Source organism: Mesoplodon densirostris, chromosome 9 (genome assembly GCF_025265405.1).
Source record: "Mesoplodon densirostris isolate mMesDen1 chromosome 9, mMesDen1 primary haplotype, whole genome shotgun sequence".
In the NCBI taxonomy this organism is placed as follows: Eukaryota; Metazoa; Chordata; class Mammalia; order Artiodactyla; family Ziphiidae; genus Mesoplodon; species Mesoplodon densirostris.
The window spans coordinates 109865593-109937681 of NC_082669.1; the positions used below are offsets into that span (position 1 = coordinate 109865593).

General features: G+C 42.8%; 1 pseudogene; it reads right to left on the reverse strand.

Annotated features, from left to right (window-relative positions):
• Positions 1-32996: 32996 nt before the first annotated feature.
• On the reverse strand, positions 32997-33998 carry LOC132496229 (vacuolar protein sorting-associated protein 26A-like; annotated as a pseudogene).
• Between the last annotated feature and the right edge of the window lie 38091 nt (positions 33999-72089).

Sequence of the window (72089 nt, forward strand, 5' to 3'; positions counted from 1 at the left end):
GTGACCGAGGCTGACAGTCTCTGTTCAGCTGGCTAGGTGGGCGTCCTGAGCCCAGGTGCTCACAGCAGCCCTCACAGAGGGTCCCTAAGTCTAGATTCGAGGAAGGCGTACGGGAGCTCATCCTTGTTCGGGTCCAAATCTGACTCAGTCTCAAGAAATGGTGTAAATCAGATACGACTGGGCAGCTGCCTGTCTTGTCAACAGGCTGATACCTTTATGCTGCTTCACAAGCCTAGAAAAAAATGCAAAAGCAAGAGATTCCCACAGAACTCTGGGCAGATTCCCAATTGCCCTAGGAAACACTCCACCCCAGCAAGGACTACTCACTTCCATTAAACACACAGTCTACGGGGAATTAGGGCATGTTCTTCTGCTATGACTTCTGGAGAATTTTAATTTCTTTTTTCTAGTTGTTCAAAATTGTCCTGAAAGATGATGAAGTGAAACCCAGGAACTGAAACACCACAGATTGTATAATGATGAGATTTCTGTTTAGAGAATCCTGTGGGCAATTTGGCTTAAACACTGACTTAAATGTCATTTAAGTCAACTCAACAAAGTTGCAGAGTCGCTTCTGAGCTTGATGCTCTGTTATGAAAAGGCAAGAAAGGTAATGGAAGAAGCCTACGTCCTCTGACAAATAGTTTTGGCTCAAAGGACGGCAAACATCATGATAAGTACCTTATAACTGATGGTGGGATTTATCGTCAGGTGTAAACAGTAGAGCAGGGACATAAGTGGGGAATATTCAAGGGTGCATTGGAAGCAATTTTCAAGTTTGCAAGCTCGGACTTCTACAGTCCTTACTGACTCTGAATCTGGGTCAGAATCAGTAAGGTGCCCATGAAAATGCTGAGAGAGAAACTGCCTGACACTGTGATGGAGAGTCAGGGTATATTGCATTGTAACTTCCATCTGGTGGATGTGTGCTTTGTTACACCTGGAGAGATCCAGGTAATTGTGAGGCATATTGTTTCAATTATGATTAATAGCCAATACTACTGGGCAGTTTGCCTTTAAAAAGTATCAACATGTAATTTAGGAAAGTAGCATTGACTTTAAGTACAACTTTCTACTATTTATTACCGTCCCCAAGTGACTGATTTCCACGTCTGGATATTATAGTTGATGTTTGTTTCCTTCAGGTTACTTGGTGCCATGGACTGAATGTCCCTACATACCCCCCCTTCATTTTGGAAACCCTAACCCCCAGTGCAATGGTATTTGGAGATAGGGCCTTTGGCAGGTAATATCGCTTAGACGAATTAATAAGGAGAGAGCCTTCATGATGGGATTAGCGCCCTTATAAGAAGAGACACCAGGGAGCTTTCTTCCTCTCCTCTCCCTGCCATGTGAGGACACAGTGAGGAGGTGGCCATCTGAAAGCCAGGAAGAGAGCCCTCACCAGGAAAATGAATCAGATGGCACCTAGGTCTTGGCCTTCCAGCCTCTGGGACTGTGAGAAGCATATTTTTCTCCTCTTAAAGCCAGCCGGCCTATGGTATTTTGTTATGGTTGCCTGAGCTGACAAACACACTTGTTAAAAAGAATATTCTCGGAGAGTTAAACTATAAAATCAATCTATAAAGCACTGAAAATGCATTAGGCAAAGTCACTGTGGGGAGAAGAGAGACCGCAAGACTTGACTACAATTGGATTAAAGGTATTAAGGCAGAGGCCAGAGCTCTGCCTGGACCACAGAAAAATATTCGAGTCAAGTACAAAAAATGCTTCACTGGGAATCAGAAACCTGGGAGGCTGGTCTCACCTCCGAGTCTATAAAGCTCTGCAAACTCAAGAAAGCAACTTGAAACTAAATTTTTGAGCTCAAAGAAGTAGAAAATCATTTGCTCTGTTTCTGCAAAAGTGCAGTATATATACCTCTCAGAACTAGTCAGAGAACAGTCACCTGCCTGTCCTACCCTTCCTGTGGGGAGTCAGGGGGCATGTGACTGGGTTACCACCATCTCTACACTGTGTGGCCAATTCACACAGCCACTGTCCCCTGTCCTCTGCCAGCATATGTGATTCAGCTGGGTCACATTCTATAAGCAACACTTTCATCCTCGTCCCGCAGAACAGTCAGGAAGCACTCTCGCCCCCGCCCTAGGACCTACAGAAGTTCATTCTTAAGTTTGTTCTTTTATAAATGTCACCCACAATGGAGACAGCTGCTAGGCCCAGCTATCACACAATGTCCTATTAATTAACACAATAAACACACAGGAATTATTGTACATCAACACAATTTAAAACCTGTTTCATTCTAGGGCCCATCTTGTTCCTAGTATTCTATTTTTAAAATACTATTCAATGTCCATAGCTTTTTTTTTTTTTTTTTTTTTTTTTTTTTGCGGTATGCGGGCCTCTCACTGTTGTGGCCTCTCCCGTTGCGGAGCACAGGCTCCGGATGCGCAGGCCCAGCGGCCATGGCTCACGGGCCCAGCCGCTCCGCGGCATATGGGATCCTCCCAGACCGGGGCACGAACCCGTATCCCCTGCATCAGCAGGCGGACTCTTAACCACTGCGCCACCAGGGAGGCCCGTCCATAGCTTTTTTAATACAAAGGTATTTCTACTTAACTATTACCTCAGAAGGTCTCAGATATTGTTTTATGCAAAGCTTTTAAATCACAATAAAATGGTGATGAAACGGCAATAACTTAGCCATCTTTTCCCCTCGGCTTTAAATTGCATCATATTACTCTAAAATATTTCGTATAGTATAAGCTCACTCTCTCCTTACTTCCCTTCCGTAGGGTTTCTGGTGCACCTGTTATCCTGTGTTCATCCTGAAATTAACGACCTTCTTCTGTGCCTGCCCAAAACCCTGCCATCTTCAGCCTCTGCATTCTCCCAGCAGGCTCTTTGTTTGACCATGTTGGTCTTCAAAGCAGGAATAGGCCAATAAATTCCTGTAGCACTTTTTAGCTCTATTTCAATATTATACTCCTTAGATTTGTGTGTGTATGCTGCATACAGACACAATGCATGCTGCATTAGAATGCATTTTTTGGAGCCAAGGTGATGAAGACTTCACATATCCATATTCTCCAAAGAACTTAAGAAAATGCTGATGCAAAGGAAGAGCTTTAGAAATATGTGTCAATTAAATAACCCATAGCAATTTGGGAGAATGAGGATAGTTATTTCTCATCGTAAACACTCATATACATGTGTACACACACACAAAGGAAATTAAATATTTACGCCCACCCGAAATGCAGGCTTCAAAGCACTCAAAGAGGGACAGTCAATTCTTGTTATTTGTAATTTTTATATTCTATAAAGTTTCCATGAGTCCTGAATTAGCGAACACTGAACCATTTTTTCCTATGGAAAATGCAAGCTTAGGTTCCTGGGAGCCTCTGGTCACAACATTTTTCATCACCCAGTCAATACGTGACCTTGTTGTATGTGTGTTTCTGCTAAAAGAAACCTTATTGAATATATTTTTGGATTCATGACCATTGAATCCATGGCCAGCAGCACCATAACGCAGCCTGAACGATGCTCATCTAACAAACGTGGCTATCTTCTCCATAAGGCACATCACAGCCTTCTTGCTCTTAGGAACACAAGAAGGCACCTCGTCACTATGATTAGGGTCCCCTTTTAACAAGAAAATCACCCACAAAGAGCTAAAAAATGCAGAGACCATGCCACTAAAGAGACCCTGAGAAGGACACTGCTCTACAGCACGAGAGCTGATACCAGAAGGCAGAGCATCGCCTGGCTCATCCTCAGTGAGCAGCTCGGGTATTTGAGGCTCTGTGTAAGTCTGCAAAGGGCCGCAAAGGTGCTGGGAGCACTGATTTGGGGGTTACAGATTACTTTTAGGGAGTAGGAGATTTCGCGAATATGGGATCAACAAATACTGAAGATCTACTCTCTGTGAATCTCCCTGTTGCCGGCAGCATGAGGGGGTCGGGGGGCTTTTCCTTGTGCAATGTTTCCTGAAAACCCATCTGTATGCTTTATTCATTTATTTATTTTTGGCCGTGCCACACGGCATGTGGGGTCCGACTCCCCAGCTGGGGATCGAACCCACGTCCCCTGCACTGGAAGCACAGAGTCCTACCCACTGCACCGCCGGGGAAGTCCCATCTACACCCTTGAAAGGGTGTGAAAGGGAAAGACAGGGACTTCAAGTCATAAGACTTCTGTTCCAGCCAGGCTCCACCAAGCATGCCTGGTCTGCACGCGAATCTCGGGGTCCTCACTTAGCAGTAGAATTGGACAGGGTGAGGACACATTTTTTCCATTAGTGCTCATTTTAAATGATACACATGTTTCTGGTGCACATTAATTTGGGCTTACCATTGTGTGGTTCTTCCCTGAAACCGGTCTGCTGATTCCTGCAAACGCTCACCCAGAGTGAATTTACTGCTAGAATTGAGACACTGCGGGGTCTCCTACCTCTACGGTAGCACTTTGGAGACCTGCAGGAATTGTGGGGTGACCTCAAACCCACCCAGGGAAGGGTTGACTCCATTACAACTAATAATTAAGAGTCCTAGTAAGCATGATTGGTTGAGAATCCATACTCAATAATTACACTATCTGAAAAAATAATAATAATAGTTAAAAGTCCACCCTGGAGGCATGGGGGCTCTCAAAGGGGACAACTTCAGAAAAACCAAACAAAATAAAATGATATTAATGATGATGATGATAATTAGAATAATAAACATGGGCAGAGGGCTTGCTGCTCTGAGAAATGAGAACAAAAAAAGTTAAAAAGTAAACTCAAAGGATTATGTTAGAGACTCAGTAAACACAGAGTGGTGTTTATAAAATACCATAGAATATGTTGAAAGCGTGGTGAGCAGCTGGACAGTGAGAGGCCAGCTAATAAATGGAAATCCAATCTCTGTGCTCAGATGTTTTTTTTCGTTTTATTCTTCATTTTCCTTGATGTGGCTTAGACTATCTCTGTCTAATGAGAAATTATCCATTTTTTAAGTTAAGAATGATTTGCTCGGGCCACATTAAACTGTAGTTGCCAGGCTGCTTGTTCCCCACATCCAAACACCCTGTGTTTATGGAAAAGACTCTGACAAGTACAGGTTTCTGGTAACTGACTATACTGCTGAACTGAATGAATAAGCATTTTCAGAACTCTAATGGAAAACTGATGAATTCATAAAAGTGCTAACAAAAGATCAAGATGAAAAAAACAATTAATTACATGGGACTGAGTGAACTGATGAGGATGATTATAATTTTTGTGACTTTCTGTTTGAATAAAAAAAAAGAATCCCACAAGGACTCAGAGGCAAAAAATATACAAATCAATTTTCACTGCAAAGTAAAGGAGCCGTTACAGTGGAGGATTCCTGGACTGAATGTCAATATTATGACACAGTGTGAGTGTGTTTCGTGTTTGGTAATTGCAGTCATTGCTGCTTTTGTTGTGGTCAACCATTTACAATGCTTGGTGTCAGTTTATTTACCTCTTGTAAAAATAAAATACAGTGTGTGTGTGTGTGAAAAAATTAAAAAAAATTTTTTTAAATAAACAAATAAAACAAACACTCTATGCTTAAAGGGCTGCTTATAATGTGGCCACAGAAAGACCACAAATCATCGGGTGCTAGTTAAGACCAGGACAGTCATAACCACAGGAGGGAACCAGGAGACATTCCTTGAACCCCCCAGTCGTGATGGGAGCATCACCTGAGGTCAGGTGTGTCGTGCACGGTATGATGAAGATGAAGTAAACCATATGCTTTGACAAAGTTTGGTTCTGCTGAAAATGCAGATGGGGACAAACAGCAGCAGGCGGTTCTGACCCGTCCAGACTTCCCTCCTGCCTCCATCAAAGAAGGCAGGCTCTGTGTGGTCAGAAATGTGACAGGCATCAGGACTTCCTTGGTGGTGCAGTGGTTAAGAATCCACCTGCCAATGCAGGGGACACAGGTTTGAGCCCTGGTCCGGGAAGATCCCACATGCCACAGAGCAACTAAGCCTGTGTGCCACAACTACTGAGCCTGTGCACCTAGAGCCCATGCTCCGCAACAAGAGAAGCCATCGTAATGAGAAGCCCACGCACCTCAACGAAGAGTAGCCCCGCTCACCGCAACTAGAGAAAGCCCGAGCGTAGCAATGAAGACCCAACACAGCCAAAAATAAATTAATTAATTTAAAAAAAAAGAAAAGAAAAAGAAATGTGACAGGCATCATGCTCTCTACACAGCATTCCCTGGTAGTAGGTTGGACCCTTTGTCTTTCCCAGCCCCGTTCCAGGGCAGGTGATGAGTTGGACAACAATTATTCACTGACTATGGGAGGTCTGCCCAGCCTTCTGCCAGGTGCCCTCGCTCAGATTTTCCATGAATACTTGACACGTGTGTTTTTCAATTTGGGGAGCTGGTCTGAAATTCCCAAGCAGTCATCTTTCATAAAAATGGTGTGATAGAGGAAGTCTCTAGAATCATTGCTTTTCCTAGGAGCAACTTTATATGTCCCTATGAGCCCCCTCTTCTGCCCACTGTCAGGAAACCGGCTACCCATATCTCTTCCTGACCCCTAATTTATTTATATATTGGATGGGCCAAAAAGTTCGTTCTTTTTTTTTTCCGTAAGATGTCTTTAACTTCAAACAATTGTGTTACATTGCATGTGACAGTTGTCATATCAGCGTGCATTTAAAAAAAGACATCAAAATTGGTGAATTTTTGTGTAGCCATTTTAATATGGGCCACTTTTTGGCCCACCTAATATTTTCTATTTGAGAAAAATAATCAATGATGTCACGAGGTGTGCACACCTCATTATAAGTTGATTACCTTCCTGGAAAATTTTCCTTTAGGTTTTGTCATCTTTCAGATTGCAAAGGAATGCATCTTGAATGCAGACACATCAGGCCAGAGAGGGAGACATTCGTGGGCAGAGAGCTTCAGTCCTTCACATCCTACCCCCCACAGAAGGTTCTAGCAATGTCTACTCATAAGGCTCATGGTCCACTTTGGCCACACAGCACTGCCTTCCTCCCACAGACCCCAGTGCGGTGCTCATGGGACACATCTCCAAAACAAAACCCACTGTGCTGGCGTCCTCTGTCAGAGAAGAACTAATTTACACCCCGACAGTGTTCATGGAAGTGTCTGCATTCTCCAAGGCGAGCGTAAGTGTAAGTGGTATAGCAGGATTGTTTTGAGGAAAAATCTCCCATCTTTATAGGTTTTACCCCTAAAAATGATAACGGAAAATAGTGGGGATTCCAGAATCACTACAGGACAGAAGGAAAAGAAAGACGTGGAAAGGATGCTTGTCACTTAGATGGAGAAAAGCCAGAATGAGGATAATAAGCCAAGGCAGTGCTTTTTATATTTTAGTAACACTGAGCACACACAGTAACTCACCTGTACGGGAGAAGAGGATGCCTCCAAGTTAGTGCTAATAACAAGATTCCGTTGGATTTAATATAATCCTAAATCTAATTTAACCTATATTTTAAAAAATGCACATTATATTATTAATTCATTCCCTATACTTATTATTCCTTTTTATTATAAAATGTATCTAACACAAACCAAGATGGATCTTTATGTTTTTTCAGGCTTTTAAACATCTAATATAGCATATCATCTCTAACGATGTAGAGAAAATCTATAACAATCAGATTTTAAAAGGGTTGAATATTGTTATAATTCAATGGAATGGGTAAAAAGCATTGTTATTAAGTTAAAAAATTCTTACTCTTCCCTTAAAAAATTGGATTCATCAAGAAAATTATTTCATGTCTTCATTTGTTCTTAAAATATAAGAATAAAAAATGCAGCTAACTTTAGTGTTAAAGGCATCATAAGATTAAGAAAATTTTATTTAAAATAACAACTTGGCCAAACTGTAATTTGCTAAAGAAATTAGGATAGAAACATAAAGCACATTTGTGTTTATTGTGCGTAAAATAGTAAGAATTAAATCTGGGTTGAGAGTAAAGGACAGTAGCAGACCCTTGGACTAGAAGTTAGGATATTTCAGTTCTTCAGTTCAACAATGGCCAGGTCTCGGTGGACAAGTCTTGTAAATCATTGCTCAGTTAGTAAATTTTATTGAGCAGCTACTATATGCTGGGGGAATGTATGAAGAATTGGGGTACACCAGAACTTACGTGCCAGCTACTTTTTCTGGATTTCCGTTTTTATGGGTCTATGAATAGGGTGGAGGCTCACTGCCTGCGTGATGTGGTGCAGCCTCGTAGCTTCAAGCAGCATCCACATAGCAACTGCTTCCACGTTGTTATCTCCAGGTGTGTCCCTCTCCCCTGAAACAGGGATTTGCATATCCCACTGCTTGGATGTTTAATAGGCAGCTCAAGCCTAACCAGACTTCTGATTGGCCGTCCCCAAACTGCTCCTCCCACAAAAACCTGGGTGTCAGTCTTGATTCCTCTCCCCACCCCCACCCCAGAATTTCTGGCAGAAAATCCTTCAGCTCTGTGTTCAAAATGCTGTGTCCTCAGAATCTGCTGATTTCTCCCCACCCCGCATTGTGACCCCCAAAGGCTTTGCCTGGGTTCCTACAACAGTTTCCTAATAGGTTATACGTCAACTGCTCTTAAACCTCTACGTCTAAATCTCAACACAGAAGCCAAGTGACTTTTTAAAAATGTAAGATCAGGGGCTTCCCTGGTGGCACAGTGGTTAAGAATCCACCTGCCAATGCAGGGCACACGGGTTCGAGCCCTGGTCCAGGAAGATCCCACAGGCCGCGGAGCAACTAAGCCTGTGCGCCATAACTACTGAGCCTGCGCTCTACAGCCCGTGAGCCGCAACTACTGAAGCCCTTGCTCCTAGAGCCCGTGCTCCACAACAGGAGAAGCCACCTCAATGATTAGGCCACGCACCACAACGAAGAGTGGCCCCCACTCACTGTGACTAGAGAAAGCCCGCACACAGCAGCAACGAAGACCCAACGCGGCCAAAAAAAATAATAAAATAAATATATTTTAAAAAATGTAAGATCGAGTCACCCACTGCTCAATAACTCCAATGACATAGCATCTTGTTCAGAGAAAAATCCACTATCTTTACAATAGGCCTCAACGACCATGCATAACCCACCCAATTACCTCTCCACCCCATCACTCTCCTCACTCACTCTGTGCCAGCCCCACCAGCCCCCTCGCCCTTCTCCGACACCACTGTGCATGCTGCCTTGGGGCCTTTGCACCTGCTGCCGTCACGTGCAGTGCTCTGCCCACAGGCGGCCACGGGGCTCACTCTCTCTCCTCTTCCAGGTCTTGGCTCCGCTAGCATTTTCTCAGTGAGCCTTCCCCTACCCAACCCCTTTCCCACCCCACACCCCCCTTCCCTGCATTGTTTGTCTCAACAGCATTTCTCATGATCTGACATACAAAATATTATACTTATTTTTTATTCTCTGTCTCTTCCTACCCACAGACAAACTATATGAGAACAAAGATTTTTGTGTTTTTGTCTACTGCAGTATCTCCAATGCCTGACACATAAATTCTCAATAATTATTTATTGAATTAGCAAGTGACAATAAATGCATTGAAAAAATAGTGGGTGTGAATTATATGTTATCTTCACATATTCTGTGTGTGTGACAGAGAGAAATAGAGAGAGAGAGGAGGCCTCAAACTTCATGAAATTTCAACCACTAATCAGTCAACATGCATTACTGAATACTTGCTTTGTACAAGAAAATCTTAGATGCGTTGTTGATAGAAACAGTTAATAATCAAACAGGAGAGAAAATTTAACAGATCTGTCATATCTTGGAAGCTGGGATGAGTGTGGCCTAGTGTATCCTCCATGGCTTCGTGGAGGTAAGAACTCACCTTTCTTGGAGACAAGGATACCGATGAGAGATGTCTATGACGGCCTGTAGGCAGGAGGACCAGCTCAAGCAAAGGGGCCGTGTTTCAACCGCAGGCCATGCGTTCTCTAGACCTGGGGTCAATCCACCTGCCAGGAAAGGAGCATGATTTAGGGAAAAAGACAAGTAGTCAGGTTACTGGGGCCACAATGTGGAAGACTCTGAAAGCCAAACTAAATTATTGAAAAGGAATGGCCAATTCATATCATCTGAATAAGTCAGGAAAACCTCTTGTCAAACAAAACACAATGCGAGGCCTAAATCTATACACGGTACCATAATTGGCTGTTCTGGATGACGTGGAAGCCAAGTGCGCGGACGGCTCACATTCCCTTCCTCGGCTCCCCTTTACCCACTGCCGTGGTTCTGAGAGCCTCGTGGAAACCAGAGGCCCTTCAGACCCTTGAACACCATGGCTATAGATGACTGGGGTTTCCCTCTACATGTAATGTACATGTGTCTGCCATCTGCTGGAAATCTAGTTAATATCACAGAGCGACAGCTGGCTATGCCTGAATGCCCCCATGAGCTGGTAGCCAGGAGGTAACCCACGTGTGTGAACTTGGGCCTGGCTTGGCCATCTTCAGTGTCCTTCATCCCAACACTCACTCAACAAACCTGACCACGGTGCACCAGGCACCATCGCAGGCAGTGGGTGCGAAATGGAACCTAGAAAAGCTGATCGGGTTAAATGCTGCCGAGGAAACAACAGGTTAGTGTCCTGGAGCCTAAAGGGTGGGATTAGCCAGATTTATAAGGTTGGTCAGAGAAGGAGCTCTGAGGAAGCACGTTTAATGTGAGACGTTGAGAGAGGAAGGGACTGGCTATGGGGTGAGGGAGGGAAGAGGATTCCAGATGGAGAGGACAGCACATGCCAAGTCCTTATAGTGGGAACGCGTCTCAGACAGGCAAGGCACTGAGCGGTGGTCCCTGGGCTTGGAGATCATTGGGTTTTTGTCTTCAGAGCAGAGGCGGACCCTCGCTACTGAACACGGCAGAGACTGCAAGAGGCATTATTCCTGGTCTGTCCCAGAGGCTTCTGCTTTTTAAGTCTGATACATCCATACGCACCTCTGTATCCTCATGGACACCTACATCTGCACCTACATTTGCACCTACCTCTAGACAGACAGCCCACCCCCACACACACGGGCTACTTCCAGAGGTCACCGGGCCAGAGCTGCACTTGCCAAGTATAGTCAGTCCTGAACTGCATGGTTTACAGACTCCGTATCTGCAAATTCACTGACTCGCTAAAATCCATTTGTAACCTCAAAATCAATACTCATGTCACCTCTGCAGTCTTTCACAAACGTGCCCAAGGCGGTGACGAGTTTGAGTTGCTGTCATGCGCGTCCCCAGAGGAGGTCAAACAGGGCGACACCCTGCCTCTTTGTTTCAGCTCAGGCTGTAAACCAGGGCCCTGTTCAGGGCTATTTCGTGCCATGTTTTTCACATTTTGTGTGGTATTTCTTGGTGATTTCGCTGCTGAAAAAGACCCCCAAGCATAGTGCAGCTGGACCGCCTCATGTTCCTAAATGTGACAGGCCTCACGGAGAAGTCACGTGTGTGAGACAAACCGTGCATGCGTGGGTTATACCGCTGGTGGCCTTGAGTTCAGTGTTGGTGAATCAAGAGTTACATATTCAGTATGCTGTCCTGGAACAGAAAACACATAAAAGAAGGTTTGTATTGATCAGTTAAGAAAATGTGGTGACCAGAGGCTCACAGGAAACCAACGCTGTGTTTCTTCCAGGAGCAGTGGTTCAATGTTCACCAATTCAGTGTTCACGACACTTTATAGAACATGCCACGGTGAAAGACAAGAATTGACTGTAGAAGATTTTGCCTCATTGTATGCAATTGGGAAGAGTGGTATGTAACTGGGAACAGTGGTATGTAACTGGGAAGAGTGGTATGTAATTCGGAAGAGTGGTATGTAACTGGGAACAGTGGTATGTAATTCGGAAGAGTGGTATGTAACTGGGAAGAGTGGTATGTAACTGGGAACAGTGGTATGTAACTGGGAAGAGTGGAATGTAACTGGGAAGAGTGGTATGTAATTGGGAAGAGTGGTAAGCAGTTGATGAGAGATAAAGCCAGAAAACCAGGAAGGGGGACCTATTTAAAAGCACGGATCTTTAGGTTTCTGTACCATTTTTCACACTCTCCAAAGATTTGAAGTAGCCCCTAGATTTGTAGATAAGGCAAAGCTAGATTTAATCTCTTTTCAGTGAGTTGACGAGCAATCGTAGTTCTTGGTACACGTGCCCTATCCTGCTGGTACATCTGAAGCTGGAATATGATTATCTTCCACAACCAAGTTAATTAACAAAACAAGAAAATGAATTATGAGCTGTCCATTGACTCAAGGACAGCCCTCCATGGGACCGACTGGAATGAATTTGAGTAATACCATTTTGAACAGAATGTTCCTTACAGTTATATGTTTGTGTGCAGTTGCTTAAAAATATAATTTCTCAGTAAAGACTCCCTACTACACCCGAATCCATATTATCACATTGTTCATTCAACTGTATTTAAATAAATCAAAACTCCTCATAATGGTCTCTAAGACTGCGTGATTTCATTGCAGCCTTATTTTATAACTCTCTACTTGATCATAAATTTCAAACAAAGGGAAGCATTTGGAGGATAATAGCATCCTACCGGATATTTATCCAATGCTAACATTTTGGCCTATTTGCTTCGGTTCTTATAGGGATATGGCAGTGTACAGACACAGCTGAGTCCCATCTTTTCCACCTGCTCTGGCCCCGCCTCCTCTCCCAGGTGTACATCCTCAGGATGATGTCTGTCCTGTCCCTCTTGTTTGGTACCTTGACTACTTCTATAGGGAATCATGAAGAACATAAAAGTTTTGAAGGGAAAAAGGAGCTTGGAGGTCACCTCAGTGATCATTGTTTTACTGTTTTCTTTAGGACTCGCCAGGGGGCCAATAATAAAAAGCTCCTTGCTCCTTGAGAGCCTAATGATGACCCTGCTGGGTTATTCATGGTACCAGCCCGAAAGAACAAAAATGTACGGGGTCCTCATTCAAGTAACGTGCTTTCATTTAACCCCTTACAATTTTTAGGAGCTCTGTTTTCATGTCCGTCCCAAGTAAACACAGGATAACTCAACAATGATGATGAGTATTCTATTCATTTACTTGCCTTTCAAAAGCACTCATTTTGTTTTGAAAGATGAAGTTCCTTCACAAATACTGTGTTCAGTGAATGTTCAACTCTATTTTATATACTGTCGTGGACAGTGTAACTGGATATGATGGTCCACAGTGATGGCTACAAGTCCCCCAGGCCACACAAAGAGAGCCCAGGTAGCTCAGATGCCAGGCATCGCCAAGCCCTATCCTATTAATAATGCGTGAGCTCCTGCCACCGCCTGCAGCTTCACCATCGCTCAGAGAGGCCCTGATTGGGCCTTTGGCTTTCCTGGGTCCTCCGCAGATAGGAGCATCACTGAACAGCGTATTGCAAAATTCACCAGGGGGTTAGTCATAGAAAACCCAAGGCACAAATGCACAGCCACCACCTCCTGAGTGCCTGCTGTTGAACTTTAAGAATGTAAGAAAAGGGCTTCCCTGGTGGCGCAGTAGTTGAGAGTCCGCCTGCCGATGCAGGGGACAGGGGTTCGTGCCCCGGTCCGGGAAGATCCCACATGCCGCGGAGCGGCTGGGCCGTGAGCCATGGCCGCTGAGCCTGAGCGTCCGGAGCCTGTGCTCTGCAACGGGAGAGGCCACAGCAGTAAGAGGCCCGCGTACCGCCAAAAAAAAAAAAAAAAGAACGTAAGAAAATGTCATTGAAGCTGAATCTGCAAATACAAGTGTTGCGTGAAATTGGTTCTAGAGAATCCAAACAGCACATTCCTCTTTCCTGCAAAGAACGAGTGGCTAGCAAACCAATTCCTGCTATTAACCGTGAGATATAGTCCAGGCTCTGTAGTCAAGCATTCAAAGATCCAACCTGCGCTTTCTCTACAGAACCATCTTGCTAGAATTAGACTGACCTGCCTGGTTTACCAAGACGGGCTCTAAGAATTCCTCCCTCTCACCTTCCCTTAAGTGATGCCCATGGCTCAGAATAACCGGAACCATTCTCCTTATCTCCTGAAATCCTCCTGAGGCCTCAAGGCAAAGACACGTGTCCTTTCTGCCTGTGACCTTGACCTTCGCTGCATCCACAGGACCCCCACCTCCCAGTCTCCTGCATGGACAGCTCTGAAGGGCTGCACCACTAATGGGACAGTGAACGTACATGCTGAGAGCTCACCTACAAGTGGCATTATTGAGGAGGAAGAACCTGGATTAAAGATTGCTGGGGTGGGAGCCTTGGCTCACGCTCACCACTATCTGCTTTGTTTCATTTCTGAGCACACGAAAAATACAATTCCCAACTCTCGTGCAGGTGGCTGGCACCACAGGACTAATTCTGGCCAGCGGGACCTGAGCAGAGATGCAGATTCCCTCTACAAGGAAGCATGAGCCCTCTGGTCCCAGCTTCAGGAACTGCAAGCCTTACGTGGAGAAGACAGAGCAGCACCGTGAAAACAGCTGAATCTCTGAGTCATTGTGTTGCCCACAGGAGGCTCTGAGGAAATTAAAATGAAAACTTTGGCTGTGCTGAACTACTCTTTTGGCAATAATCTGTAACCATAACAAAGCTTCAGATTCTAATCCTGCGTCAGCCATTAACAAGATAACGTGGACATTAATCCTTTGTCCGTTGTTTCATTTGCAAATATTTTCTCCCATTCTGAGGGTTGTCTTTTGGTCTTGTTTATGGTTTCCTTTGCTGTGCAAAAGCTTGGAAGTTTCATTAGGTCCCATGTGTTTATTTTTGTTTTTATTTCCATTTCTCTAGGAGGTGGGTCAAAAAGGATCTTGCTGTGATTTATGTCATAGAGTGTTCTGCCTATGGTTTCCTCTAAGAGTTTGATAGATTCTGGCCTTACATTTAGGTCTTTAATCCATTTTGAGCTTATTTTTGTGTATTGTATGGTGTTAGGGAGTGATCTAATCTCATACTTTTACCTGTACCTGTCCAGTTTTCCCAGCACCACTTATTGAAGAGGCTGTCCTTTCTCCCCTGTACATTCCTGCCTCCTTTATCAAAGACAAGGTGACCATATGTGTGTGGGTTTATCTCTGGGCTTTCTATCAAAATTTACAAGCAGCTCATGCAGCTCAATAACAAAAAAACAAACAACCCAATCCAAAAATGGGCAGAAGACCTAAATAGACATTTCTCCAAAGAAGATATACAGATTGCCAACAAACACATGAGAGAATGCTCAACATCATTAATCATTAGAGAAATGCAAATCAAAACTACAATGAGGTATCACCTCACCAGTCAGAATGGCCATCATCAAAAAATCTAGAAATGATAAATGCTGGAGAGGGTGTGGAGAAAAGGGAACACTCTTGTACTGCTGGTGGGAATGTGAATTGGTACAGCCACTATGGAGAACAGTATGGAGGTTCCTTAAAAAACTACAAATAGAACTACCATATGACCCAGCAATCCCACTACTGGGCATATACCCTGAGAAAACCGTACTTTAAAAAGAGTCATGTACCAAAATGTTCATTTCAGCTCTATTTACAATAGCCCAGAGATGGAAACAACCTAAGTGTCCATCATCGGATGAATGGATAAAGAAGATGTGGCACATATATACAATGGAATATTACTCAGCCATAAAAAGAAACGAAATTGAGCTATTTGTAATGAGGTGGATGGACCTAGAGTCTGTCATACAGAGTGAAGTAAGTCAGAAAGAGAAAGACAAATACCGTATGCTAACATATATATATGGAATTTAAGAAAAAATAAAAATGTCATGAAGAACTTAGGGGTAAGACAGGAATAAAGACACAGACCTACTAGAGCATGGACCTGAGGATATGGGGAGGGGGAAGGGTAAGCTGTGACAAAGTGAGAGAGTGGCATGGACATATATCCACTACCAAACGTAAAATAGATAGCTAGTGGGAAGCAGCCGCATAGCACAGGGAGATCAGCTTGGTGCTTTGTGACCATCTAGAGGGGTGGGATAGGGAGGGTGGGAGGGAGGGAGATGCAAGAGGGAAGAGATATGGGGACATATGTATATGTATAACTGATTCACTTTGTTACAAAGCAGAAGCTAACACACCATTGTAAAGCAATTACACTCCAATAAAGATGTAAAAAAAAAAAAAGGATAACGTGGACAAATGATGTCTACAGCCTCTGAGGGAGAAGGAATTTGTCTGACAACCTGTCAGACAAAAAAAAAAAAAAAAAAAAAAAAAAATCATTAACCGGACTAGCAGTCCAGCCAGATCCACCACTATCAAAAGAAAGGGCCTCAATGACTATTTTCTTCTTTTTCCTTTTTTTTTTTTTTTTTTTTTTTTTTTTGCGGTATGCGGGCCTCTCACTGTTATGGCCTCTCCCTTTGTGGAGCACAGGCTCCGGATGCGCAGGCTCAGCGGCCATGGCTCACGGGCCCAGCCGCTCCGCGGCATGTGGGATCCTCCCAGACCAGGGCACGAACCCGTGTCCCCCGCATCGGCAGGCGGACTCTCAACCACTGCGCCACCCGGGAAGCCCTCAATGACTATTGTTTTCAAAGTGGAATAATTCATTTATTTCCCTAAAAAGTACATACCATTAGAGCAAATTTTTATGTCTCTGCACTGAAATATTTCAGTTCTCCCAGTAGGCATAGTGACAATTACTTTAAGAGATGCAAGTTCTTTCAGTTTAAGGTCATATTTGAGCTATACCTGTATCTACATGTATCTATATGTGTATCTATACACATACACACACACACCATCAATACCATAATTTGACATAAATTCCTGAGGAATTAATGTATTGGAGTCAATACATTAGGGCGTCTGCTAAGTGTGCAGAGATTGAGCCTGTGTCTTGGTCTGAAGAAGAGGGGCCGGAGAGTGATGGCCAGAATGGATGAAGGAAACTGTTCCAAGTGTGGGAAGCAGCAGCCTGCAATGCAGAATGGGGGAAGGGAAGGTATGTGGGGCCAGTCAGAGAGAACACAAGAGCTGGCAGATCTAACGGGCAAAGAAATACAGCGGATGATGAAAAGCCAGTCAAGAAAAACAAAGTGCCAATACTCAATGTCACTTTGCTGAACTCACCTGGCATGATTACAACATCAAATTAAAATAATAAGACCTAGAGAATGAACTTTGTCATACAAATATCTTATACAGTTTGGAAATAATAATTTGGTACCCTGAATGACCATACACCATCAATTCAAAAGGCACCCATATATTTTCAGGGGTGCCATATAATCAGACCAATACAAGTGAATTATGATTTCGGATTTTATTTGTCAAGGAAAAAGGCAAATAGGAAGGGATTCACTTCATCACTGTTGCATGGTTTATTTGGGGCAAGGAAATGGAAGAGATCATGATTTCCCAAGTTTTCCTAATATTATGTCACCTCTGCAAATGTCAAAACCATTCACATAACCCTTATTGGGTAACAGATGAACGGGTGGCATATACTGACTAAGAAATAGATACCAATTCCTTCAACACTGCTATTCATACCAGCTTCTAAATACATCTCAAGTACAGTTGTGCGTAGTAGGTGAGTAAACGGCTTTCCCTATCCAGACTCCAGACACTCACATTGCAAGGAATCTACACATCCTTAGCTCTGTGTCCTGGGATTTCCAGCTTGCTTTGCCAGCATCTGCGCTGGTGAAAGAGAGCTACCTGGTCAACTTATTTTGTATCAATTATGTGGAATGATTCCTTTCATAACACAGAGCACCAATCTATAACTCTGAAGTTCACAGTCATTATCCGAAGTAACCTTCCACTCCTGCCTCTGCCTCGTGCGAGAGGTGAACTGATTTCTCTCCCTCCTATGAAACGTGAGTGTGCTGGGCTACATCCCCTCTGAAACCTCTTGTAGTTCTAATTATTCTGTGATTTTATAACATGATAAAACTGAACTAAGGCTATGGCTGTTAGGTTGTACTTCCTAATGTGTCTTAGTTTGGGGTCCCCTAGAAATAGACTCTAAATCAAGGCTTATGGGGCACCAGTAGTGAAGTTGGAAGACGATTCCAGACACGCCACCAGGAGAGTGGGGAATTGAGGCGCGCTGGCCCTGTCCCTCAAGAAAGAGACTCCACGTTGGTGTTAAACATGAAAAAACTTGATGAGGGAAAACACTTGTGTGAAGGAAAATAGAGAGGGTGGCCTGGAAGCTCCCAGACCACAGTGCAAGTCTGATCCCAGTGCAGGAGAGAAGCTTGGGTGTCTTTTTGGGTCCATGGATGTTCTTCAGAGAGTCTTTGAATGAAAGTTGGCCATCAGTGAGGTCCCCGATCTCCCAAGAGATGTTACTGTCTCCGCCACACTCTGTTCCTGGCTGGGAGGAGGGAGGCTGGATGTTGCACAACTGCCATGACAGATTCCAAAGCATAACAGCTGGGGCCTCAGCCAGCTGTTGTCTCTCCCTGCAGTTGGAGGGTGGCCAGGGCTTTCTCAAGGCTACCACATAAGCCACAGAAGGGACCCAGTAGGGGTGCATTGTTAATCAACTTTCCACGTGGGCAATGGGGACTGTGAGTGACAGAGTAATCTTATCCCAGGTTGAGGGCTGGGGTATTCATCTTCCAAGCCCCACTGTTGAGTTGGTTAGGACTGCTGGCAGGGGCATGAAATCCATGGCACTTCTAGCCTGCCACACACCAATCAGAGTGCAGAAAAAGCCCTCAGACAATTGATACAGGCACTTGCCATTGGAAGTCAGGCTGGTAGGGACAGAAATGGCCAACTGGATATGGGCAGGGTCCCAACAGAGCCTGTGCCACTGCTAGAGACACGTGGCAGTAGAGATCCACCAGCCCCATGCTGGATGCCTCTCTCCAGCATCAAGGCCACGTAGAACGACCTTGTAAAGATAGCTCATGGTCAGGATTTGCTATGTGTGAAAGCTTTAACAAAGTGAAAATACCTACTCCTCGCTGCTGACTTTTTTGTTGTTGTTGCGGTACGTGGGCCTCTCACTGTTGCGGCCTCTCCCGTTGCGGAGCACAGGCTCCAGATGCGCAGGCTCAGTGGCCATGGCTCGCGGGCCCAGCTGCTCCGCAGCACGTGGGATCTTCCCGGACCGGGGCACGAACCTGTGTCCCCTGCATCGGCAGGTGGACTCTCAACCACTGCACCACCAGGGAAGCCCTCGCTGCTGACTTTTGCAAGAAGATACAGAAATCTTGGGACAGACTCCTTTCTTGGCAGCCAAGGAGCTCTACTTAGCCCTATCACTGCCCACTATGAGCTTTTTTAAAAAAAATAATTAATTAATTAATTTTGGCTGTGTTAGGTCTTCATTGCTGTGTGTGGGCTTTTGCTGTGGCAGGCTTTCTCTGGTTGTGGCGAGCGGGGGCTACTCTTCATTGCAGTGTGCGGGCTTCTCAGCGCGGTGGCTTCGTTGCAGAGCACGGGCTCTAGATGTGTGGGCTTCAGTAGTTGTGGCACAAGGGGGTCAGTAGTTGTGGCGCACGGGCTTAGTTGCTCCTCAGCATGTGGGATCTTCCCGGACCAGGGCTCGAACACGTGTCCCCTGCGTTGGCAGGCAGATTCTCAACCACTGTGACACCAGGGAGGTCCCCCACCATGAGCTTTTAACAGCCTTTTTTTCTTTCTTTATGAAATAAATTGAACAGACTATTTAAAAGTTAAATAATCAGGCCATCATATGGAAGACCCAATAGACTTGAAGTAAGGAAACAAGGTACAAGACAGTTAAGTTTCAAATAAGAGCAGAGCTAGCATTGCAAGAAGCCCTAGTGAGTCAAGGGAGCCAGGGTGGACACACTCTAGGGACAGGTAATGGGTATGATGACATGAGTCTCTCACTGAAGAAGAATAGATTCTGTAGAACAGGGTGTTTAGAACAGACTTCTAATTGGTGGTCATTGTTTGCAAAATGCAGACTTGGACTACTTCACAGCCTGGGGTTATATAACCAACTCGTTTTAATAAGGGCTGAAAGTGCCAAAGCAATCAACATGACAAATTCTTCTGGACTGACTTGCAAAGGAATAGATGACGTACCTGCAAATATATGAATACCCATCATAGCTCCTAGGAGGATAGAGCTTTCACACTATGTGCCAGAAATTTTCTCTTGGCATTACAGAATTTAGGAGCATTCCAGAATTGCCCAGAATTGCCCCAGATGCCACAGTGACCAGTATGTGCTCGGTATCAGTGTTCTGCAGAAACATCAGGTCCACAGAGCACCCACTGAAAGTTCAGTAGCTGTTCAATAAATATTAATGAATGTTGATGCTAAATTAATTGTGGAAGTGGTAGGTGGCATCATAGGAAGACTTCTCCTACGTGGAATGTATTTTTCTCAGTCCTGCTTCTAGACTGATGAGAGAGGATGACTTACAGTAAATTCATTTCCCTCTTCTCCCAGATCCAGAGCTAAAGGTGACACAGCCAGCGTGTAGTCACACGTTCAAAATGTCCCTGGTTTTTGCTTCTGCCTCCCTCTGCTGTAAAGGCTGGATGCCAGTTTGCATCGCAGGTGGGTAAACTAAAACTATCCCACTTTTTCTGAAAGAGATGATCATAGATAGGAATTTTAATCAAATACAATGCACAACATGTCACCTTATTTTGTTGTTCTGTCATTTGCTTAGCGTGGTGTGAAGAGTGGGCAGCTAAAAGACAGAGATTGGTAAACTTGAAATCTTACCGTCAGAAACATGGAATGGCCACTAAAACTTGATGTAAAAACTCCCAGTGTTGGTGGCCTGATAGTGACATTACAGCTCATCCCCTGGAGCAATTAGCAGAAACCTGGGCTAGGCCCAGGTTTCCACTCTTCCCTGAGATACTGAGCATCAGCACTTGTCTATTTTTAAATTCCCAATTCAAGTTATAAAAAAAGCAAAACAGGGCTTCCCTGGTGGCGCGGTGGTTGAGAGTCCGCCTGCCGATGCAGGGGACACGGGTTCGTGCCCTGGTCCGGGAGGATCCCACATGCCGCGGAGTGGCTGGGCCCGTGAGCCATGGCCGCTGAGCCTGCGCGTCCGGAGCCTGTGCTCCGCAACGGGAGAGGCCACAGCAGTGAGAGGCCCGCATACCGCAAAAAAAAAAAAAGCAAAACAGACAATTGTTAAGCAAGGAAACAGTAGCCGAATGCAGCCAATAATGTGAGGCGGTGTTTCACCTGGTAAAACCTATGTCACATTTGACTCGATCTAGGTACTGATTTCCTGACTCCTGGTAGGAAGCACGTTGAGAAGCGTGGATTGATGGTTCACATTTTACCTTGGAGAACTCCTCTGTTGCCCGCATCTGGGGTGGTCAGTGTTTGCTCCAACTTCAGGGCCGTTGAGAAGATGCCTGGGGGACTTGGAAGACAGCAACTACAGTGCAGAGTAGCAGGTGCACAGCTCACGGGTGTCCCAGTGATGGGGGCGGGTCTGGGGAGTGGGCAGCAATAGAGGAAAGGAAACAACTGGGAAACTTCTGCCTGTATCCTTATTTTCTTCCTCAAGCCCCACACAGTGTGATCTTGTGTATAGTGTTGCTTATTCAGGACTGAAAAATGGATCACTAATGAATACGGCCAGATCTGTAAGCTCCAAATTGTACTGTCCCCAAAGTACGATTCATTAGTAAAGCTGGCCACACTACAGTGAATTTTCCAACCTTCAAATTAATCATTAAAAAAATAGTGGTGTGCGCTTATATGTGGAATCTAAAATACGACACAAATGAACTTATGTATGAAACAGAAACAGACTCACAGACATAGAGAACAGACTTGTGGTTGCTAAAGAGGGTGGGAGTCGGGGAGGGATGGACTGGGAGTTTGGGATTAGCAGATGCAAACTATTATATAGAGAATGGATAAACAACAAGGTCCTATTGTATAGGAACTATATTCAATATCCTGTGATAAACCATAATGGAAAAGAATACAAAAAAGAATATATGTATAACTGAGTCACTTTGCTGTACAGCAGAAATTAACACTACATTGTAAATCAACTATACTTTAATAAGATTAAGAAAAATAGTGATGTGGGTTATAGAAGGTGGCTTCTGAAATGCCTCCCAAGGATTCCATTGGATCCTATGCTTAGTGATAGCATAGTCTGCAGTTATACTGAAAACAGAAGAGGTTTTCTAATGTTACCTAATAAACTTGGTTATTTAACTAAAGGGACTTCTGAGCACTGTAAAAGTTACCATCTGGGTTTTCCTTGCTGCTTATAGTATAATATGAGAGAAGGAGAGATAAAGTGAGGTAAGAATTTTAAACAGGGCTTCCCTGGTGGCCCAGTGGTTGGGAGTCTGCCTGCCAATGCAAGGGACACGGATTCGAGCCCTGGTCCGGGAAGATCCCACATGTTGCGGAGCAACTAGGCTCGTACACCACAACTGCTGAGCCTGTGCTCTAGAGCCTGCGAGCCACAACTACTGAGCCCACGTGCCACAACTGCTGGGGCCCGCGCTCTGGAGCTGGTGCTCTGTAACAGGAGAGGTCACCACAGTGAGAGGCCCACACACCGCAACAAAGAGCAGCTCCAACTCGCCGCAACTAGAGAAAGCCTGTGCGCAGCAATAAAGACCCAACGCAGCCAAAAAAAAAAAAAAAAAAAAAGAATATTTAAACAAAAAGACAACAGGAGACCCAAGACTAGAAAGATACATCAGAGACTTCTGGTTTCAGCCCCAACATGGAGAGAGCTTAGGAGTCATCACTCCCATCCTAACAACAAGGAAAACCTGAATGCACTGAAAATCGATGATGTTTCTTGGACCCAGAAGAGCATGGAGGCGTCACGGCACTGGGCTTCCCAGGAATCTGCAGAGATGAGTGAATACAGGAAGGTGGGGCTGAGATCTGCTTCCCCGGAGACACAGACCCGGAGGACCCTCCCTCTGGTAATTGCGATGAATTTCTGGAGGCTGAGAGTGGAGCAATGCGGGGGCGGGAAACTGCGGGGGCGGGAAACTGCGGGGGCGGGAAACTGCGGGGGCGGGAAACTCTGCGTGGCCTCAGGGCACCACCCACTTGTGGATTTTACCTCCAGAAAAGAGTGGACTTGAGCATATGTGTTAGTGTGAAGCGCTCCCAGTCGCTCCAGGCAGCCGTAACAATGACCCCTGCCATCTGATGACGCCTACTGCCTTGCTAAACCCCTTCTACACATCAATATTTCGGAGCCAGTTTCTTTACCCAGAACACAGCACGGTAACACCTACCTCAGAGCTGTAAAATCAATGAGAGAAATAATTTGCCCAGAGATGTTCACCAGGGAAAAAGCAAAGCCAAGATTCTAGACCGATACCTGCCTCCACAGCCATGCCAGGTCCACTGCGGTACTCAGATGCCCCAAATGTGCCTTCACATTTGCGGAATAGAAATGTCACGAGTCACCTTTGAATTGTCAGTGGGCAAAAGCGACGGTGCATGATAACTTATTTTACAAAACGGAGACGATTCCTGTTTGGACTTGGGTCTATTAAAGAAATGACTGAACGTCAGCCAACACCTGAGACTGAAATCTCCTTTCTACTGTTCTGGGGCACCATATGGAGATGTGCTTCTGTTAGCAACTCCCTGTGCAGCTCTGGTTCCCACAGGTGAAACCAACTCCGTCCTTCGTTTTACACATGATGAAACTAAGGCTGTGGAACTGGGAAATCGAAACCGAATTATGAGCCTTGACATTTCGATACAGAATATTCAAACGATCACTACCTAGAGAAATCTAGGCAAAACTTCACATTTGGCTAAATAACATGGCTGTATCCTAACGGTCCACTGTTCAGACTTGTGATTCTAACTGTTGCAATGCAATCTTCATGGAGCAGGTGCCCTTTCTTGATTACTTTATTTTTAGTTCCCAAGGGTCAATTTTCCACCTCTACCCGAAGGCTGCCTAATTAGACCACGACTTCCCAGGTGCCAAAGAAAGAAGACGGAGAAGAACATACAAAGAAAAAAATCCTGGGGACATGCAAATACTTCCACGGCAGAAAGAAGTGGATGCACTCTGCTGCCGCCCCCCGCCCCCAGCACGGCCCTGGTCACGCAGATGGGGTCCCGCAGACCGCCGCCCCGTGCAGCGCCTGCCCCGGGAGCAGGATGCCTTCCTCCTCAGCTGTAGCTGGTGGGGACTCTGCCGAGGAGCCTGGGTACCGTCCCAGCTCGTCCTCCGCCCCCTCCACTGCCTCGCCTTCCCTGTGCAGTGGAGCCCGGCAGAGCCTCGCGTGCCACCTCCCGACCATCCCGGGAAGATTTGGCGGCTCGAGCCGGGGCACGAGCTGCAGGCGAGAGCGGGCGCCCGCCCCTCCAAGTGGCCCTGCTCAATTCAGCCGTGCCGGCCGGCTGGGCTGCCTGGTCCGCACGGACTGCGGCTCCAGGCGCGGCGCTGGAGGGCGTGGAGGGGTGTGCGAAGGTCGGTGCTGGAGGCCCGCGCGAGCCCGTGCGCTACGCGCCCTGCAGTCGCAGCTCCGCCCGGGAGGGGGCGGGGGGCACGGGCTTCTCGTGCTTCCGCGGCTTTCCCCACCCCTTACTCGGGGGGAAGAGCTCAGTCCTGCCGCTCCCACCCTCCCCGTACACTTACCTCCTCGCCCCACCTCGGAGCTCCTTTTGGACTTGCTCGCGCTTCTGGTCTGGAGAGTCCTGGACTATTTCCCGGGAAGGCAGCCCTGGGCCGAGCGCCCTCGGAGCCGCCGGCGCCGGCCGGGCTCCCTCCGGGTCCCAGCAGCTGCTTCTCCTTCTTCGGCTCGGGCTGCAGGGCTTAGCATCCCTGGGCGGGGGGCCCCACGGAAACCTGCCGCGTGGGGACGCCGCCCGGACGTGGCTGCACAGGGAGGACCCCCCCTCGCCTCCGGGAGACGCGCACCTTGCCATCCTCCACGCGCCAAGGAACTTTTAAAGGTGGAGAATCGGCCTCCAACTTCCTCCGGACATGAATCAGACAGCGGGAGCCTCCAATAACGTCAGATGCCCCCCGGGGAAAGGCCACAAGGTAAGGGACCCGCGACGGAGGGGCTGGTGCGGGAACCTGGAGAGCAGGTGGCGGCGGCAGTTTGCGGGCGAGTGGACAGGCGCTGGTTTGCGTATTCCGAGCCGCCGGCCCCTCCTCAGCCGGGGAGAGGGCCCTTTTGAGTCCTGTCGGTGAACCGGGCGCGGGGGTTTGTGAGAACAGGTGGTGTTTAATCGACCCAAAGCCAACGCCAGGCTCTGCAGGTGCACCTGCTCTGGGCTGCCCGGGGCTCGGCCGGCTTGCTGGCAGACGCAGCTGTTTCCAGGGATTGCCGCGTTTCGGGGAGGGCGAGAGGTCAGCCGGGGGGAGGCAGGGCCTCTCGGAATCAGCCCGTGACCCCTTGGCTGGCGCTTCCATTAAGGGCTTCCCGGGAAGCGTTCTGGGCTCTGCCCGAGGCGCACGCTCTTGTCGGTGTCACGGACATGTGCGTAATTAACTTTAATGGGCCGCTGCGTGTCTGGAATGATTCCCAGGAAATTACTGAGGTTCTGAGGAAAGAGGTGCGGGCAGCGGCCCTCTGAGGAGCAGTTCTGAGAAGCTCTCCGGTGGCCCAGAGCGGGAGGGACATGCCCAGGGAAGCGTCTCTGTCCGCACGCAGAGAAGCAGATCCCCACGTTGGTCTCGGTTCCACGGCGATCTCGTGCGCGGCACAGCCTTGCTTGGCCACGGTCAGTTGTTCTCGTCTCTGCCTCACCTGTCTGTTCTCACCTGGTAGTGGTTAGTTTGCGAGGAAATTCCTTACCTGGGTTACACAGGGAAGCTGTGCAGCCGTGCATGTATCAATGTGCTTTAAAAATATCTTAGAGTATTTCTAATTTTTTTTTTAACTGAAAGAAGGCAAGTGCTTTGGATCATAGATTTGATGTGTAGCCTGAATCTGTGCTCTGAGCTTTTTGTCTTGTGTTTGCTACGCCTGTTTTTGCTTCTACCTTTTTTATATGCAGAGAAGCATATGTGTTTATTAGCATGTTATTAACAGATTGTTCTCATTAATACCTATTTGTTGGCTGTTGGACATATGTGGAGCTGAAGTTAGTAATGGTATTAGATTCGTTTGGTGGATAAGCGAACTCCTGGTCTGTTATGTAACAGAAGGAATCAGGACTGAATACTTTTATTTCAATTAAGTGATAACCAGCGTTTTCTACTCCATTCAGGCCTGAGTGAAATATTTGAATCAGCAACTCATGTCTTGATCTCTGTTCTCATTAACTATGGTTCGAGTAGTTACACTTTTCACATTTACTTTATTTAATATCCTTAAGAGATGTCTTTTTAATATGGGGTAGCTGATATTATAAGTCTTTAAAGATAATAGAGTTTCACTCATCAGTGAGTATGTAGTAGAGACATTCAGAAGATCATTCAGTAATTTCTTTTTTAAACTGCCTTCGGTTCCGATGGTAAAGTGGCTTCTTGACAATACTGCAGGGTATTGACACCAATAAAACTTTCTGGGAAGTGTTCAAACACACAGCAACAATTTAGAATGTACTAGAAAACCTTTAGTCATGAGTTAGGGATCACCCTGTGCCTCTAGCCGGTGCCCACCAAATGCTTGGTCCATTGAATGATATTACTTCAATAAACAGTCATCATCAGGCACTTATTTAGCAAACATTGTAAACTCCTACTAAGTTCCAAGAACCCGAATACAAATCTGCAGATTGCTTTGACTCTCTAGAACACAGCTCTAGTCATACCCACCCTTCATGCTTTAAAATCATTGATGGTCCCCATAGCCTAAAGGGAGGTTATGATTATCCATCTGCTGGGAGAAAAAAATTCCAATCCCCTTCCTCAAAGAAGAATCTAGTTAAGTTGTACTTTGCTTTCGCATTTTGTAAATTGTAGTTGGTAGTTTGTTTTGGAGGTTGCTGCAGAGAGGTGGCAGTGCTGGGATGGAGGGTTAGTGAACGTTCTGGAGAGAATGAGGGGCACGTACAGAGCAGGGCTTAACCGTCGACATTGGAAAGTACTGGACAGACCACGTGAGACTTAGGTTTCAATAGTTTTAATAAAGCATCAAACTTAATAATATCAGTTTATTTTATTGTACGTTTGAAGTGTTTTTTTCCATCTTATGTGCTCTTGGGAGGGTTCATGTTGGGACACTTCTTGGCCGGAAGAGCCTCAATCTCTCCGGAAGACGTTTCAGCTGGACTCCCTTTCGTGTTATTAATTTACTGATGACTGTCACAGCCATTTCTGTTTGGCACTTTATTATGATTTGTTCTTGGGCAGACATTCCTTGGGAAACATTTATTGTCTTCCTCTTTTAGGGTGGCCGCTCAGTGGTTGAGTTGAGCCATCTTGGGATGTGTTATTTGCCTCTGGGTTCCTTCTCAAATATTGACACCCCCAGACTTGGGAAAAGAAAGGTCCTTTTTGTAGCTTCCTTGCTCCTGACTGTGGGGTCATCGACCATCTGCTAATAGCTGCCAAGGACCACAGAGGGTACCAGTCCAACTGTCATCCCTGGTGTGGGCAGGAGCCACTGGTCCTGAGGAGGTAGCTCCAGAGTGACAGCCACCTGGCACTGGGAAAGTAAAATGTCCCCGTGGGATCCTGCAGTCTCCCCTACCCCGTGTCAGTCTGGTGCTGAGCGCAGTAAGCATATCCGTCAAGCTACAGATACTTGCAAGAGGGCGTAACAGCTGGGTGCAGCCCACAGACCAGTGGAGCAGCTTACCTGGGGCAACTCCACAGGGGTGGGCTCGGCGCCCGCCAGGGCTTACTGACTTCTGCCAGCTCTGGTCTGATATTGAGACTTTCTGGAAACTCACTAAGTGCCTTACTCTTTTGCTTTCTTTTTTTAAAAAAAAAGATACAAAATGAATGGTATACACCTCATGCTACTAATTACATAGAAATACGCATGTGAAGAGAAAAGACAGTAAGGAAATATACCACATGTTAACTCTGATGAGCTCAGAATTAGGAGACAGAGTGATTCTTATTTTCACTATACTTTCCACTTAAATCTTCCATAGTTATAATATATTGTAGGGTTTTGTAGGGTTTTTTTTAAATGAATATATTTTGCAATAATATTGCTAAACAATGTGAATGTTTAAAATTTTGGTTTGGAAAACTTACATACCATTGTAGAAGGAATTTATTAAAATCCAATATAACCTTTATAGAAAGAAGAGCTGCAGTTTTATTATTTATACAAGATGTTTGCATTTCTTTTTCATAGTCTAAAAGATACTAAAGTCTTGCGTGGTAAAAGGTGGGGTTACTGACACATCTCAGTATTGCAGAATGGACAACTTAAACTTTAATGTGTAGTCGCTCAACTGTATTCCAAAATTATGCTGTAATTTGTTAAAAAAAATTTTTTTTCCTCATGTTAACTTCTTACTTCACTGGTGCTAATTACTAATCCTTTTCTTCACTGCCTTTTGAAACATAAGAGTAGTGGTACATAGAAGTGACTGCTACTGTTGTGGGGTGAGCATATTCAGGCCTGCAGGGTAGCCTCACATTCTGTTTTCTGATCTCGCCAAAGTATTAAAATTTCAATGTCATGCATATTGAGAGGAAAATAAATTTTATATTTAAAACATTTTGACTGATAAACTAGATACAATATTGTATCTAAAGCTCTAATTTTGATTGCTTTATGTTGGGCATTTTTATAGTTGTTGGGGGAAATCAAGAGGACATGACTGCTGGTTGACCTGTGAGCTGGACCAGGGCAGTTGGAGGCTCCTCCCCCCCGCCCCCCGTCCTTGGAAGCTTCATCTGCCTACTGTTCCCACAGTGGGAGCTGTTCCAAGGACGTAGCCTTGAGAGAGTGAGCTGCTGTTGAGACCACCTGGCCTGAATACGTGACTGAACCCAGTTAAAGCCTATCTATAAACTTGAAGATTCTGGGGGGTGGATAAGGAGATCTGCGGGTCTTGGGGCCACCCGAGATCTAAGTCCCCTTGCTTATTAAAACTGCCACCTGCCAGTCTGGACAGTCTCCACATGTGGGGGCAGGTTTCAGATGACACCCTGAAGCTCCTGAGGTTTTGAACCAGAAATAATCCAAGTGGTAAAAGTTTCTTTCTGATGAACTTAGCTTCTTTCTTCCTATTCACTTCTGCTTTCTACTTCTAGTGCTTATTTCACCACGAGACAGGGATGGCAAAGATATGGCCTATGGGTTCAGTTCAGGTTGGGTCTCTGTCGTTTTCCCTTCAGGGCCTTAAAAACAAAAGACTCTTGTCAACAGAAAGCATTTTGGTTCAACAGGAATGCATTTTGTGAAATAATACTAGCTAGACCCACCAGCATTTTTACTTTGCCTTTATTCTTTTTTTTTTTTTTTTTTTTTTTTTTTTTGCGGTATGCGGGCCTCTCACTGTTGTGGCCTCCCCCATTGCGGAGCACAGGCACCGGACGCGCAGGCTCAGTGGCCATGGCTCACGGGCCCAGCCGCTCCGCGGTATATGGGATCCTCCCAGACCGGGGCACGAACCCGTATCCCCTGCATCGGCAGGCGGACTCTCAACCACTTGCGCCACCAGGGAGGCCCTGCCTTTATTCTTAAAGGTATTTTTTTTCCGTTAGAGAATTCTGAGTTGATAAGGTTTTGGTTTCTCTTTCAGCACTTTTTTTTTTTAACATCTTTATTGGAGTATAATTGCCTTACAATGGTGTGTTAGTTTCTCCTTTATAACAAAGTGAATCAGCTATAGGTATACATATATCCCCATAGCTCCTCCCTCTTGCATCTCCCTCCCACCCTCCCTATCCCACCCCTCTAGGTGTTCACAAAGCACCCAGCTGATCACCCTGTGCTACGCGGCTGCTTCCCACTAGCTATTTTACATTTGGTAGTGTATATATGTCCATGTCACTCTCTCACTTCGCCCCAGCTTCCCCCACCCCGTGTCCTCAAGTCCATTCTCTACGTCCGCATCTTCCTGTCCTGCCCCTAGGTTCTTCAGAGCCCCCCTTTTTTTTTAGATTCCATATATATGTGTTAGCATCTTTCAGCACTTTTATTCTGTTTTTTAAATTTTTATTTATTTTTTTATACAGCAGGTTCTTATTAGTTATCCATTTCATACATAATAGTATATATATGTCAATCCCAATCTCCCAGTTCATCCCACCACCACCCCCTTTCCCCCCTTGGTGTCCATACATTTGTTCTCTACACCTGTGTCTCTATTTCTGCAGCACTTTAAAGGTGGCATTCCACTGAATTCTGGTCTCAGTTTTTTCTACTGAGAAGTGAATAGTCACTTGCTACACTGGTCCCTGTGTGTAATGTGCCATTTTTCTCTATATACTGTCAAGATCTTCTCTCTGGTTTTCATTGTTTGAATGTTACATGCCCGGGCATGGTTCTCTTCCTGTGTATCCTGCTAGGGGTTCAAAGGTCATCTTGAATCTTTAAATTCACCACATTTGGGAATTTTGTGGCCATTATCTCTCCCAGTGTTTTCTCCTGTCCTATTCTCAATTTGTTGAGATGACAATTATACATATGTTAGGCACTTTATATCATTTTGCAGATCTTCATTTTCCTCTCTCTTCTTCAGATACAGTCATTTCTATGGCTTAGTTTTCACATTTTGTGCTCTGTCTTCTGCATTCTACTCTTGGCAACTTCAGTGGTTTACTTCAGATGTTGTATTCTTAATTCCAGGTTTCCTACTTTGTTCTATTTTCCCTGCTTAGATTTGCTGTCTTTCATTCGTTGTGTGAGCCCCATTTTCCTTTAATTCATGGCCCTCATTAGTAATCGCCACTTTTAAAATCCTTGCCTTCTAGCATCTGGGTCGTTTGGGGACTGATCTGTGTTGATTGTGCTTCTTTGTTGAGAATGGGTCGTGTTTTCATATTTCTTTGTATGTTGAGTAATTTTGAATTTTATCCTTGACATTGTGAATGTTGGGTGGAGACTGGTTTCTGTTGATTCTCACTAAGGTAGGCAGTTAAGTAAACAGCAACTTATAGGTAATTGTGTTCTTTTATCCTTATCTAGATCACCTTGAATTTCCCCAGTATTTGCATGGCTTGGGGCAACCAGGGATCTGAGCAGCATTTATACACAGAATTTGAGGCTCTCCTACTGTTTTTTTTTTAGCTCTAGAAATCCCCCCTCACTTTCTAGCTGAAGCAGCTACCTCAAACCCTGTCCTCTACAAAATCTGCTCACTTTGGGTTGCTCTCTAGGGCTTTCAGATTATCAATTTGTTTCGCATTTTGAAAATTATATGTGTGAAGCTGGTTTGTCATGACCTTAACTCAGCCATTGTTGGGTCTGGGACTCCCCCTGTCTTTCTCACCAATAAATTCAATGCCCAGACTTTAGAATCAGTAGTTTGGGGGACCTCACCTAGTGGAGCCCTGGAATCCGTGGCATCAAGTTTCTATGATAACTCAACAGCCCTCTAGACTTACTCCTAACTTTTTCTAAATCTTTTTTTTTTCTGTTTCAAATTCTTTATTATACATCATGGTTGCACAGTTTGAGGATGGTTAAATACAATTGGTTTTCAATTTTTCTTTGAATATTTTCCAGATTACTACATGCAAGTGACCATGAAAATATTTGGCATTTTAAAAATTTGAAACTCTGAACAGGCACTTACATGAAGGAAAACATTACCACTCACAGATAACCACACTTAAAATAGATGCTTCAGCACATGGTACATGGTACCTTTTGCCAGTTAAGAAGTTGGTTACTGACCATTTTTCAAAGTGCCATAGTAGTAAAACAGGCTTAAAGAAATGTAATTTGAGTTACTTAGCTTACTCATAAAGTAAGGTTAACTGGCAAGACTTGCACTGAAGTGTATAAAAAAATATTGGTACAAAAGCCACTGAACCATAAGTGAAAGTAGTTTCACACAACAGGCTTCGTTTTAGTTCCTACACCCCACATTTAGTGTATTTGAGATCAAGACCCCATGCGTAGCATAAAACCAGATGACTGCAACCTTCTTTTTTAGAGGGTTTGAACATTACTTGAATTTAATGTTTAAAAAATTTAAACAGAGTGGATGAAGAAGTTTACATTTGAGTTTGAACTAGTCAAGATTCCAATTTAACAAACATGAAATTGTCCAGATCTGGGTAACTACATACTTCACCTGTTCTCCTGAGTCCCCCATCCTCAAATTTTCCCCGAAAAGGGAAGAGAATATTTGCCAGAAAATTATATTTGCATATATGTGCTAAAAAGATTCATTAAACCAAAAAAATTTTTTCAAAGTATTTATGGAAAAATTATAGTTTTAACAAACTAAAATGCCAACATAGAGTCAACTCCGCATTGCAGAAAACATACAGTGGTACCTATCAGATAGTAGTAGCAAAATGGTTACTTAATATGGTACCCACCCCCCCCAAAAAAGCTGCAATGATGCCACATAATCTCTTATGGAAAAAAATTTATAATTCACAACACAGAAGACTTCAAAGAGAGCAAAATTCAGGAAGCCATGGAATGGTAGACTCAGAGGACACTTGTATGCATTTCTCAAACACGTATGGAAAATCATAAATGTAGTTTTCAAAAATATTGAAATGCCATGTTTTAAATCTTTGCAGGATGTACAGGCCACTCAGGTTTTCTAATTTTATTTGAATACAAAATATTTAATTTTTTGCATGTAGAGAATAAGAGGTAATCATTAGCATGAAAAAGGAGAAGAAAAGAATTTGTAATCAACATTATGCAGAAAGAAAGCAAAATTACAAATACCAGCCTACTCACATGAAAATCTTTAATGTTTATGCTGATGTATAGCTGAGTGCTTATCATTAAATGAAAGTGTGCAGTTAAAAAAGAAAAAAACAGCACGGCAGTTTAAGAAAGTTCCAGTGTTTCAAAGAAAGCATTTTTAAAATATGTATATCCATGAAGAACATTTAGTTATGTCATAAAATAAACTCAGCACTGTAAGATAAAGGAAGACTGTCATAAATGGAGTTTTGGCTTTTCCCCCCGCCCTACATGCTGCAACCATCTTTAACCTGCCGAACTTAAATCTCAACGGATGTAAGAGTTTTTTTTTTCTTTTTTTCTCCTATTCAGTTCACATTTCAGGCTGCTCAGCAGATGCCTGTGATTCTGGCGATTCAACTCTCTGGTGAAAGTTTGCTCTCTGTTTCCTCAGTTTTTCAGGAGCTTTTCTCCACAAAATGATCTCCTGCTGCTTGAAGTACATCCTGTCTTCCATATCAACAAGGACTAGAATTAAAAAGTACCTTAACGGAAAATTTTTTGTTCACATCTCTCATTGTTGGAGTTGGGTCATATCCCGCTAAAAACAGTCTTACTGGAGTTGATTCACCTTTTACTGGTGTGCCATCCATTATTTCATATTTAGCGATTGTTTCTGTTTCTGTTGTGGCACTGGGTCCAATTCCCGTGATCTCTTTCTTAATCAGTTGTAACTCCATATGTTGGGTCTTTATTCTTACGAATAAGAAGTAAATTTTTCCCACAATCACATCCTTTAAATACTTTGATTTATTATATTCAAATTCTATGTGTAGACAATCTTCAGTGCCCACTTCCATTTTAACAGAGTTTTTGACATCAGGATAGGTAGCAAAAGCTGGTGAACAAGAAGGTCATACATATTCTTTTACGAAGTCTGTCAGTCTTCTTGCTATTGTCACTTTAAGGAAATACCTTAAGCAGACATTGGCACCGCTATAAGATTCGCATGGCTTTTCAACTTGCATATATTCAAAATCATAACTTCTGCTCTGAGTCCGTTCTCCAGGTAAGGCTACTTCTTTCATTAGGTTTACAAACCCGTGAGTATGACTCTTGTCATTGAAAAGTTCAGTTTGACCTACAAAGTCAGTTCTGGTTCCTTGGTGCTCTAGCCTCTTTCCAGGCTGCTGAAAGGCTAGGTTTACCTTTCCTGAATCAGATTTTCCATCATCGAAAAGATAGCGTTTTTCTACTTTGCCAACTTCCGTCTTCACTTCCGCCATTTCCCTGGTTTCCCATCATTAAGGACAACATCGATCTCACAAACGGGACCAAAAAATCCAACAAGAAAACCCATTGTCTGTGCTGCCGCCGCCGCGTCCCCCCACTTCACTCCTGTTCCTTCAGGAGAACTCCCAGCCCAGGCTCCTAGTTTTCTAAATCTTTAGTACAACAGTTAAGGCTCCTCTGCACGTTGAGACCGTATCGAGGAAGGAAAGGCCAGTGGGTGCCACTCTCCCGATATTGCTTTACCCTCCTACCTTCCCCTCCCCAGGACTCTTTAAAAATCTCTGTGAACCACTCTTCTTGTTGATTCTCAGTCTTTTTTCATATCTTCTTTTGTCACTTTTTCCTCTCCGTCTCTCTCTTTTTTTCCCCAATGTACGTTCTCCAAAATTCACATTCTGATAAATGATAACTTGTTAAATCGAAAGGTTTTCATTTGTCCCTTTTTCCCCCTTTCACAAAAAACAGAAGCCAATGTCATGATCTCCCTTCTCCAAGATAACTCATTTCCCACTCTTTGCTGCTCCTTCCTGTTTAGACCTGCAGAGCTTCGCTTCATGAGCCATTTCACCCACTTTCCAAACTTGTCCTCAGTCTGCACTTTTTCCTTTTGGAATTAAGCACCTCCTCCTCCTTTTCATGGGTTAAAGGATTTCCCCACCGGATTTGGGGACACAGCTTAATCACCGACTTAGGAAGCCTTCCTAGTGGTTAGATCGGCCGTGACTCACAAGCTGCTCTAGGCATCACAGACACACGCGAGGCTTGTGAATTGTGATTTATCGCCGTCATAACGTGGGTCACATCCTGCCTTTTCTCCTCCCTCACACATTCAGGCCTGGGAGTGAGCACATCACAGCCACCATCCCTGGCCTGGGAGTGAGCACATCACAGAGCTAGAATTCACCTGAGAAGGTGTCCATCGTAACTCCTGGTTGCAGGTACCGCTCTCCAGCTTGTCTGTTGGCTTGAATTTCAGACCTTTCTACCTGTTCTGATCCCTGTACCTACCAGGACCTCAGCCGACAGCTCTTACTGAATTCCCAGCTTCCCTGATCCTGACCACTGACGTCTGTCAGCCTCTGTGGGAGTGCCTGTTTTTCCCATTAGAGAGAATCCTCTTTGCTTTATTTTATTTTGTTTATTAATTAATTAATTTATTTATTTGAAGTATAGTTGATTTATAGTGTAGTGTTAATTTCTGCTGTACAGCAGAGTGATTCAGGTATACATATGTATACATACGTTTTCATATTCTTTTCCATTATGGTTTGTCACAAGATATTGAATATTGTTCCCTGTGCTATACAGTAGGACCTTGCTGTTTATTCGTTCTATATATAATAGTTTGCATTGGTTAATCCTAAACTCCCAATCCATCCCTCCCCCGTGCCCCCACCCCCTTGGCAACCACAAGTCTATTCTCTATGTCTGTGAGTCTGTTTCTGTTTCACAGGTAAGTTCATTTGTGTCATATTTTAGATTCCATATATAAGTGATATCATATGGTATCTGTCTTTCTCCTTCTGACTTACTTCACTTAGTATGATCATCTCTAGGTCCATCCATGTCGCTGCAAATGTATGCCAGTATCTTTTTTGCTTCTGTTCTTATTCCAGTTTCACCTTAATTTCTGTGATGGTTTTATTTTTTCTCCAATTTATTTCCCAAGTTTGCCCACCATTGCTTCATTTTTTTCTTACCTTCTCATTCTCTCTTTCCTGGATTATTACATATTTCCTGATGTCCTTCCTTAATAGAGGCAATTCTGAAGATTTAAAAAAATGCATGTGAGTCTGTTGCTGTTTTGTAGATAAGTTCATTTGTGTCCTATTTTGGATTCCAGATATAAGTGATATCATATGGTATTTGTCTTTCTTTCTGACTTCACTTAGTATGATCATCTCTAGGTCCATCCACATTGCTGCAAATGGTATTATTTCAAGAGAATCCTCTGTACTTTAAAAGCCAATATTTTGTAATAACTGTAAATGGAATGTAACCTATAGAATTGTCTAAAAAGTTAAAAAATTAAACAAACACCAAAGATCTAGCTTCACAGGTAATTTTGCTCAATCCTCTCATTCCATAAAACCTGAGATCCAACGGGTATAAGTAGTTCATGAGAGAGTCAAGACTCGATTTTCGTTCCCTGGTTCCCAGACTTGGCAGATTCCATGGAACCAGGCTGTTTCACGTCTGGCTTCTTTATTTGCACACAAAGTCAAGGGCCACATGCTGTATCAGGCTAAGGACGCTTCCCTGGTATTTAATGTTCCCAAGGGTGTGTCCTGGTCAGGGTTTGTCTTGCCAACCATGGTTCTTCATGCTGAACAAGGGGCTTCCTTGTGTGGTTGGTAATTTCTGAAAGAAATAGGAAAAGAAACCCATATAAATAAAAAAATATACATGTAAATTCTTTTAACTACCCAGAATCTAAATCATCCTGGAGAATTTTAGAAAGTTTAATGGAATGCATGAAACATAAATTGCTTTAATGACTTACAGAATATTAGTGAAAATCTATTTAGGTTATTTTGGTTTACGTTTTATTGATTTTTAAATTTTTCATTGTCGTTGCTTTCTCAATAAAATGCATAAAACAAATACAAGCTCATGCATAAGTTAAATTTCCAGGAATAGAGGGCAGTAAATGAGAAGTAATTGTTTTTCTGGTCTAACATGTTGGATTGTTTTAAGTCAAAAGCTGTAGCTCAAGTGCAGTATTTTAATGATCTCGCATCTTGTATCTTGTGAAGGAAATAGAGGGACTGGAATTTTATAGATCCCAAATCTCATATTATTTTTGACTAAGGGCCTGGAAACCTATATTTAGTCAACAGAGGTGGAGGAAAGTTATCTGACACCTCACTCATCCCCTCCCCACATTCTAGGGCCTTAGAAAGTTTGAATTGTCTTCATGCCACATGATTATAATGCTCTTTCAAGTGTCTCTATCTTCCTTTTTTTATTTTTAAAAATTTAATTAAAACAATTTTTTATTGAACAATATAGCTGATTTACAATGTTGTGTTAATTTCAGGAGTACAGTAAGGTGATTCAATTATACATGTATATATTCTTTTTCAGATTCTTTTCCATTATCACAGGATATCAAATATAGTTCCCTGTGCTATACAGTAGGACCTTGTTGTTTATCTACTTTATATGTAGTAGTATGTCTGTTAATCCCACACTTCTGTCTTCCTTTTTTTTAAATGAAATTTTCAAATGCAGTTAAGAAGACATAAGATATTTAGACATTACTAGATAATTAAAAATTATACCTGACAAAATGTGAATGCAGCAGAACAAGTTCATATTTTTTAATTTTATTTTTCATAAAATAAAAGATGAAGATTCATGGGGCCTTTGCTAAAGTCATCTCAAATGTATGAGTTCAGATGTGGAAAAACTCGTTCAGTGGAGGAGTGTGGAATTAAGGGAGAAGGAGGATGAGTGGATCTCACAGTTGGTTGAGCTGTGCCTCCTGTTTGGACTGAGTCTCAGGGAAGTGGCTGCAGCTCTCTGGGCCTTTTTTTTTTTTTCATTATGTGAACACTGAGGACATTTACTAGGTTTCAGAGCCCCATCAAGCTCTTACTTGCTGATGATATTTCAACCCTAGAAAGAGCCAAGGCAAAGTGATTGCCATTATTAAGACATCCCTGAGCATAGAAATCAAACGCATTTCTGTAGTAAAATGTACTCAATGGAAACTCTAAGCCAGTGGGAGTCCTTCACACTTTAGTGTAAAAACAAGCACTATGAATATCTGACATAAACTTGAGGCCTGAAGCCTGGAAGGTCCTAAATGAAATGAAGAGGCCATCAACAGTTTGAGATGCCTTTCTCTGTCCTTCCACTTTTTACAACTTTTTCCTGAATGGTATCTTATTTCATCTTCATAATAGCTACTAAGGTAGATACCTAAGTTTTTATTTCTCCTTTTTTTTTTTTTAAACTGAGGAAATGGAGCTCCATGATTATAGGCAAAGCACTTGTAGTCACAAGGCGGGGGGTAGAAAGCAAGAAAATGTGTTCAAACTGAAAATGTATAAATAAATAGTAATGCATTTTGTTATTCAGTAAGTTTCAACCCCTAAGTCTATCTATTTCCTCAGTGCTGAGGTTTATTTATGTATTTCATAGGCATTGGACTCCTTGTTGACTGTTCTTAAAAAAAAAATCTGCTACTTTTATGAGTGAGATAGGATTTTCACAGATGAGACAGGAAACAACAGCATAAAATACCAGGGGGTGTGAAACATGAGTACAGCCACATTGCAGGATTGCAGCTGGTCAGAGAAAAGAGAGGTCAGTAGTGTTTAGCCAGGTCATAGCATGTGTCCTACGGTCATAGAAATAGCACACAGACTCAAGACTTAGCGCAACACACTTGTTCTTCTTCCCTGATTGATAACTGTGATCTTTGACAACTAAGGGACCCACAGAATTCCAATAGACAGTTATTACTTAACATCGTCTGTACTGGCTTCTGGTGCTTTTTATTTGGAACCCGTGAGAATAGAGTCGCGTTCTTCCCAGTACAGGAACTCCGCAGCTTCATCTCCTCTGCGTAACAGTCAAGAGTCTGAGAAATCATCAAGAGGGACACAATTTGAAACAAATAAAAACAATAAAGCAATGTGTATCATCTTCTCCCTGGCTCTATCCGCTTTTGTGGTGGTGCAACATTTCTTTCTTAATTCACTCGTCAACTGCCAGCTGGACCTGTGTGCACCAGAGATGCTATTCATTGCGTCCTGGGCCATTTATAGTCGGTGCCTGTAGAACCCTGCCCACGCCCCTCCTCTCCTGTTTGAAACAGAGGACCCGGCCTTCTCCTGATACAGGTGTTTAGACCAGGGCTGACCACGTGCTCCCAGGGGGATAAATCCCCAGGGTGTGCTGAGCCAGTCAAACACTCCCTTGGAAATTTGAGCTAAGAGACGCCCATCCGAGGACCGAGGGCTCACGGGTAAGATCACATAGACTCTGACAGCCATGTACGGTCATGGGCTGCTAAGAATAACTTTTGGGAGAAAGGGGAGGGGGGAGCAGCAGAGGTGACAGACATGATGACCCCTGAGACTCCGAGGACCTGACCTCACTTTCAGACTCTCTGGGTACAGTTCACGGGAAGCCTGTCTCTACTCTCCTTTGTTTCCTTGTAGGCTCCTTCTGTCTCCTGAGATGTCCAATATGTAAAATTGATAGAAAATAAAGAAAACTCTGTAATTACTACCAAGATTTCCTGTTTCTCAGTCCCACTCCCCATTCCTACCAAATAGAACTGTTTTGGTTGAACAGACTTTTTGATAAGCTTCTTTGCATTCTCGCTCTGTATCTCAAGGGACACAAGTGAGGGGGAAACAAAAGTCACTGAATTGCTTTCTAATGGGTACGTTCCAGGTTATTAGCAGACAGAGCTTGCCAGAGCTGAACTTATCAGAAAAATAGAGGGTATGTGTGAGGCTTTACAGCAAGAGATAAAAGGGAACAAGGCAGAAAAAGATGACGTTGCTGGCGGCCAGGAGATGTACGTTGGGGAACAGAATAGAAATGTTGGGTGTTGTATCTCACTTTTCAGAGAAGTAGCAAGAAAACCTATGGGCTCACTGATGTGCTATATGGCTAGACCTGGCTCTTCTGTGGCAATTGGAGTTGGGTCATTTGATGTAACATTTAGGTTCAAGATGAGGGCAGGACAAGGTCTCCACTGCCCAGGGGGGCCCAGAAAATCTAGATTACATCCACAATACATTTGTTCATTATTGTTTTTGCTTTGCTTTTTAATTTGAGCTACTTTGGGGGGTTTCTACATTTTTCTCAATCCAATGAGCTCTAGGAAAAATGATGTGGAATGTGTAAAGCACCTGGGGGCTTCAATAAGCCTTGGACCCGACCTCCTTCTTCAATGAATTCCCAGTGTTCTTCTGAATGCACTGGACTCATGGAACCTTCATGAAACGACCTTATTTTTTTTTCCACCTGCGCCTTTGAAACAAATCTTTGGCTAGTTTGTACCCAGATTTGTGAAGCTATTTAGCTTTTGCTGGGTCCTTTTCTGTTAAAAAATAGTGTGATTTCAGAAGTTAAAATGCCCAGGCCAGTCTACTATAATAAGGTTAAGACAGGCTTCTCCTCTCTCTCAGCTTGACCTGTTTGAGGTCTAGAAGCCTGTGGGACGGGTGGGGGGCGGCTTCTCGGCCTCCTTCCTGGCACGTTTCTTATTCCTCTTCTGCACCCACCAGTCCCCATTTGTCACTTCTCCAAGGCTGAGTTCAGACAGAGAAGAGATGAGGGGAAAGGCAGAGCGAATATGGAGGGTCACAGATTGCTCTAGATGTGGCAAATGCTCAAAAGTGACCTTTATTTTTGTGGGGTGTTTTCAGGGCGTTTTCTTTGAATGTACCCACACAGGATATTGATGGGTGACTGTAGCATCTTCCCCAGCTGTGATACTGTCCCCATCTTCACGCTTCCTGGTGTCACCATGGGCTAGGTACTTTGCTCTGTTGGGTGGGGCTCCTGGCTAAGTGGCTCCTGGCTTCCACCTCCCACGTGGTCCATTTCTGTTTCATGAGAAGCATCCCGTGTCCCATCACCATTACTGGTACAGCTTGCTCACTCTTCACATCCGGCTGCCTGAGAGGCACTCGGGGTTCAGCTCCTTGATTTTAAATTTTTCCAGGAAGGGTCTGGGTACCACTGCTTTATGCTTCGGGGGGCCCCATTTCAAGCTCCCCGAGGGGAACTCTGTGCTCAGAGACAACCAACAGCTTTCCTTTTCCTCATCCGGTTGTACATCCTTCTCCACTGGAAGGATGGAGATTCCAGAGAATTCCACCAACTCTCTGTATTGGAAGCTTCCTCTCAGGTGGATGATGGCTGTTGTGTGCTCTCCATTTCAGACCCTTTTATCATTTCCTGTATTAATAGTCTAACAGACCCTTTAGGCTGTAGGGATGCTTGGCTACCATCATTACAGTTCTTAACTTTTGGTGCCTCAGCTGAAACCGAGTTAGGAAGATACTGTTAAGCTTGGTTGTCTTTCTACGTGGGGTTATCTTACATCTCTGAGAACACGGGCAGTTGGGGATATGTGTAAAGGGTGATGCTCCCTAAGTGCATGTGTGTATTGAGAGGATGTATTTTGGCTTCTGTGATTTGAAAAGTATTCACGGAAGCGCTGGGGCTTCTGCTGGGCAGTGGAGGACACAGCACTTCGCTTGAGATGGTGCTTTATCCAAAGAACACAGGCAGCCTCGCCAAAATGGAAAGTTTCCATTTTCTTTACTCATTAAGTATGGACGTTGCTTATGTGCTCATGCGTATCCAAGGAAAGCGGGAACTCTTGGCAAATTCACTCTTCGTGCTAACATGCCCTCTACCGTGGTGCTTCTCAAACCTTGCTCTGCACAGTCCTCACCTAGGCATTCTCGTAAGAACGCATATTCTGATTGAGTGGTTCTGGGGTGGGGCCCGGGATTCTGCATTTCTTAGAAAGCCCCCCAGTGCTGCTGTTGCTACTCATTCTCAGAGCACCCATTTTTTGTATACAGGCCTGGTCCAGCCTCTTGGGTCAGCTGTCCACTTCAGATATCATCATCTTCTCGTCCTGCTCTGGTAGTTTCTCCCCTCAGAGCACACTTTGAGTAGCCAGGCTCCATTGCTTTCCTGAGTAATGCATCACGTATTAAGTGATGCATTTGGTATGTAATTGTGACAAATCACTGGAAGTCTTTCATTTTGGGAAAAGGATCTTCGTCGTAGTTTGCACATAGTGGTCCCTCATTTCTTTGATCTGTGATTAGAAGTTGTGGTGCCATTCATTTGGAGAGGAGGATTGAAATAGGAAAGAAAGGAACGGGCTTCCCGTGGTCAGCTAGGCTCTCAGCTGGCTTTGTGGCCGTGACCAAGGAATCAGCATCTCCATGTTTAGCCACTTTTATTGAAGAGTTTATTGGGTTAGGTGATCTCCAGGGGCCTAGACAATACTGATATTATATTTCTAAATATATTTTGTGCTTGTCTACTCCGCTATATTATTAAAAAAAACTTGGGAGCCAGCTCTGTATTTTTCCATATATTTTTATTCCTGGAACAGGAGCTAGAACCTTGCCCTTAGTTCATGGCCAGTAAATATTTGTGAATGATGACAATGCAGAAGAACTTTGGTGATAGGAGAGTGGATCCAAATAGTGAGGGATCCACCAAGTTTTTTTTTTTAAAGGGTATTTTTTTAAAAATTTATTTATTTTGGCTGCACTGGGTCTTCGTTGCTCCACTCAGGCTTTCTCTAGTTGCGGCGAGTGGGGGCTACTCTTCCTTGCGGTGCACGGGCTTCTCATTGCGGTGGCTTCTCTTGTTGCAGAGCACGGGCTCTAGGCACCCAGGCTTCAGGAGTTGTGGCTCGCGGGCTCTAGAGCACAGTCTCAGTAGTTGTGGCACGCGGGCTCAGTAGTTGTGGCTCGCAGGCTCTAGAGCTCAGGCTCAGTAGTTGTGGTGCATGGGCTTAGTTGCTCCGCGGCATGTGGGATCTTCCCGGCAGGGATCGAACCCGTATCCCCTGCACTGGCAGGCGGATTCTTAACCACTGCACCACCAGGGAAGCCCTCCACCAGGTTTTTTAAAGTGTCTTTAGCAAAGCTTTATTGATGAATGATGTTGATTTCCTAAGTGAAAATAATAAATTCCATAATATCCACGTGTGCTGAGTTTCTCATCTCTGAGTTTGACTAGGGTTAAGAGAGGCAACCCTTCCAAAATCCAGTCAGATCAGTAGAGCAAGAGACTTATAAACTTTCTCGTTATAAAACAATGAAGTTTTCTGAAGAAACAGGCCAAGAAATATAGGCAAAGAAAACCTATATTTCCTTTCTCACACATTTTAGTGATTCTGCATCAATAAAACTTCCTGTTCTCTTTAAGTTATAGTTCACCAGGACATTATCAAAACCCCTTAATCTTTCTAAATAGTTCCTATACTCTTAAAGTATCTATTTTAATTCTAGACACATCAGAATCCACTTAATAATTTGCAGAATCCTTGGCGGAGCTCTGAGCTGTCACGTCACGTACTCTCTCCCGGATTGTAGAGGTGTTAAATTAAGGAGAGTCAAGAAAAAGATTGATGGAAAAGGCAAAATGACCCAGTCAAAATCTTTAAATTATGTGTTATTACAAACAAGGAAATGTCACTATGACATTTACTAGCTGGAAAAGAGGAAGGAGGAGGGGGTGAGCAGGCATTATAAGTAAGCTTAAGAAGTCTAGAAATTCCTACTTGGTACATCCACATACTGGAGTGAGGCAAATGTTTCCATTTATCCAGGAGAGCAGAAAAATACCCTTTTTTTTTTTAATCTACTTGTTAAATTATAGCTTTTATTTTAAGGGCTAGATTGAGTAAATTGCTGCACTGAAGGCAAGTCTGAAGATGGAAGATTCAAGTGTAAAATTTATGCCTTACCCAACTTTCCAAAAAGTGAGAAAAGCTCTACATATATGGATTCGATATTATGGGAGACTTTGAAGTCTTATTCCAGACAAATCTGTCAGAGACTACAAATTTTTAAATTTACGTTACTCCCCATTGAAGATCCCTTTGCAGCACTATTGCTTTGATGGCGCCATATACATCCATTTGTGTTGTGTTTCGCGTAAAATGGATACCCGGAACGGATGTTTCGTGGAGGGGTATGAAGGCAGCCCCTGGGTGGTGATGGGTGTGTCGGTGAGTAAAAACTGAGGCAATGTGAGCTCTTTTTATCATCTAAATGGCTTTCAATATCTGAAGTGGAAGATTCAAAGTTAGAAAATTGGTAATGGAATTAGGGTCGCAGGAGAAAAACAATTATTTGGATCTGGGTGTAGTATTATGGGAAATAGACTAGAAAGTTAATCCAGGATCAATAAAGCAATATCTCAACAGCTGTGAAAATACAGTTAGAAATAAAGAAAGTACTTTATGGTGGACCAGGAATTTTTCATTTCTTTTGGTAAAGTGCAGCAGTTTGGAAAAGGAGGAAGTATTCCTCGTGATTAGGCAGTGATTAGGCAAGAAAAGGAGGACGGTTTCTCTGTGGATGAGGAGATAGAAAACTGTGTGCCAGGAGTGTATTTCTTTCACTTAACCCTCACAGTGGTCCTCCGAGGTGCTCTTGCAAGGACTCAGAGATGTTAAGTAACGTGCCTGTGGTCCCACGTCCACTAAGATGCAGATCTGGGCTTCAGACCTAGGCTCTGAAACTTACTGCTTTATGCTAACACCATACTGGATAGTAAATGGTGGAAAGGAAGTAAATTAATCAAATCATCATTTAGCTATTTGGGCATTAGTCAAATTGGCTGTTCACTAGATAAAGTTCTTCTACATCAGGGGAACATTATCATACAATAGCAGTATCCTGCTATTGCAGAAACTATGGCTCTGATTTATTTGCTGAAAGGTCATTTATTTTCACAAATTGATCTTGTATCCATTAATCTCACAACTGTCTCATTAGTTCTAATGATAAGTTTTGGCTGATTCTGTATATTTGATCATACTATCCACAAATAAAGACAGCTGGAGCTTCCCTGGTGGCGCAGTGGTTGAGAGTCCGCCTGCCGATGCAGGAGACACGGGTTCGTGCCCCGGGCCGGGAGGATCCCACATGCCGCAGAGCGGCTGGGCCCATGAGCCATGGCCATTGAGCCTGCACGTCCGGAGCCTGTGCTCCGCAATGGGAGAGGCCACAGCAGTGAGAGGCCCGCGTACCGCAAAAAAACAAAAAAAGACAGCTGTACCTCTTACTTTCCATATGTTATTTTCCTATTTATATCTATATATCTATATCTATATGTAAATATAGATATATCTATATATAAGAACCTGCTGTATAGCACAGGGAACTCTATTCAATACTCTGTAATGACCTATATGGGAATAGAATCTAAAAAAGAGTGGATATATGTATGTGTATAACTGAATCACTTTGCTGTACAGCAGAAACTAACACAACATTGTAAATCAACTATACTCCAATAAAAATTAATTAAAAAAAAAAGGATGTAAACACTTACTTACTTGATTCTGATGCTTCAGACCCCAGTAGGAAGAATTCAGCCTGAACAGTTGGTGATTTGGTGGAGGTTAAGTGCAGGTGGGTGGGAGCCATGAAGGCCCCTGGGGGCAGCTTTAAGGGGGGAGGGGGAAGGTTCACACTCTCTGGAACAAGAAGAAGTTATCTCATGGGTGGTAACTCAAGCCACTTCGGATCCGAGATTGGATCCTGCAACAGAAAAAGGACCTTTATGAAAAAGCCGGGGAAATACAACACATTCTTTAGTTCAGAGTATTGGAGCAATATTAATTTCCTGATTTTGCTGCTTGTACTATTGCTGTATGGATGTTAACATTAGGGTACACAGGAATTCACTCCTATATTTGCAACTTTTTTGTTAGACTAAAACTGTTTAAAAATGAAGAGTTTTTAAACAGGAGCTTAAGGATTACAGAGAAGAGTGTATGAAGAAAAGTGTGAAACTGGTTATCGTTTAAAAAGTGCAGACATGGGCCTCCCTGGTGGCGCAGTGGTTAAGAGTCCGCCTGCCGATGCAGGGGATACGGGTTCGTGCCCCGGTCTGGGAGGATCCCATATGCCGCGGAGCGGCTGGGCCCGTGAGCCATGGCCGCTGGGCCTGCGCATCCGGAGCCTGTGCTCCGCAACGGGAGAGGCCACAACAGTGAGAGGCCCGCATACCGCAAAAAGAAAAAAAAAATAATAATAAAAAAAAATAAAAATAAAAAGTGCAGACAGAGAAAGGAGCATTTATGGAAACTGAGCATGACGGTTTAGAGAAGAGAAGCAGTGAATCCAAAGAATACTGTGTCTTGCAAACCAAGAAAATGGCATTGCTGGAACTGCACCCCTACAGAGCACACCTGTGGACTCACCCCCAGACAAAGAAATGACACCAAGATTCCATAAGTTTGTGGGGTGGTCAGTCTTCTTGAAATTAACAGTATATGTGAGCACAGTAATGAGTTTTAGAAAGGCCTCACTACAGAACCCGTTTTTAAAAACAAATTCAGTGTTTCCAAAATTCTTCAGCTATGAGTAGGTTTTTATTTTCAAATAGCCCTTTGATAATCAACTTCATGAAATCAGGAGTGAGATCTACTTGGAGCCAGTTATACAAATACAATCCACAGCACATAATAGGTATTTATTCATTAGACAAGTATTATTATCTAACAATATAAGGGATGTTGTTAGACCCACTCACATCCCTTAGACCTTGGGTTCTGAGGAATAGGCTTGGGCAAAGCTTGAACAGACACGAAAATGATGAGGGTGGCAGCCTTGGGACAAAGAAGAGTGAATAACCCTGAGAATATGGGCGTAGAAAATGAGGACCAGTTCTCTCCCAAGTCTGCTGATAAGAAGGATGAAGTGAGAATCCAAATTGGTGGTAAATTGAGAGGGATGTGTGGTCATGGACAAAATAGGATTTTTAGGTTGATTAATTCTACCGACTGGTCCTCTAGGTTTCCATTTGGATTTTGATGCAAAGAGGTGCGTTGAAACAAAGATGTTTCCCCATGGGATGGATCATAACCTGATGTCTCCTCATAATCTTGGATTCAGAGGAAAGGAAAGAAATATAGTTCCTAACGCTAGAGAAGGAATAAAAGAGAAAAAAATGAGCAATGATGGCCATGATAAATTTCCCTGTCATTTATTACAATCCTTTCCTAAGACATTTGTGAGAGAGACACTGATGAGGCCTGGACCATTTTATGTACTTAGGCATCCTCCCTGAATTGTTTTAGAAGAGAGAGTTTTTAGTGCAGATTAATGAATTATCTGTGCCAGTCAGGATCATGAAGCATTATGACTACTTCTGGGTCCATGTCTCAATTCGCCTGTACAGACTGAAGTCTTCCGCAGGCCCTGGATGAGCCACCCATCACTTTAGAGTCCTGAGGTTTTGGTCCAAGATGAGAAATAGCCTAGCAACTTGCTTGAATCCTTCATTAATCCTGGATCAAAATCCCCCAGGGCTGCAGGGAAGGCCGTTCAGGCAGAGCAGAGGCAGACGTGGGCTGGAAGTGATCAGCCAGGGAAGGTGTCCTGCTCGCGGGGCCTGCCAGCGGGCTGACAGGTCGGGAGGGATGGGCGTATGGCCCCTCGGGGACCAGGCGCAGTCCCTGTGCACATGGCTCCCAGCTCTATCCCCTCCATCAAGTCGGTCCACTTAAGGAAAACCAGGCTCTGCAGGCTCATGTGCCCATTGAGAGCTCTTGTGCTTCCCTGGGCATCTCTCAGGGAAGAAGGCAGCCCTGCTCGCCATGTCCTGGAGGTGGGAGGTGATTTGAGGGCACAGGAAAGTCCCCTCCCCTGTGATCTGCCTCAGAAGCTGCCTCTACAAAGATGGAGATGACACTCGTTGAAAATAAGTTTAGCTGCCTCAGTCATCTTAAGGGTATTTGAATTTTAGCCTAATTTATAAGATGTCATTAATGGTTTTCTCATATATCAAGATATGTAATCAGGTGATAAAGCAGTAATCCCTATTTTAAGGTCACAAACTATTATAATAATCTGAAGAAAGCCATAGCCCCGCTACCCAGAGAAATACACACATGAACCTACTCATATGCATCTCACATTTAATATTGACTATTCAAGGGACAGTCAGGATCACTGTGGTAGACACCAGTTTTCTCCCCCATAATCTTCTTCACAGGCACCATGCTGTTTGGGAGGGTTTAGTCCCATCCCCATCTATTGGGTGGACCATGATTCATCTAAACCAATAAGAATAATACAAAGCGACCAGCTCCAGGAACTCAGGCCTAACCAGTGAGTCTGTGACATTGCCCAGGTCATGGTAGGCATGACCCAACCATGTCGAATGGCAGGACCTTCCCCGGGAATCTGAGATAGCGCTACAGCCTTCAACAGACCGTGGAGAAATTCACTGCTCAGGTGGGATTCAGCATCTAGTTGTGAGAGCTCAAACTCCCATTAGTGTTTGCCCCCTTTTAAGGTGTGTTTACTACTATTATTTGCAATAAAATGAGCTCTTGACCTGCGCCCTTGGTGTGTGCAGAGCCAGAGTCATGCCTGGTCATGTGCATTTCTCTACCCGGTCTGTGACTAACCTTGGTCTACAGACCCCGCAGTCGGTCAAGGTCCTGAGACGCAAAAGAGAGAACTAACACCCGGAGGACAGAACTGAGCCTGGAGCTTCAGCACCACGTGGGCGCCTTGTAGACAGCCCCACTGCTGCCCTGCTCTGTGGAACTCGGTGAAACGTGCACCTTGCCTGCAGGCGATGTAGCCGAAATCCGGCCTCTGAACCCTGGTACCGAAATTCGGAGACAGAGTTTTGGGTGAAGTAGAAAAGAACAGCTTTATTACTTTGCCACGCAAAGGGGGCCACAGCGGACTAATGCCCTCCAAACTGTGTGTCCCGCCCTGGAGGGGGTCATGAGGAGTTTTATAGGAATGGTTCAAAGAGGGCGGTCAGCTTGCGGACATTCTTCTGATTGGTTGGTGGTGAGGTAAGCGGGAGTCAACATCATCAGCCTTCTGGTTCCAACTGGTCTGGGGTCTGTGTGCTTGTGGGCAGCAGACAGTTAACTTCTCCCGCCTGGTGGGAGCTTCAGAATCTGCAAAACAGCTCAAAGATATTGCTATGTGTATCCTTTGAGGGGAAACCTGAACCCTGCCCCAAGGCTGTACTATTGTTTCTTTTTTTAAAAAATTAATTTATATATGTATTTTTGGCTGCGTTGGGTCTTCATTGCGGCGAGCAGGGGCTACTCTTGGTTGTGGTGCACGGGCTTCTCACTGTGGTGGCTTCTCTTGTTGCGGAGCACGGGCTCTAGGTGCGTGGACTTCAGTAGTTGTGGCATGTGGGCTCAGTAGTTGTGGCTCGCGGGCTCTAGAGCACAGGCTCCCTAGTTGTGGCGCACGGGTTTAGTTGCTCTGCGGCATGTGGGATCTTCCTGGACCAGGGCTTGAACCCATGTGCCCTGCATTGGCAGTCGGATTCTTAACCACTGCGCCACCAGGGAAGTCCTCCTGTACTATTGTTTCTTGACTGCTCTTCCCTTGTCTCTGCATCCCCTCGCTTCCCTGATTAGCCACTGTTTGAACCTGCCCTCTGAAACTCAGGGAAGGTCACAGAGGCTGAATGAAGCCTGTTTCCTGTAATCAAGAAACAGGGGACACAGAAAGGCTTTTGTGTCCAAGAGCCCCACAGGGTCCTGCTTGGTTTCAGCGACAGCTTGCAGGTTCAGGAAGCCCTTGCCTGTCTTTACCTGCTCATCTGAATCGCACTGAAGATGAAGCTGGGAAACCCACAGAACCTTTTATGCAGCACGTAGAACTTAGCGTGCAGGGTATATTCCAGACGTGTTCACAGAGCACAGGGCAAGGCACAGGGCAGGTATACAGTCAGGTGTTTCTGACTGGTAAGCTTTTTTTTTTTTTTGGTCTCCTTGAGGGTTAAAAACATCCCCCTGCCCCCCAAGACCTCCATCCCTGGCTTCAGGCTGGGCTCCTAGGCCTGGTGCCCAGCTGCTATTCTGAGGCTTCTTCTCACTGCTCTGTTTGGTTGATCCCCTGTTTACCATAAATCACATCTTTTTCACTTGGGGAATCTTTTTACTAAAACTCAAAACCTGAGGAAGAGTGTGTGGGAGGTGAACTTTGAGTCCTTTAAGGTAGGAACATCTTTAATTTTGCCTTCACTCATGATTAATAATTTGGCTGGCCTAAGTACTCTAGGTTGAAAGTTATTTTTACTTTCAACTTTAAAAGCATTACTCCATCATCTGCTAGTGACAGGGCCCAAACTAGAGGTGTCAGCTTGTGTATTATTATTTTCTCTTTTAGAATTCTCTGTACTTGATTTTCTTTTTTAAAATAATTAATTAATTGATTTTTATCGAGGTAGAGTTGATCTACAGTGTTGTTTCAGGTATACAGCAGTGTGATTCAGATATATATATATATATATATATATATATATATATATATAGTATTATATATATATGTATATATTCTTTTTCAGATTCTTTTCCCTTACAGGTTCTTAAAAAACATTGAGTAGAGTTCCCTGGGCTATACAGTAGGTCCTTGTTGGTTATCTATTTTGTATATAGTCGTGTGTATATGTTAATCCCCAATTCCTAATTCATCCCTCCCACTTTCCCCTTTGGTAGCCATAAGTTTGTTTCCTAATTCAGTGAGTCTGTTTCTGTTTTGTAAATAAGTTCATTTGTATCATTTTTTCAGATGCCACATATAAGCGATATCATATGATATTTGTCTTTTTGTCTTTCTCTGTGTGACTTACTTCACTTAGTGTGATAATAAGCTTTTCTTTTTAACCACATCCAACTATAATTTTGGGCAAGTCATAAAATCTATATTGGATATAAAGATATGGAAGTTGTAAAGATATGGAAGCTGTAAAGATGTGGAAGTTGACATTGTATGTTTATCAGCTTTTACTCCCAAACACTGTTAGAAAGTTAAAATGGCAATAGGAACTTAAATACTCTGATGATAGGAATGTAAATTAGTACAGCTATTTTGAGAAAGTACCACTGTATACTAAAGCCGACCATGACCAGACCCTACCACCCAGTAATTTCGTTCCTAAGCACACACATATGCACCAAAAGACATGTACAAGAATATTCATAGCAATCTTCTTATCAGAGTCCTGAACTGGGAACAACTTTGATGGACATCAGAGTAGACTGGATAAATACATGGTGAGATTTTTCATACACTGGAATACTAAAAAACAATGTAAAAGAACGAGCCATAGTGACATGCAGCAACATGGACGAATCACATGATCATATTTTTTTAAGGAAAAGAATCCATAATGTGTGTGTAAACACATAGTACAGTGCCTGGAACACAGTAGTTCTATAAATGTTAGTTTGTCATTCCTCTTGAAATATAAAAGCATGTGAGAAGTTACAGTTAGTGCTCAGTGAGTAAATTAAGTAGGTTTTCCTAGTTTTCTCTGTGCATCTAGTATGGCATGTGTAATTAAAGTGTGTCAACAAGTCTAATAAATGTGTAATCAGCATTTTGCAAAGAACATTGCCATCATGTAATCTAGCCTGTGTTGCAAATCCTAATTCATCAATCTGGAAACAAAAGTATGCACTTCTGTATTTAGCATGAATTTAATTGTAGAAGATGGAGGTTCTGAATTTGGAATTAATGATAGTAAAAATGGTAAAGAATATTACTTTTGAATTCCCAGAATTGATTCTACCTTGTTCATTAATATTTAGCTAGCATTCATGCTGTCATCTTTTATGTCATTGAGAAGAATCAAATTGTTTGCAAGGGAGATATTTGATAATCCTCAGTATTTGAGTTCTTGTTTCTGAAGAGAATTAGTTTGGGGTGATATATTGTGATAAGAGTGACTTAATTTCAGGTGAAGCTATGCCTTATGACTTCCATTTTAAATCTTAAACACCCACAGAGTTAAATTGCAGAGAAGCTCATAAAAATCACTGACTATAAATGATGGCACATTGGAGTTCTAATGATATGCTTTAATTTAGGAGTCTGAAAAGATCTAGTGGTCCATTATTAATAGGCCACCCCAAAAAAGTCTGTGTTTTTTTCCCTGAAATGCTGAATTTCACAGGGAACAGGCAGGTAGAGAATGGTGGGAAGTTGATATAAATTTCATTTATATTTACTAGATTTGAATAAAAATAATTTAAAGTTAACTCCTGAAATATCAGACCAAAATTGAAGACTGAATAAGCATCTCTAATTATTGAATGATAAAATCTTCTTGGCGTATAGCTAATTCTCAATCACCCAGCATAGGGGGATGAGAATGAAGTTCTAACTACCTCTAATTCACAGGGAATCCAGAAATCTAAATAATAAATCCACAGTAGTCAAAAGTAGACTTCAGGGCTTTCTGGTCACCTCTCGTTACCATTGTTGCTCTTGTTTTTTGTTTGCTTTGTTGGTTGATTTGTTTTCCAATCTGTGGAAAATGAGCAGCTGGGAATTGGAATAAACTTAGATCCCCAGGAAGGCAGGAGGGAGGCTTGGTAAGGAGCAAGGAGCTGGTTATCATGGCTTATCACAAACCCAAATCTCTCTGTGCTGTGTCTGTCTGTATCTTCTCCTCAGGTCCCTTTGTCTGTCTGTTCTAACACAGTTAGCACGCTGTTTGGCCAATTGCTAGACTGAAAGCTTCCTGAGGGCAGGGCTCTGTTCGTTGACCCATCCCAATTGCCTAGAACAGGGTTTGGCTTATGGGGTTTGAATATATATTTGTTGGTTGAATTAAATATACACAATTTTAGTATTTTGTAGGGACAATTTCATCCCCCTTACTTCCCCTCTTGTCTATTTATTAATCTTTTTCAATCATTTACCAGGTGTCTTCCCATGTTTTCAATTTTTCCAAATTTACTATGATATGTTTTTTTTTAATTTTGAAAAAGTTTTATTTTTAATGTATGGTGGGCATGCCCTGCAAATCGATCTATAATTCTAATGCATTTCTAAGTTTGAGTTTTCTCATTGAGAAATAGGTGCTGTATCTCTTCATTTTTAAAAGTGTTTTTCAATCTTTAGTAGAACTTGATTGTTTTCTTCATGTAGGAATAAAAAACAAATATGTAGGATTAAATATTTAAGTACCTAAATATTTATTATTGTTTGTCATGTAAACATGTATCCATTTCATATTCTAACTGAATATATTTGCTAAGGGCACACTGACTTCTGTACGTTTATTTTGTAATTGGCCATCTACTGGACCACGACTCATAGGTTTGCAGTTGGTTCGCTTGAGTGCTCTTGCCAGACATTTATCATTTTTACTTCTCTTTTGCAAAATTCATACTTCAGTCTTTTTATATTAACTCTTTCTTTAGTAGTATTCATGGTATATGACTAACAATGCTGGTTAAAAGCATTAATCTAAGGACATGAGCAATTATATATCAATGCAAATATGAACACGGTAAAAATATGTAAATACTGTTAACTAATTCACAAAATAACATTTCAGATAACAAAAGCATCTAGAGATCTCCATATCCCTAGTAATTAAAATATATATAAATTAAAATGAGGCTACTATTTTGATCTATAAGCTTGGAAAGATCAATCTTTTAAATCCAGTGTTCTTTTCAGCAAAGGAACAAAGTCTCACCGCTGCTTACGGAAGTACAAATGTATACAAACACTCTAGAAATGAATTTGGAACTATGTACACAAAACTCTGGGCGAGAATTTTTTTCTTTTAGAAATGTGTTTTGAAAAAATAATTAGATAAATTTACAAAAATGTTTGTAAAGACAGGTTCATTGTAACTGAAAAAATCAAAAAACAAAAAACCAAGCAATATCCAAACCTAAACAGCCATTCTCTAGAGATGGTGTCTTTATACATGCAACATAGTCAACTGAGAAAAGTGTTCCATTTTTGTTTTAAAAAACTATACAATAATATGTCAAAATTTCATCAGAAAAAGTTTGTTTACTGTGGTTACTAAATATCAATATTTAGACATTGAAGGTGGGAGTGATTTACACTTTTTGTTTTCATGTGTGCTTATCTGTTTTGTCTAATTTTCTGTAATGGTGATCTGAATTGCAAGGGTGTTCCTTCTGGGAACCTGTAGTGTACACCCTAGGAGCTAGAGCAGGAGAGGAAGAAAAATGTTATTGACATGTTAGTGGCTCTGTACTGGCCTTCCTCAGGCTGCCTAGCCAACCTATGTATACCTTCATCCGATTTTCTTTTATGGCAGGAAAAAGAAAATCTGAATTCTTTAAGACTCAGAGAATAATTTCATAGTATCTATTTTATAGACATTAAATCTCCAAACCCCAAAGCTGTATTACTCCATTAAAGCTTGTGGGTGTGGTTTGGGGACTTTTTTTCTTTTAAAGCATGGATCCCCTGGCCTATTGGTAACATTTACTGAACTATATTCTGTAGCTACCAATTGAATGACCGGTTCAAATTGAGGACAGTATAGACTTTTCATCCATCAGGGGGTCTGTAGACTTTCTGGACCAAATTATTAATAAGTGCAGAAGTTTCACTGGGAAAAGAGCCAGGTGAGAAGAATCCCATTAAGCTCAGTGATTCTGAAATTTACCAGTTTCATTGCCCACTTTATACCCTATTCTGTTGTTTCACAACATCTCTGCAATCACAGGTGCTTTGCAATGATGGCATCTCACAATCAGTACTGGCCCCTGGGACACAGTCATCATTGCCTGTACGTGGTGCACCTGGTCAGGGGAGCTCATGCTGTCATAACTTTGAGTTCTGTGGATTATTGTAGCTACTCGTGTTGGGTTCAATTCCCATCAAATTCCTTCCTGTTGTTACCTGAAAATCTTCAGTTGACACCTCGGGTAAGAAAGTACCAGTGTTGTTACTGGTGCTTAGAAGAAAATCTAGCTAACAATAGTGGAGAAACCTCTTAAGAAATACTGTGTCATTAGTGTGTGATGCTCCAGAAGATGCCACTCTGTCTAAAATTACAAGTAATGGTAAGACATTGTGTCATACTTTAGTTGCACTGTGTTTTTGTCAATGTGTTTTTAAAAATTTTTTATTGAAGTGTAGTTGATTTACAATGTTGTGTCAATTCTGCTGTACAGCAGAGTGATATATATATTCTTTTCCATTATGGTTTATCACACAATATTGAATATAGTTCCCTGTGCTATAGAGTAGGACCCTGTTGTTCATCTATCCTATATATAATAGCTCGCATCTACTAATCCCAAACTCCCAATCCTTTCCTTCCCCACCCCCCACCTTGGCAACCACCAGTCTGTCCTCTATGTCTGTGGTAATTGTCTTAACATAAAATAATGTGTCTTACAATCAATGGTGTCTTAGATTCAATCAAACAAGGAACATGTTTTGTACTGTCCCCTTTACTATCCTAAAATAGATTTCCTAGATAATAAAGCTACCTATGTACATAATTTTCAAAAATCAATATAATCATCTATCTCCAATATGACAGACAAATAAGAGGATATTAATATGTATCCTCAAGGAGAATGATTTCTTGCAACCATAATCACATACATAATGGAGTAGTCAAATATTTGTATCTACCTGCAGTGAATAACAGTGGATTTAAGAGAAATGAGATAATCAGAAGCTATTCTTTACAAGAAGTACATGAAAACAAAATGCACAGGTACAGGTGGGTGCTAGTGTAAAAAGTAATGCTACAGTAAACAATAACTAGTAAGCATTATTTGTATTGATGAGACAAAGAAGAAAATAACCTTAATTGAGGTGGAGATAACACACCTTGGAAAATTATAAACTGTTGAAATGGAAATAATGAGAGAGTGTTTTCACAGAAGAGCTGAGATTTATTTACAAGTGTCATGTCAACATAATTGCCTTTGTTGTGACATGGGATGGCACAGTGACAACTGTCATTGAAAATATATTTACTGTTAGGAAATTCTTCTAAAAGTCCAGGTGTGAATCAGTTCTCCACAACTTAAAAAGATCTTGAAGATAATATACAATGCTTTTTGCAGGTCAACTGGAAAAATTATAACACAGGCGCCCGTAGAGAATTTGTGTAAACTTCTGAGGGTATTATCTGAGGAGGATAGGAAAAATATCAGCTAATCCCCAAACAAATAAATATTACAGTAGCTAATTTTCATAAGTTTATATCATTATGCTATGTAAGTTTTAAGATGTGTAAGTTAGCAATAATATGAAATATTTTTAAAAATCACCTTTATTAATGAAATTCAATGAGATCCCTGCCTTTCATGTGACTTCATCAACGTAATTGTATTTGATTTTAAGTCTCCCAGAAGGAGTCTCAAATCTCCTCTCTTACATCATGGCAACTGGGTCCACATGCTTTTGTATAGCATCTGCTATCACTTTTCTACTAACTATGACATTGAAAATTTTACAATGCATTAAGTAGAGGTATGGAGTGAATAAATTATTCCATTACTCAAGACAGTATCTTTAATCCATTCAATCACCCCTCTCCACAATAATATTCTCTCAAATGTTTGTACGTTTATGTAACTTCTTGTAAAACATTTCCATGATAACTATGCACTCATCTCAGTCTATTTAGGCTGCTATAACAAAAATACCGTAGGGTGGGTGATTTTTAAACAAAAAAAAATTATGTCTCACAGTCTGGAAGCTGGGAAGTCCAAGATCAAGGCACCGGCAGATTTGGTGTCTGGTGAGGGCCCCTTCCTGGCTCACAGGAGTCTGTCTTGTCACTGTGGCCTCACGGGGCAGAAGGGAAGAGGGAGCTCTCTGGGTCTCTTTTATAAAGGCACTAATCTCATTCATGAGGGCCCCACCCTCATGACCTAATCACCCCCAAAGACCCCACCTCCTAACACCATCATCTGGGGATTAGGTTTTAACCTATGAATTTTGAACATATGAACAGTCAGTTCACAGGGGTACTAAAGTATTGAAAATATACCATCCACAGTAGATTCCATCTACTGGGGCATTTGAAATTCACAGAGGATGTGGGACAATTTTGTTTTGTAGAATTGACCTGTGTGTTGAAGAACAGTTAGCATAATTTTTACCAATTTATTAAAAGCCAGTAGCATCCCTAATTAAAAATACTCTCAGAGGTTTTCAAAACACTCCAGTTAGGGGTGGTATCTCCCCCATGGAGAACCACCACAGTCACTAGCCCTGGGAGCAAAGAGTGGAAAGCGAGTAGGAAGTAGGCAACCTGGAACTCTGTCCCCAGTCCACACGTAGTACTGGCTGCACGATTGTTCTACTGCATGTTTCTCGAGCATATTTCAATGGGGGAGGACATTGTGACCCAGGTTGGACCCTTCCGTTAATTAAGTAATGAACCTTAGTAGGTTGAAGAACAAAACAAGACAAAATTTTAACCTAAGACATCCTTCACTATAAATTAGGACCTGCATTTTATTTTATTATTATTTTTTTACCTATCAATAATTACCTTATTTTTTTAACATCTGTATTGAAGTATAATTGCTTTACAGTGGTGTGTTAGTTTCTGCTGTATAACAAAGTGAATCAGCTATACATATACATATATCCCCATATCTCCTCCCTCTTGCATCTCCCTCCCTCCCACCCTCCCTATCCCACCCCTCTAGGTGGTCACAAAGCAGTGAGCTGATCTCCCTGTGCTATGCGGCTGTTTCCCACTAGCTATCTATTTTACATTTGGTACTGTATATATATCCATGCCACTCTCTCACTTTGTCCCAGCTTACCTTTCCCCCTCCCTGTGTCCTCAGGTCCATTCTCTACATCTGGATCTTTATTCCTGTCCTGCCCCTAGGTTCTTCAGAACCATTTTTGTTTGTTTGTTTGTTTTTAGATTCCATATATATGTGTTAGCATATGGTATTTGTTTTTCTCTTTGTAACTTACTTCACTCTGTATGACAGACTCTAGGTCCATCCACCTCACTACAAATAACTCAATTGCGTTTCTTTTTATGGCTGAGTAATATTCTATTGTATATATGTGCCACATCTTTATCCATTCATCTGTCGATGGACACTTAGGTTGCTTCCATGTCCTGGCTATTGTAAATAGAGCTGCAATGACTCTTTTTGAATTATGGTTTTCTCAGGGTATATGCCCAGTAGTGGGATTGCTGGGTCATATGGTAGTTCTATTTTTACTTTTTTAAGGAACCTGCATACTGTTCTCCATAGTGGCTGTATCAATTTACATTCCCACCAACAGTGCAAGAGGGTTCCCTTTTCTCCACACCCTCTCCAGCATTTATTGTTTGTAAATTTTTTTTTGATGATGGCCATTCTGACTGGTAGGAGGTGATACCTCATTGTAGTTTTTATTTGCATTTCTCTAATGATTAGTGATGTTGAGCATTCTTTCATGTGTTTGCTGTCAGTCTCTGTATCTTCTTTGGAGAAATGTCTATTTAGGTCTTCTGCCCATTTTTGGATTGGGGTGTTTGCTTTTTGGATATTGAGCTACATGAGCTGCTTGGAAATTTTGGAGATTAATCCTTTGTCAGTTGCTTCATTTGCAAATATTTTCTCCCATTCTGAGGGTTGTCTTTTCATCTTGTTTATGGTTTCCTTTGCTGTGCAAAAGCTTTTCAGTTTCATTATGTCCCATTTGTTTATTTTTGTTTTTATTTCCATTTCTCTAGGAGGTGGGTCAAAAAGGATCTTGCTGTGATTTATGTCATAGAGTGTTCTGCCTATGTTTTCCTCTATGAGTTTTATAGTGTCTGGCCTTACATTTAGGTCTTTAATCCATTTTGAGTTTATTTTTGTGTATGGTGTTAGGGAGTGTTCTAATTTCATTCTTTTACATGTAGCTGTCCAGTTTTCCCAGCACCACTTATTGAAGAGGCTGTCTTTTCTCCATTGTATACTCTTGCCTCCTTTATCAAAAATTAGGTGACCATATGTGTGTGGGTTTATCTCTGGGCTTTCTCTCCTGTTCCATTGATCTATGTTTCTGTTTTCGTGCCAGTACCATACTGTCTTGATTACTGTAGCTTTGTAGTATAGTCTGAAGTCCGGGACCCTGATTCCTCCAGCTCTGTTTTTCTGCCTCAAGATTGCTTTGGTTATTTGGAGGACCTGCATTTTAGTCAGAGACTCAAGTCAGTCCAAAATGGCATGCTCTTCTTCCCAGGAAATCTGGACAAAAAAGTGAAGGTAAAGGACTTCCCTGGTGTCCCAGTGGTTAAGAATCCACCTGCAAATGCAGGGGACATGGGTTTGAGCCCTGGTCCAGGAAGATCCCACATACCGCGGAGCAACTAAGCTCCTGCACCACAACTACTGAGCCTGCGCTCTAGAGCCCTCAAGCCATAACTACTGAAGCCCGCGCGCCCAGAGCCCGTTCTCCACAATGGGAGAAGCCACCGCATTGAGAAACCTGCGCACCGCAATGAAGAGTAGCCCCCACTTGCCACAGCTAGAGAGGTCCCGTGTAGACCAATGGAGACCCAACACAGCCAAAAATAAATTAAAAAAAAAAAAGAAAAGTGAGGGGACACATCCCACAACCTTCTCCCTACACCCTTGGGAATGGCAGATGAAAGTGGCATCTCATTATTTTGGAACTTAAGCATTTTAATCCAACTCAGACTGCACAGGAAAGTTTCTGTTATTTGTTTTGGATGGCAACACAGCCAAGTATCTGCTAATTCCAGTAGACATTCACTGGGGGGAGTGATCCCAGGCATAGCCAATGTCTCCTTAGATATAATAAGAAGGAATCATGGAAACACACACACACACACAAATGGACACAATGCCGTAGGATCTACTTTATTCTGACCAGAAAGAATATAAATCAAATTAGAACTATGTGGGAAATAGACATATGTAGGAAAGGTTCTAGAAGGCTCACTTTTAGGTCGCTTTTTGTCAGTCTTATCAGTACTAACACAAAAAATGATTTATTACTAAAGTCAAGCCAAGAACACTGTGTTAAAGCTCCTTTTTAAAATGGAAATGAATTTGAAAAACTAGAATTATTAGGATAAAAAATTATAAAAATGTACACATTTACATTTATCTAATTTAGCTATTGTTATATTTAGGAATGCTTCATTTGCTTTCACCAGAGAAAGCCAGCATTATTCAGTAAGTGATCCTGGAACAGTTAGCTTTCTGGAAGAAGATCAATTTAAAAGCTGTGTAGCATACACACATAATATTAACTCCCAGATATAGTCAGAAAAAAAGCCATACAAAATTAATGGAAATAGTGGGTGGGAAATATATCTTAGGCTTGAGAGTAAAGAAAAATGTCTCAAAGAACACTGAAAGCTTTGAGGGTATAATTTTTTTCAATCCATGGGAACGGAAGACAAAGTATGAAAAACAGAGCAAATACAACAGGAATTTCATCAAACTAATAACTAAAGAAATGAAATTTTAATTGATGCCAGTTTAAGAAAGATCATTGAAATGATAACCATCATTGGGCAGCATTGTGTATACAGATATATATAGCGAGTACATATATACACTGAGTGTACATGTGTAATATATATGTGTGTTTTATATATACACATGTGTGAAAAAATCTTGACTGTATATTACGTGAACAAAAGAAGATTAAAATATTGTACATTGTGATATATATGTAGCATATATACCACATATATATGACAAACTTGTAAATAATCATCTTCTCCAGGTCTGTTTTCATTCTCCTTGAGGCATCAAACCTACATGCTAGCATCAACACCTCCATCAATGGGTGAAAGTTTCCTCTAGAAAACGCTAGAATTAGCAAGATAAATGGAAAATACTCTGCAAAGACATTGGAAATCACTGTCTTCTTGAGGATACCCAAAAAGACTTTTTCCTCTGTGTGTACATATTCATAGTGATAAGACCATAATAAAAGCTCAGAAATATTTGTAATGATCTATGTATTTCTAAACTTTATTTGATGTACTTTGCACTATTGGTGTTTGATCTCACTTTGAGATCTTATATTAGCTTAATATTTTGAAACAAATTTTCATATTTTTTATCCTTGTGCTCATCTCAAAGTGAAGAGTCATAATGGCCATGGAAGTGTAATATATTCTTTTACCGAAACTTTTGGAAAATGTCTTTTATCTTGTCGTATTGAGAAATAGTCCATTAGTTTTGGACTGTATGGGATTCTCTCATACTGTATTCAGTTTATTTCTACTTCTTCCAAATTTGAGATTTATAATCTAAATCGGTGTTCTCCCATTACAAGGAAAATGAAGTATGAATGATATTAGGTGGGTGTTTCTTCATAAACGTTCTTGAGAACGTCAGTAAACCGCAGGTCAACCAGTGTTAAATGCCTAGTGTTTACTATTTCTGTTCTGAAGTATTTCGAGCTTTATAATTTTGGGGGGATAAGATATACATGAAACAATGAGAAATATTCAAAGAATATAGAGCAGGTGAACAAAAGAAGATTGAAAACATGTTGTATACATTTTTTTAAAAGGCAGGTACATAAACAAAAAACTGTGTGTTAAATTCAGAGAACGCTTGAGTCAGCTTCTGTCCTCAGGGTGGCTGTGAAGGTTATCTGACATTTTTTTTCCAATCTTTTTTTTTCTTACTTTCATACGTCTAGCATGTCACTTTATTTTCAAAAAAAAAAAAAAGGAATTCTGCTAGGGAGGAAGGGCAGGTATTGATTTATTCCCTCATCCCTAAAGCAGGAGGAGAAATGCATGGAAAATTGAAGTGACCTGCCTAAGGTCAGATAGTTTCATGGCAGTGACACTGAGATGTTGAATTCACTGAGCTGGGGAAGCTTTGGTCTGCAAGAGGCAACTAGGTGGGCCTCCTCGTTGCCCACCAGGGTCCAGGATTGGAATGGGGCAGGTCTGCATATACCTAACCCACCAGCGCCTCACCTGGGACCAGGGGGGAACCCCCAGCACAGAGGCCCCAGCGAGGGTTCAATAAGGTGAAATGAATCATGGAAACTCCAGGCCCAAGTTCAAGGCCCCCCCTGTGCCTACAGGTGGGGAATCCTTCATGGAATGACTCATCTTGGGCTTTATTTAGGGGGTTCACTGCTGAGATGCCAACATGGTATTGAGGCCCTGATACAGTACTGTTTCCACATAGAATTCTATCTGTGCTCTAGAAATTTGACAGACACTAAGAAAGAAAAGACAAACAAAAATATTGACTTCTGGCTGATCTCTGAAATCAGCTCCTACACTGACCTAAAGCATGACATCTGATTATCCCTCTTTCAGCACAAGGTATTACATTCCTTTGTTCAGTTATTGGTGCTTTAAAATACACCATAATTTTCTCTCTCTGATGGTGCTACCTGCAATTCCCTGCCTGCTCAGAAAATGCATCGGGAAAGGAAATTTGAATTCTTACTGCTGAAGATAAAATCAGGTTTTAAAGTTTGAAAACTGTAGTAATCATTGAATAAGAAGCCCCCCTCCCCCATGTTTATTCTAAATAATTGGAAAGAAGTATTTCACTGGGTCAGGAAACCCCACTGGTTCTCCATTCAAAATACATCCAGAATCTGCCCACTTCTGTCACCATAGTTGCCATTGTTTGAGCCACCATCTCTTGCCCGGATCTCTGCAGTACCTCCCTCATGCAGGGAGCTCATGCCCAGCAGGGCAGGCAGAGTGCTCCTGGAAAGACAGAAGTTGGGTCCTCTCATTGCTCTGCTCAGAATCCTGCAAGGACAAAGGACAGGGTCTCACTCAGAGTAACCCAATCCCAGCAGCAGCCTCCGCGCCCTCCTAGGCACCTCAGCCTTCATCTCTCACCTCTCGCCACTGGCCTGTTCATTCCAGAGACATCAGTCCTGGGATGTTCCTCTAGCACCCAGCATGCCTCAGCCTGGGATGTTTGTCCACTTGTACGCACCATCCAGATACCTGAGTGCCTTACTCCCCAGCAAGTTCAAGTCTTTGCTCAAATGTTAACTTCCCAAGGAGGCCTTGCCAGTCCACTCAGTTGGAAACTGTCCCCTGCTCCCTCTCATTCCTGGTTGTTCTTATCTAGCTCTACTTGGTTTCTTTTTTAAAAAAATTTATTTATTTACTTATTTATATTTTTGGCAGCATTGTGTCTTCATTGCTCGGTGTGGGCTTTCTCTAGTTGCGGCGAGTGGGGGCTACTCTTCATTGCAGTGCATGGGCTTCTCACCGTGGTGGCTTCTCTTGTTGCGGAGCATGGGCTCTAGGCACGCAGGCTTCAGTAGTTGTGGTGTTCAGGCTCAGTAGTTTTGGCACAGGGGCTTAGTTGCTCCACGGCATGTGGGATCTTCCTGGACCAGGGCTCGAACCCACGTCCCCTGCATTGGCGGGAGGTTTCTTAACCTCTGTGCGACCAGGAAAGTCCCTGTTTTCTTTTTCATAATGCCATAATTCATCACTTCTAATGCAGAGATTATGTTCCAAATTTTGATATCTCTAAGACTGAGATGCATCGTCACCATCTGTGGGCTCAGGGAAAGGTGGTGAGGCTGTTGCTATTACTTATCCACTTACATCAAAACGTAGAGCACAGGTGTCAGAGGCTGTCAAGAAAACCCCGTTAACAACAGTGAAACACTCTTAATGGCACAGAGCATGGTATTGTGCAGGGAGAAATGATACTGATTTGATTTGCATTGAAAAGTGATTCAGAAGAGTCAGTCCTGAATGTGAAGACATTTTAGGAATGTCTTAATCAATGTATTTCACTCATTTTTTATTGGAGTCTAGTTGATTTACAATGTTTTGTTAGTTTCAGGTGTACAGCAAACTGATTCAGTTATATATCTATTCTTTTTCAGATTCTTTTCCATTATAGGTAATTACAAGATGCTGAATATAGTTCCCTGTGCTCTACAGTAGGTCCTTGTTGTTTATCTGTCTTATATACAGTAGTGTGTTTCTGTTCATCCCAAACTCCTAATTTATCCCTCCCCCCCTTTCCCCTTTGGGAAACATAAGTTTGTTTTCTATGTCTGTGAGTCTGCTTCTGTTTTATAAATAAGTTCATTTGTATCATTTTTTTAAGATTCCACATATAAGTGACATCACACAGTATTTGTCTTTCTCTGTCTGACTTACTTCACTCAGTACGACAATCTCTAAGTCCATCCATGTTGCTGCAAATGACATTATTTCATTCTTTTTTATGGCTGAGTAGTATTCCACTGTATATATGTACCACACCATCTTTATCCATTCATCTATTGGTGGACATTTAGGTTGCTTCCATGTCTTGGCTATTGTGAGTAGTGCTGCTGTGAACATAGGGGTGCACGAATCTTTTCGAATTAGAGTTTTCATCTTTACGGGATATATGCCCAGGAGTGGGATTGCTGGATTATATGGTAAATCTGTTTTTAGTTTTTTAAGGATCTTCTGTACTATTCTCTGAGGTGGTTACTCCAATTTACATCCCCACCAACAGTGTAGGAGGGCTCCCTTTTCTCCACACCCTCTCTAGCATTTATTATTTGTAAACTTTTTGATGATGGCTATTCTGACCAGTGTGAGGTGGTACCTCATTGTAGTTTCGATTTGCATTTCTCTAATAATTAGCACTATTGAGCATCTTTTCATCTGCCTGTTGGCCATCTGGATGTCTTCTTTGGAGAAATGCCTATTTAGGTTATTTCATTCTTAATTATTGACAAGAATGATATATGATAAACAACAATGTAGAAAAATCTAAAGTATTATTTTAATGAAGTCAAGTGAAAATTAGTGTTTCCATTTTACGTCTCAAAATGGTGTTTCTTTCTCAATGGTATATAAAGTAATGGTCTATCTTACAATCGATGACATTTTAAACTTAATAAAATATAGTATATATTCTACTTATTTTCTTGTTTACAATCTAACAACTTTACTTTTAGGTTTTAGTTTTATTTGTTAGTTTTAGAGTCTCTTGTACTGTTACATATTTTTAAATTGAGAAGTAGACATAGAATATTATCTTACTTTTGGGTGTACATCATAGTGATTCAGTGTTTGTGTATGTTGCAAAATGGTCACCACAATAAGTTTAGTTAATGTCCATCACCAAACATAGTTCCAGTCTTTTCCTTGGGATGAGAACTTTTAAGATCTACTCTCTTAGCAACTTTCAAATATACAGTAAAATATTGTTAACTAGAGTCGCCCTGCTGCACATCACATCCCCAGGGCTTATGTATCTTATAACTGGATTGTACCCTTTAACCCCGTTTACCCCTTTTGCCACCCTCTTCTTTCCCACCTCTGGTAGCCACCACCAGTCTGTTCTCTGTAGCTATGAACTTTTTTTTTTTACTTTTATATCTTCTTTTCCTTATAAAATATGCTTTCTACTTCTGGTCTTTTTTATACTGCTGTGGGTTTACTCTTCTGGCCCTTTAAGAACGACCATTTCTCTTTGTTCTAGTGGTGGTATGTGGGCAGGAACTGACCTAGTTTCAGGGTGAAGATGGGAGAAGCAGGAGAAAGAATAAATAGAGATGGGAGAAAGTTTTCTTTGAAAGTAAATAAATACTATGATGGAAATTTGATTTACCAAAATGTGCTAGAAATTAGACTTATGAATATTAAATATGATTTAATGGATGACCCTTACACAGCCTTTTTAGTTTCATCTTTTTTGCCAGAAATCTTTCTAAAATTGTGGAATCCTTTTCCTACTGTCTTGGTAAGCAGGAATTGCCATGTCACACGTAACATTTAGAAAACTGAAAATTGTTTTAGAAATTAGAATGTGCCAATATTTCTTACCTTAAAAGACAATAGCAGTAGAGTTTAAAGGTTTAGGAGATTTGTTGTCCATTTTAGGAATGTGTACTGATGCAGACATAGTATGAAAACAAAGCGTCCAAGTCCTAAAACCAGCTTGCTTTCCAGAGATTTTCCACTTTTTCCTGAAAGTTTATAACCGAGGAAACATTACTTATTTGAGGTTTTAGCTGTGTTTAGGTGGAATGCAGGTGATGAATTATTCCTTAAATGCTCTGAGGCTGAGCATGTGTTCTAATCTGGATGCCTCCAGCTCAGTGGCAGGAGGGAAATTCACACGCACACTGCTGTGTGCCACAGCTGAATACCTCTGCTCCTGGCCGTTTTTCATTTCCAAATACCCACATCGATTCCTTCCTAGGCTTGGGTCGATGCTTTGGCTTGAAGGCAGCTTCTGCCTGGAAGCTGAGGAGGCAGGATGAAATGTGAGAGAAAAATCTGTTACCCTGGACAGCAGTAAAGTCGCCTGAAATGAGAGAAATACCATCCCCACCTTAGGGAGAAGAGTTCCAACAGGCAACCACAGGGAGGAAGCAAATGTCATTGCAAACAGTATCTATGTCCTTCTTCTTCCCTTTGATATTAACTCTTTGCTTTCTAAGATATTAACTCTTTGCTCGAAGGCTTGGTCCCCCACTCCACTACGTTTTAGCCATCACTTAGCCGTCCATCATGTCTGTGTATCACCATGACCTTGCAAAATGCCTAGCATGGGGCAGAGGTGCAGACAATGATGCTGAAGGAATAGGTCCATGAATGTGACCCGATGCTTGTCCCCCTGCATCCGTCCACAGTCTTGTGACTCTCAGTGACCCCCTCCCTGCTTTGCTCCTCTCCTCTTAATTCCTGCTGAGAACGCTCAAGTGGGAAGGATCCTCCAGCCCCTCACTTGACGTGGGGATGGCGGTGAGCTGTCCCGCTCAGGGAATGGGAGTCCCTAAGACGGTGTGATAAACTAACATACAACGAAGAGAGCCTGGGACAAGGTCTTGGATCTCCTTCCTCCTGAGGATGTTCTTTGCCAAGTCAAGTGACCTCTGTGAGCCACACTTTCTCATCTCCTGCAGGTGTACCATCATTCCTCTCTGCCTTCTCCTCAGGGTTGTTGTAGAGATCAGATGAGTTTGTTGATGTGAAAGCTTTCAAATACAGCCCTTCAAATGGAGGCATTGCTCACGGATTAGCGATTATAATTACTCAGGCTCTTCTCAGCAAGGGAACACGTTTGCCTCCAAGTAGGAATCTCCAGGACCTTAAAGGGGTTGCTGATAGAAGGAATCCCAGTCCGACCCAGGAGGAAAATGCTTTGGTGTCCTGAGGGGGCCCTGGGTCCCCTCTATGGCCACCTCATGCTGAAGTTTTAGACAAAGTTCACTGACTTGGTGCCATAAAAGTACTTCTTCGTGACATCAGCTAGACAAGTCCCACGCTCGTCATCTCACAGCTGCAAAGCCCTGTCTGAATTACACTTTGATTTCAGTGACCAACTGAAAAATCATCATTGTTCACAGCAGCTCATTTCTGGTGTTGACAGATGACTCAGGATTTCAGAGTTGGAAGAGAACTCAGAGATGGTAAGACCGTAGGACACAGGCTTCACCAACCCCTCCGTGGGCCATGCAGTTTTTAATAAATCACATACCATTCTAGATGGGGGAAGTATCTGGTGGTCCGGCGGCCAGGACTCTGTGCTTTCACTGCCAAGGACCCGGGTTCGATCCCTGGTCGGGGAACTAAGATCCCACAAGCTGGTAGCACAGCCAAAAAAAAAAATAATAATAATTCCAGATGGAATAAATGCATTTTAGTATACTTATTTTTATTTCAGCCCTAATAGTGATTCTGACACACAGTCGAGAAAAATGGCCAAAATGATGCCATTGAAATGTGAGGTAATAGGGAAGAAAGCGCTGAAAATATATTTAGTTACTTACTAACTGTGCTGTCGGAGGAGAACAAAGCCATTTGTCTAACTAGCGCTCATCTCAGAAACGGTACAAATTTATATGGAATTATCTGGCTTTTTCTCAGTATCTCTTTTCTTCTCCCTCTTTCCTCTCCAAAATAATCCAAATGTCTGCCTCTCCTTTTTAAAAAAATGTATTTTACTGAAGTACAGTTGATTTACAATGTTCTGTGAATTTCTGCTGTACAGCAAAGTGATTCCGTTACACATGCATATACATTCTTTTTCATATTCTTTGCCGTCATGGTTTATCACTCTGCCTCTCCTTCTTTTTTTTTTTTTTTTTTTTTTTTTGCGGTACGCGGGCCTCTCACTGTTGTGGCCTCTCCCTTTGTGGAGCACAGGCTCCGGACACGCAGGCTCAGCAGCCATGGCTCACGGGCCCAGCCGCTCTGCGGCATGTGGGATCCTCCTGGACTGGGGCACGAACCCGTGTCCCCTGCATCAGCAGGTGGACTCTCAACCACTGCGCCACCAGGGAAGCCCTGCCGCTCCTTCTTAATAAGCACTGGGACATCTATCCCGTGGCAGGTTCTTGATATTTCTGACTTAGATACTAAAGTCCTAAGTCAAGTTCCATTGAAAGTTTAAAAAATAATTATGTGATAATGGTAGAATGGTGGGCAGTTGGCCTGATGATCCAAGGCGAACCACGCAGTGTAAATGTGCCATGATATTAAATAAGGTTCTCAATCCCAATTCCAATGTGTGTGTGGAGGCTTTCCTATACCAACAGGTAATTCTCAGATGCCAGCAGTGTGTCTGAGAATTCAACTCAGTTCTAACACTGTCTCCCCGGAGATAGGACCAGACCCCAGAGGTGAAGGGCTCAGTCCCACAAGACCACCCTCCACTTCAGAAGCCAGTTGCCACGTCCAGGTTGTTACCTGTGCTTCTGACCCACGGGCTACAAACGGAAGGTTCTGAAGATCGTCTAACTCAGGATGCCAGTCACACATCCAGGTTGTCACCTGTACTTCTGACTGACTGTTCCCACCTCCTTGGGTTTGGTGAATTTGCTAGAAAGACTCACAGAACTTGGGAAAACGCTTTTACTCACTAGGTCACTGATTTATTTTATAAGGATATTAAAGGATACGAATCGACAGCCAGATGAAGGATACAGAGCGCAAGGCGTGGGTGGGGAAAGAGCGCAGAGCTTCCCTGCTCTCTTCCAGCATGACCCCCTGCGAATCCCCACGTGTTCACCACCCCGAAGCCCCTTGAACCCTGTCCTTCTGGGTGGTTATGCAGGCTTCATCACAAAGGCATGATTGATTGAATCATCTGCCATTGGCAACTGATTGAACCCTGGGCCCCTCCCCCGCCCCACGTCAGGGGGTGGGACGGAAAGTTCCAACCCTCCCATCGCGTGGTTGGTTCTCGGGCCATCAGCCCTGACCCTGGAGTGGGATCCAAAAGCCTCCTTCCCAGAAGCGTTTTCAGGATCTGAGATAAGAGACCAAATATAATTCTATCGCTCAGGAAATTCCAAGACATTGGGGAGCTGGAAGCCAGAAACTGGACAAAGACCAAATATGTATTTTTCCTACAAATCACAGTATCACAGATATCCAAGATGCTCTTCTTTTGATGAACTGTTCAATTAGAACATGGTTTTAATAACACACCACTCCAAAGGGAGTCTTATTTAACCTGGCCTAGACTGTTACTCAGGACACACTCTCTACCATCAAGCAGGGATACAATAACCCGGAATGAAAAGGTCCCCAAGTACAGATAGCTCCTACTGATGAGTCAGGATGCTGGGCAGTGAAATGTCCAGAACAGTGAACAGTTAGCATGAGAACGAAGCAAATTGCCAGTACCTGACCGGACCCAATGGCCACCTAGGAGGCTTGAGTTAAAAGATGCTCAATCATTTTCTTCTCAATATGTGATATTTCGCTCTGGACGATGACATCTTACTAGGTTGAGCTTTGCCCTCTCACACGCCCTGTTTAAAATACAAACATATCTGGGGTACAGAATCTTAAACGGATTATGTGGGGAGGGGCATCCTTCCCTGGGCCAGAAAGCCCAGGCTCCCCCCCACCCCGCCCGGCGTCAGTTGCCTAAGAGGAAGCAGTGTGAGGAGGAGGGGGGAGGAGCAGAGAGAAGGGGTCAGGGCACAGGCAGCCGACCCTGTGATTTTTCAAGTGTGTTTCCTTGTTATTAGGTCCTCAGGACCCCTCTGGTGGTAGGAAGTGGCATTTTCATCCTTTGGGGAAGGCTGCCTCGGAGTGAAGATGGGAACAGTCCACGGAAGCCTGAGTGTGTGAAGTCAGAGGAACCTTTGAGGTTCTGGGTCTGGGTCCCTCATTTCACAGATGCAGATATGAGAGCTCTTCTCTAAGGGCACGCACCTGTTCTGCAAATTGCGTGTTTTCTGTGGAGATGTGTAAAGGCCTTTTCCATGCTTGTGTAACTGCTATGTTTTTGCTGGATCCTCGTCCCAGTTCCAGCCAAAGATTATTTACATGAATTCTTGAATTTCATGAATGAGGACGGTTTTCAGCATCCCCTTCTGCACCAACAAATCACCCTGTGTTATCAGCCTGCCGTGAATTTCAAGAAGGCTCTGTGTACATGGAAATAGGCAATGCACTGCAACAAAGACCACGATTTTTTAAAGAGTAGGAAAAAAATCTTCACGTGCATTGTGAAATGTTAATGAAGATGAGTCATCGAAGGTTAAAAAATACAGACTCCTGGGGCTTCCCTGGTGGCGCAGTGGTTGAGAGTCCGCCTGCCGATGCAGGACACACGGGTTCGAGCCCTGGTCTGGGAAGATCCCACATGCCACGGAGCAGCTGGCCCCGTGAGCCACAACTACTGAGCCTGCGCGTCTGGAGCCTGTGCTCCGCAACAAGAGAGGCCGCGATAGTGAGAGGCCCGCACACCGCGATGAGGAGCGGCCCCCGCTTGCCACAACTAGAGAAAGCCCTCGTACAGAAACAAAGACCCAACACAGCCATAAATACATAAATAAAAATTAAAAAATAAATACAGACTCCTGAATGAACGTGCCTCGTGAAGGTGTGGTTTAAATCGTCACTGCTGTCGCTCCCAAGGTTAGCCTTTCTGACATAAAAATCTCAAGGCGTCCTAGTGACGCTTCAGCAGAAGAGGCTTCATAAAGTCCCCATAAGTTCATCTTCAGTCAGAACAAGCGAAATGAGGGGTCACTTGTAGAGCTTTCCCAAGGCGAGGCAGGCCAAAGATGTCGTCAGAACTCTTGTTTCAACTTGCAAATCCGTCATCTCTCTGCAAATTATCTGTATTTCACATGTAACTGGGGTTCATCTTCACAAAGTGGCATTCTGAATTATTACTTGTTATTCTACAGATTTAATTAAAAGATATTTAGGGGAAGAAATTAATATGCATTAAGAGAATATCACCAATTAGTGGAATAAGGAATGGTTGATTTTTTTCAAGAAACTAGCCAATTTTCTCAATGTCATTTATTATATAAATCAATATTTTCACCACATATCATACCCCAAACTTAATTCCAGATAGATTTAAGTAGCTAAATATAAAAGCAGAAAAAAGGATAACTTTGCACCATAAAACTAAGAAAAATAGGGGTAATCACCTATTTTCTCAATAAATAACAACCTTCTCAGAATAAAAGCAATAAAATGATCAGGAAGAAAAAATATTCTCAGATTTTATTTATCTGACAAACGAGCTACATGTACAAATATTATACATTTAAAGTCTGTAGCAGGAGTAAAAGGAAAACAAAAATGTGGTAAAATGCAATAAATTTCATATGTAATATATCTAATATAGTAAGAGATTGAGTACCTTCTTTAGAAAAATTGGGCAGAATACATAGTCAAATGTTCTAAACAGTGGAAGAAAGTTTGAATTCACTAATAATTATTGCTGTGTTGTTTATAACACCGAAAAGTTGGAAATAACTATTTCTCCTCGAAGAACTCTTGATGCCAGCACCAGACGACCAGTCAGTCACATAATATTTAAGGTTCTGTTTCACAGTGGTGGACAAAGCTGCTATAATTAAATCCCCTCTCTTCCCTCAGAGCTTGACATGAGAGTGAAGACATATGAAAGGGACTGTGGTGACAAGAGACTGAAAAGCCCAGAGGGAAGCAGCCAATTAAGATTTTGAGAAATTCCTGCAAGACAGAAAGAAGATGAGAGCGCATTCACAACTACATCTGTGTAAAGGAAGTCATGGTCGGAGAACCTGTTGAGAGAAGTGTTCAGCCCGTGGGTACCCGTTCATTAGGGTTGTGCTCTCATCCCTAACACGCTGGCGATGGAGCAGCTGCAGAGAGGAACAGCAGATGAACGAAGTGACTGATTTGTGGAAGGGACACCAGGCCCTTCTTATCAAGGCCCCTCTCCTGTCTCCCACCTGTAGAGCTGAGGATGTTTCCTTAGTCTGAGACGGTGGAGTGGCAGACCGTGGGAGAGAAGGAACCTTCAACAAGTGATGCTAAATGATGCGAGACCAGCGGCTTACTCGTATGGGGAAACATAAAACCAGCTTCACGGATGTAGAGAACAGACGTGGTTGCCAAGGGGGAGGGCGTGGGAGAGGGATGGATTGGGAGTTTGGATTAGCAGATGCCAACTATGATACATGGAAAGGATAAACAAGGTCCTACTGTAGAGCACAGGGAACTATATTCAAATCCTGTAATAAACCATGACGGAAAAGAATGTGACAAAAAGAATGTATAGATATGTATAACAATCATTTTGCTGCACAGCAGAAATCAACGCAACATTGTAAAACGACTATACTTCAATTAAAAAAAAAAAACCCAGCAACTCTTCCTTAGCACACCCACATGAATGAAGTCCTGGCGAATTAAAGATGTGAATATGAAAAACAAGACT